This window comes from Alligator mississippiensis, unplaced genomic scaffold (genome assembly GCF_030867095.1).
Source record: "Alligator mississippiensis isolate rAllMis1 unplaced genomic scaffold, rAllMis1 scaffold_32, whole genome shotgun sequence".
Lineage (NCBI taxonomy): Eukaryota > Metazoa > Chordata > Crocodylia > Alligatoridae > Alligator > Alligator mississippiensis.
Genome location: NW_026775335.1, coordinates 1 through 59356, shown reverse-complemented (window position 1 = coordinate 59356; position 59356 = coordinate 1). Strand labels below are relative to the sequence as shown.

The window sequence follows — 59356 nt, the reverse complement described above, 5'->3', positions numbered from 1 at the left end:
CGAGGTAATCGTGGACTCCTTGCCGGAATTCTCTCAGATTTCTCCCGCAATTCTCGGAATTGGGGTTCTCAGGATCCTCCTGAGAGTCTCGGAGATCTCCGGCTTGGGCGGAAACTGCTCAAGCCTCTTATACAGCTAGCAAGCCAATCGCTAGCTGCCACTTGGGAATAATTTAGAAACAGCCAATAATGAGGTACGAATTTGCATGTGTGTGGTGGGAACTCCTTTGCACCGGGGTCTTCTCTATGCAACTGAGATCTGCACCGTGCAAAGAAAGCTCCATGTGGCGGGAAATAATTCTGCAGTGCCGAAGCGCGCACAATCATTGGGTCATGACATCCCCCCCCCCCCCCCCCTTGCTGAAGGCACAGCTGAATTATACCACATGCTCGTCATTCAGGTCGCCAGTAGCTCTTACAACGGGTTGTTGAACTAAATGGGTAAACACAAAATCAGACAACATAAGAAGTTCGTCCTCCAGGGACCGAATCAAACAATAGCCGACACACACACACACACACACACACACACACACACACACACACACACACACACACACACACAATCAGGTTCATAACAAAGAATTGAACTATCAGGGCTTCAGTGGGTGTCATGGTGAAGTCGTGCGTCAAGCCCTCACTTCTTCGATGATGTCGTCCTTCTTGGGGCTTCTCTCCGCCACGCGCTCTGAATTCCGGATCTGTGAAAAGAATTCTCTTAAAACAGTCATTTCACTAATATTTACAAAATTCACATGGAACCCCACGACAAGGCGGTCAATTAAACTCACTATCACTCCTAAAACATATAATACAGGTGTTTGGACACAACTCTACTCTGGACAACCCTCTCTTGAATCCTCAACGCTTTCGTCTTGTTGAGTGTACGTCATCCAGTTCTTCTAAATAATGAAAACCTCTCTCATACGCCAGTTGCCATTGGCCTGTGTCCCCTAAAATCCGAAGTTGCCGTTTACTGAGTCCAGAACGATGTAGGAGAAATCCAAACATGAATCGCTCCTCTGGTGTTCTCTGTGGCAACGGTGGGAGATTGGATTCAAGATGTCTTGCGCCTTGAGCCTCGATCGGGTATCGATGTTCCCGATCGCTGGATATTCTTGGCTCCATCAGGATACGCAGTCGTGACAACTGACGAAGAAGATTACCCACAGGTTGATTAACCATTGGGTTAAGCAGAATCCAAAGGACAACGATGTTCTTTCACCCATAAACCTCAAGACAACTATCTATGCTGTGAACGGTTACTGGAACGGCTCCAGGGTTTTGTAGATGACGGTGAGGCCATGGTCTTATTTGCTGAAGTGGTGTCAGTCCCAGCGCACACGTCCTGGGATTCCAGGCACAATACAAGACTCCGATAATCGCTAGCATAAGTTGCTCTGCGCCGGTATGTTCTGGCCGTCCGTCATGCCATGCGTGGGCTTTTTGACCAATCAGTCCTGCAACAAGCGGTAGAAGCGGAATAGGCCAGTGAACGCTAAACGTCACCGTGTCGACGTCAGTGACATGGTCAGACAAGCTTCGGGGAGTAGAAGACGAGAAGCTTGCTTCTTCCCGGTTCAGCAGGTCGGACCCAAGTTCCACAACCAGACGTCCCAACCATACAGCTAGAGTTTCTTCAGGTTGGATTCTTGATTCTCTGCACAACTCCTGTCGTTCAGTTCTGGTGCGAGCGTCATAGGCAGTGGCAACTCGACTGGTGGTTGTTCTGGGACGAACTGCTTCTGCGGGAGTCGATGCTGTTATTGTTTCAGGCAGGAGGGGCGGATGCACTCCTCCGCTCGATGCTGCCTCCCGTCGGCAAGAAGGCGTGGTCGCCGGAAGGGATGCGGGGTCGCCGGCCGAACTCTCGCGTGCTCTTCCGAAGCTCCACCCTTCTCTTCCAGTTCTTCCACGTGGTCTCCCTCTTGCTCGGCGCCATCTTGGAGTGGCGTCTCAAGATTTTCTTCCGCAGCCACTTCTTTGACCACTTGAACGGCCATACGCAGCTGGGCTCTCAAACTTGCATTTTTCTGCATTAGATCAGTTACAGGACGAAAAGTTGCAGTTAACATTCTCCCCTTGTCATACCTTGGGGCTACCCTCTCATCTGCGGCGTGTTCCTCCATCTCCAGATCTTCGCGGAGCTCGGATACAAGCTTGCAACCCCTCAATCTAGACACCATCATAAAGGGGGTGAACCGGTCGATTGGCACCGTTCCTCACTCTCCCAAGCACGTAACGAGCAACGGGCACGCTCCTGGGTGAGGGTTGGGTTTCCTGCGCCTGCCGGGTTGACTCTGGCGAGGGACACAGTCTCGAGGGGCCTAAACAGAACCCGCTCATCATTCATGATACACCCGAATGCCGTGGGGTGAAGATACACTTCCCTCTCTCTTGGGGCTCCGTCTTCGGAAGCTCCCTCTTCCTTATAATAAAAGGTGCCAGAGGCTATGTATAATTGCAGGGTGGCAAGTATTTAGCCCAGCCCTTCCTGGTTTTCCAGTAAGAGTTTTCCAGGTGTACAATGATATGTATGAAATATATTTTACATTTCCAGGTAAATTTCTCAACTGGGCTGGTAGATACCAGTTCAGCATGATCAACAATAGAACCAAAAATGTTTTTGTTGACCTAGGAAGTATTTCAGAGAAGAAAACAGATGTTTTCTCTAATTTTTTTTTTTCATGGGGAAATTATAAAATATAATTGCAACAACAGGGGAGAAAATGTTTCATTTTTGAGGGGATATTTAGCCTTTCAAGAGAACTAGATTTAAATGTGCATTTGTGTTGACTTTCAGAAATTGGAAATAAAAATCAGTTTTCCAATTGTATTTTTATTGGATAGATAGTTTTCCCTTCCCCCCCCCCCCCGTTTTCTATTTTTAGAAAAAAAATTCTCTCATGTTTCCCCCTTCTTTGTTGCAAACAAAGAAATGGAGGGCAAGGTACACAAGTGGGGAGAAAAAGAAGGGAAACAGAAATGTGTTTTGGGGAATACAGATATACCCATTGTCCCACTCCTAGCTCTCCCCCCAACAGATCCACCCTCATGCTTTAGGAAGGGATTAAATGTATAAGTAGCCCTACTCCTATTCATTCTACCCAGCATGAATATAGGAGTCCATATAGGACTGTAACGTCCTTCTACTCCCCTCATCAGGTAAGAGGTATGGTATAGCCTTAATCATAGCCTAACCAGTGGTTCTCAATATTTTTAGACTCCACAACCCTTTAAAGTTTGCCTTCCCACGTTCTAGCAACAGGCAGACCTGTGGACAGCTTATTACACTTCTGTCAGGTCACAAACCAAGCTGCTCCACTTCACTGAGTGAGGAGGTGCTCTATTGGGTTTCATCATGGGTGACTGGTGCCACCTTAGTTAGGGGGGGACATGTGCCCCCCCCATGACTCTCGCCACCCAAGGGGGAAGGTCCCCCTGCAGCCAGGCATGCTGACAGGGAAGTGGCCACGGTGCTTCATCCGGCACTCCCACTCCCCAGCCAGTGCTTGCAGGAGGGACACCGGTACTCCCGCCTGTTGCCTAAGTGGGGAGTGCGGCCTGTCAGGGGGTGCACCTGCACTCTCAGGGTGGGGGGTAGCATGTGCACCCCCTACATGTCGCCACTGGGTTTCATGCAGGGAAGGCACTAGTCATGGCACCAGAGCACCTGACGGAGAAATGGTGGAGAAGGAAGACATGCTCCCCTTCCTCACCCCTTGTGATGTGGGCACTTGTCCGCACAGTGGGAGACATGAGTCGGGCAGGATTAGGGGTTTCTATTCCTGGCAGCAGCACAGGAACCCCTCCCAGTTGATTTCCCCCTCCCATCTGAATGCCCTAGCTACTAGGTTGCAGACTCGGGTCCTCTTGCTTTCTTCCTGCACTGTTTATGCATTTTGCATTATATAGTGTAACCCTAGCCGTGGTGCTACCCGTGGCCACATCTGGATTCAGGGTCCTGGGGTGTCGAAGAGCCTCGGCCATCCTCCCAACCCCTAAGGCTGGGGCCACCTCTCGGTGGAGTGCTTTCTTGTGGTTTCCCCACACACTGGAGTACATGCAGTTTAACTGTTTACACAGTTTATTATTTATAAAACAGCCAACTAGTGAATGAGGTTAATAGGACAGGATATCAAGAGTCTAATTGTCAAAGGTAGGTATCAATGAACTAAAACGCTCTATACAAATTGAATTCAAGACACCCTCAGTACAACTCCTCAGCTTAAACCTTCGGACTCCAGTGACTTTCAGGAGGAGCACACAGGGTTAACAAGATATCAGCTCTCCACACTGGCAACACAGTAACCATGGCTGGTGCTGCTGCTTCAGAAAGTCCTGCTCTTTGCATGGGGAAGAGCAGCTCTCCTCTGCTCCAGCTGTCTGTGGGATCACCCTTTTTCCTTCACACAGGTCCCTCTGCCTCATGGAGAGAAAAAGGATCCCAGGTTGGTTATCTTCTCCCCATCACTAAGTGCTGGTTCACTTCACAGGCAGGCTGCAGGATCCTCCTCCCCAAGCTCTGTGGTCCCTGCACCTTCCCTTCTCTGAGCCTGGCTGAATCCTTGGGGCTGAGTTCCCTCCCCTCTCCTGCCTCCGGAGCCAATCAAAAACGTGTATATGCTCTGGCAAGCAACAACTTTCTGTAAACTTTCCTGCTTTGCCCTTGCAGGGATCCTGAGCCCTGCTGCAAATCCAGCAGCAGCTGTTAAAATAGTTATCGACTAAAATACATAACCAGTATTGGGAGCAGGAGCTAGAACCCAGGAGTCCCTTCCTCCAACTCGCTGGGCCATTAAGTTTCTGCTTGTTCTCCTTCTGGCCCCATGGCCATCTCACTCTTGCCTGTCCAGTGGCCCAGCTTTAATAGGAAGTGAGAAGGATCCTTTCCAAGCTGCCTATTAAGACACTGTCATAGGAAGTAGGAGCTATGGCTTCAAATCCCCCTTAGGATGTGAGAGGTCTGCAACCAAGGTCTCCAGTCAGCTACAGAAATGCCCTAACTACCAAGATCTTGAGCAAGAGTGGGCAGCACTTCTTGCCATACACTTAATTTCACTGTCAACCAGTCAATGTGTACAGTCCTCTTCCATGAAAGCATTCTGGGGCTTGCATGGACTGTACTTGCATTCCTGGATTCAGTGGAAGTGGAAGAGAGTACAGGTCCAGTTAGGCACCCCGGTCGGCTCCGAGTGTTGCGTTCTGAACTGTATGGTTGCACCATTGACGAGTTGCAACAAAATGGGAGGAGGTTGACCAAGACAGACCATTTTATAGCTTGGCGTTTAGTGCAATCTCCTGGGAAGTGATTTGCACTTCAAATGTTACATCTGTCCATAGCCAGAGTGCGCATGGAAATTAACCCACTGAAAATATTTTCAGTTTTACAGAATATTCATAAAAATAGCTGTGGTGGACTTCCTGCCTGCAGTCCAAGCTCCCTTGTGTCAGTCTTACTGCTCATGTTTACAGGTGTACTCCAATCTACATCAACTATCACAAGAGCCTAAGGATTTATCAAGAGGATTTTGGCTGTGGTATGAGATTCCTGTCTCCTTTATGATGCTTACAATAAGGTACAAGTTGATTGCTCAGCTTGACTAAGAGATAATATCTGTAGCTTGGACAAAAATTGAAGTTGAGCGTTTGAACTGAGATGGAAGAACAGATGATAATTAGAACTGAGCATCATTTGTCAACCAAAGGGTTCCTGCTTAGAAAATGGTCTTGTTCAACATGAAGTGGCTTACAGGAAAATCTTATCATTTATTAAACGTGTCCATGTGCTCATCAGTATGTCACAAAGGACTGAAATAATGAAAAGTTTCCTTTAATTTCTAAAGGATATTTGGTGTTTCAAGAAAATTATATCTAAGTTTCTTTCAAGAATCAAAAAATGAAATAAAACGCTTTCCCATTTATAGTCTATTGAGTTGTTGGTGTTCTTCCCTCCTCCTACCCTCCCTTTCACATTTTTAGTGTTTCTGAGCCTTCTTTCCAATTAAAAATGTTGGCCATGTACAGAAACGAGGAAAGAGATGCTGAAATATTGGGGAAAATGTAAAAAGTATGAAAAAGGAGGAAAGTAATGCTATTTTCCTCCCTATGACTAACTGGAAGAGTGTTAAAATGCCAATGTAAAATCCTTTCAAGTTAAAATGAAGCTTCAAGATACTTGAACAAGACAAAGTTTTAAAAAGTTAATTTCACAATTTACCATTTGTATTAAAGAGTATTCCTCATCTATTTTCCTATATTGTGAACAACAACAAAAAGAATGAGAACACCAAAAAGGATAAAAATGGGAAAATGTCTTTATAGATTTTTCTTGGATTTTGGAAATATTTTAATCTAAAATATTTTAATTAAAAAATATAGATGAAGAGTTTTCATTAACGGGTTGAGCACACATGACTTTCAAACACATTACAACTGGAAACAAATTCTCATGTGTTGCTTTAAAAAAGTTTATACTTGTATAAAAATGGATTTGTATGATTTGTCCTGTACATAACTATGAAGAGGTCATTGCTATGAAGAAGTTAGTTTTTATTCCATAAGAAGGCAAGGCTTGAAAAGAGAAGGGCTACAATTACACTGAGATGCAGTGACTTTGCTATTCATGGCTGACAAGAACATCTTCTTGCCAGGGCTGTGCCCACAGGCCCCCAACCCTTACATAGCATAACAAGTTGAAAGCAAAATAACCAATGTGTCCATCACTTAATTTTTATGGGGTTTTTTAGCATTAAAAGTTAGAGCTATTAGCACCTAGGTTTTGGTCCCAATGCGTAGTCCTTAAAAATCACAGCACAGTCAAGGAAGTTTCCATTCTTCATGACTGTGGTTCATGCTGCAGCCAGTACAACCTCCTGCCTGTAAAGCAGAGAATGCCCTACCCGAATCATGAACCTTTAATTACTGTCAAGCATCTGATCAGAGAGCTGGCAGACAGCTTTTGGGGACAAAAGCACAGAAAATTTAATTTCAGAGTTTCTTGCAGCAATTAGATACTTTACAGGTTTGATTTTTCTGAATTCACAACATGGGCCAATCGCATAAAGCGCATGGAGGTTGCATTCCTACGATTAATCCACTGAGTATGGATTATGCTTCTCCCTACATTCCAAACCAGCATATTCCTGGATTATTTTATTGTGTACCATCACAAAGATGGTTCTGATCATGGATTCTTCTGGGTAACTCCCAAGTAATTAATACCACCTCTCTGGAACGCTTGAAGCAAGAAGTGCTGTTCACTTGCTACAAGGCTCATTCAACAGGGCTCGGGACCATTCCTTTGGATTACAACAAACTGAGCACCTTCTGGCAGGGGTACTGGGCACTGCCAGGCCGAGCAACTATGGCAGCTTTTACATTTTTAGGGAATGTCAGCAACTCGCTCGTAGTCATTCTAACAAGATGCTTGTACCATTGCTCTCCACTTGTGATCCACTGCATCATCTTGTGAGACACTCAAATCTGTCATCCCTTTTCCAATATTTTCTTTTGGCTTCAGCCTTGGGGGTTCTCCCAGCCTACTGACAGAAAGGATTAATTTATAGATGATGCATACAGTGGTCTTTCTGTCCTACCTCATCATATAGCCAAACCATGTCAAGTCAGCTTCTCTAACCTCTTTGGTCAGTTTTTTGTACTCCCAAGCATGCCTTGATGTCATCATTTCTCACCTTGTCATCCAGACTGACTCCCTAAATCCATCTCGACGTTCTCGCCTCTTCCCTTTGTGAGTAGAGGTCTTAAACCATAGACAATGAGGTTTACTTAGGAAGCCAGACCCATAGAGAAGAACAATGACCTTGGATATCCCATCTACAGCTCTCAAGTGGCACTGTCGCTATTTCTAGTCAGAATATTTCAGGTTTTTGCTGAACGAGTTAGTTTTTGGGTATTTATTTCTCTTTATTTTATTTTATTTTTTTATAATTTATTAAAAAAACCATAGCTAGAACTGTTATTTACTATTAACTACTTACACTAATTATGACAGGTACATAGCGATCTGCATCCCCTTGCAGTACCCCATCCTCATGACCAGGAACATCTGCTTTCTTTTATCAGCTGGGGTCTGGATGGGAACATCAGTAAATGCCTTGATTTCATACAGTGTTTACACTGGCTCTCCCCTACTGTGGCTCCAAAGAGATCGATCACTTCTTCTGTGAGGTCCCAGCCCTGCTCCAGTTGTCCTGCTCTGACACCTCTCGATATGAGGCTCTGGTGTTCATGAGTATCATTGTCCTGGTCCTCATCCCTTCTTCCATTATACTAGCCTCTTACGCTTGTATCCTCTCCAGGGTCCTGAGGATGAAGTCAACCAGACAGCAGAAAGCTCTGGCCACCTGCTCCTCCCATCTCACTGTGGTGGTCATGTTTTATGGGGCAGCCATCTTCATGTACATGAGACCCAGCTCCTACCACTTCCCAGAGCAAGACAAGATTGTGGCTCTCTTTTACACCATTGTCACCCCAGTACTCAATCCGCTCATCTACAGCCTGAGCAACAGGGAAGTCTTACGAGCCCTAAAAAAGGTGATTGGGATATTCAGAGTCTTCCAGCAAAATTGACAGAAGCTGTACTTTCCCATGGGCTAAGTCGGCAGGGTTTTCTGGATCCTTTAGAAGGAAGCTAACATTTGTCAGTCACGTAACAGCCTCTGACCTACTGAGAGTCATGGGATTTTGGACTGTATCACTTAAACACTTAGAAAAAGGTGTGAGGAAATCCTACCCATCTCCTTTTTCATGACTGTTTTTCTGCTTTAGGAAATTTAACCAAATTTTTGCAAACACTGAAGACTTCATGGGGGATTGAAACTTTGTATTTCCCTGATGCTGCCCCTGCACAAGGCCCAATCCCTCCTGCAGGAAATATGACAACTGGAAGGGCAACCAAAATGCACCTTGGGACAAAAGTTTATGAGGAAGGTATGAAAGAACGAGGGTTATTTAGGATGGATAAGAATACACTTGGTGGGGAGGGGTGTATAATAGTTTCTCAAATACATGCAGAGTGATTATAGAGGGAATGGAGATGGGCTTTTCTTTGTGGCTCTAAGGGACAGGACTAGGAGCAAGGGCCGCAAGCCAGAGCAGGGGAAATGGAAGATGGAGAGTAGGGGAACTATCTGCCACTGGGAGTGGTCGCACAGGGCTGAGGCTACCGAGAGAAGCTGTGGATTCTCCATGCTTGGAAACGTCCAAAAGCAGGGAAGACCAACATTTGGCTGTGGTGGTTTAGTTGGGGACGAACGTGGCTGGAGCAGGGACATGGGCCACAGGACCTGGTGAGGTTTCTTTCAGCCTATGATCCTCAGTGCTTAGAAGGAGATCTTCCCAAGCACTATTTTTAAGTGCAAGGCACTGTACATTATGTCTGATTCCTCTCTTACTTCATGTTGTTTTTCAACAACATCACAGAAAAGGGCAACAGGGAGAAACAAGGAGCTCGCTAGCTTTCCATCCAGGGTGAGACGGCACAGGAGCAAATGAAAAAAAATGGTGCTCAACGTTCCCATCTTTGTGCCTGGAAGAAATGGAGCTGATCAATAAACAGGACAAATGAATGCAAGACATCTATCAAATGAAGGATGTTTTTCTTAAAAATAAATAGGATGTTGAAAACTGAATTGGTTAATATATATAATATTTTTACATTTGACAGTTTTCCTGTCAGACTGGGATTATGGTGCTAGTTCTCAAAGAAACAATGGAAGAGTTTTGTGAAGGCTTGGCTATCCCTTCATATTCCCAACTTTACCTAAAAAACCAACAAACCCATGTGCTAGGTTCACACAGAGCATTCCTCCATCTGCCCCTGAAAAGAAATCCCCATGAACTGCTTCTGAGTGGTGACGTTGAAGAGGGAAATGTGTTATATGTCAACCTGTGTGTCTCCCTGAGCTGTGAGAGTGAGCGAGAAACAAGAGGCCTTGGTGTCTGTGGTCCTCAGGCACGCTCACGGATGAGCCTGTTGAGAGTGGAGCTGGCTATGAGACTAGCTAAAACATAGTTCGAGGAAGAGGAAGGTAGTTGAATTGAAATGTGTCTTGGGTTAAACAGTGCCCCCAGACTAAATACCAGACAGTCTTGGAATACCAAGGGGAGACATAGGATCCTCCCTGCAATAAGCTAGGCCACACTGACCAAAGTAGGGCACTGGGGACCATAGTGTCCTTGGGCAACCCCTGCGCTTCAGACCTTGGGAGTTAAGTGTTTGAACAGGACAGTTCAGAGAGCAGGGGCTGGAGAACCTGTTCCCTGCTCAGCATCATGATCACAGAGCTGGGTGGGGACAGACTGGAGAGCTTGTTCCCCACCCAGCTCCTAGATCGCAGAGGTGGGCGAGGAACAGGCTCTCCAGTCCCCACCCCACAGTCACTGGGAGCTGTCCTGGTCAGGGGCATGCCCCAGGCCCGTGCCCTGATCTGGTGATTAAGGTGTGTGGCTTGGAAAGGGCTGCAGGGGTGGGGCAGGACCCATCCCCCTGTCCTGGCCACCAATGGGGCAGCTGGTAGCGAGGCCGTGGCCCTGAACCTTCTCTCCCAGCACCAATTCTGTGACATTGGGACCAGTCCCAATGCAAGCCCTGTAACCTTGGAGCTGGCACTGGGAGATAAAGATCACCCGACCCCCTCCTCCCGAATTGTGATGGTGAAATGGGCTGGGAGACAAGGATCTCTTAGCCTCTGCTCCACAATCATGACCTTGGAGCAGGGGTCTTGGAGCTCCCTGCTGGTTGCGGAGGGAGACATAGTCCCCGCCTGGGCTCCAGTGGAAGAGCCCTCCCTGGCAGCAGCCAGCTCCATGGGGCAGGGAGCAATCTCCCACCCCTTGGGGGATGACTGACCAGGAGCAGATTTGCGCCCAGTCAGGTGTCTAGACAAGTGCTACTGCACAGTTAGTAACTGCAACTAAATTTGGTACTTGCATTTGCAGGTAGCAAGCTTAGTATTAGGAAGGGTTACTGTGCAGTAACCATGCTCATGTGTAGACGCATATGTTAACTGCACAGCAAAATACACTGCTTCACAGTAAAGCATCTCATGTAGATGTACCCACCTTGGAACAAATTTCTAGTATTAGGAACTGAAAACTCCCTCTGACCTGAAGAAGAATGCACTACATTTGGAAGCTTGTCAAAGCCCATCCCAAACATGGAGTCGGTGAAACAAAATTTATTACCCATAAAAATACGTGCCTCTCACGTATTTCCTGGACTGTCCCATCTAGTCACTCCAGCACTATTAAAGTTCCTTGATTATGACCCAGTTTATAATTCATTTTTAAGTGGTCCTAAGAATAGAGAAGATACCACTCAGAATCATTACAAGCTGTCTGTAATATCTGGCTTCTCAGGTGAGATTTCCTGGGAAAAAAAATGTTATAGAGCCCTAGAAGTTAAGAAATGAAAACTAAGATTTCTGGAGAGACTTTGAAAGACAGTGAGTGACTGGGCTCAGTTGCACATGCAAATAATCCAGGAGCACTTTACTCTAGAGTGAGGTACGCTAAAGTAAACTCTCCCAGGAATACATCTACACATGCAGCAATGAAGGAGAAGATTTGCTTCCCCTAATAGCAGACTGCTTCTGCTTCCGGTGGCCCTTCCCTGGGCTCCTGCAGCAGCCGGGGGTAGCTCAAAGCTCCCTTTTGGTACTAGCCCAGGAGCTGGCAGGGAGCACGGGGCCAGGAGACCGCTATCTTCTGGTGCAGCTGGGCCATTGCTCGCTGTCCATGCGAGCTGCCTGCTGCTGGGGCAGGGGCTGCCACCAGATGCCGAGCAGGGACATTGTCCCCCTGCCCCGGCAGCAGGGAGCTCCCAGGCCCCGGTCCCTGACTGTGAGGCCAGGGGTGGGAGACTCTTATGCATATCTGAGCAGACTATGCTCCTTTGCTCTTCCTCTGTTTCAAACTCTCCAGGTGAGAGGGATGTCTTGTGATTGAATGTTTGGAGAACTGATGCTCTTGATGGAGAAACATCATGTCGAGTGAGTCACAACCCAGAGGTCTCATCCCACTAGAAAATCAAGCAGTGAGAGATTTAGCATTTTGTATTAGAATGAAAACATTCAAATATGACCTTTCCCACTTTAAAAAACAAACAAACCCTCTGCCTATAATTGACTTTACGAAAGACTGAAATGTATCGTCCTTCCTGAAATGCTTTGTTCTCTCCCACCTCCAAACAGAGATTGCCAAATAACTTGCCTGAGCATAATTTTGCAAAGTTTTCAAATACCTGAATGGAGGAAAGTCTGCCAGAGCACCCACTGGAGCTGAAAGGAGATCTTAATTCGAGACTTGGGAGAAGACCCCCAGAGTGTGGGAAAGTTTGTGTATTTTGGTCCCATTAGATTTCAAAGCTATTGTTGATGGCCACAAGCTTGGCCATATAACGGTCACAAACTTGACTTGGCTTTTACGAAGACTGTGTTTATATGACATACGTGCTCCCCTCTCTCCACTACCTGATTTACTCAGCTAGCGGCAGATGCAGGATTGAAAGAGCTCTGCTGTCTCTCGACTCAATGTAGAGTGTCTTTCTTTAAGACTAATTTCAGATCCTTTTTATCTATTGCCCATGTTGCATTTTTTCAACTTATAAAGATATGTTTTCAGGCTCTGGGCAAGAATTGGTATATACTTTTTATGTTGAAACTGAAATGGAGTTCATAGCTGAGGAATTTTTAGGTAATTTGCTTCCTTAGAAAACGAACGCTGCCCCATACGAAAGGAATGCCATGCAAGAAAAGAGATGTATGTTGATTTCTTGTGTACTTGCTTTTGAGCTCGTAACTCTTTATTTCTTGTATATGTACATGTACCAATAGGCTGGAAAAAGAAAACATTGCAGGAATATAGTAGAAAAGATTAAGTTTCTTACTGGAGTCATCAGAGAAAAAGATAAAGAAGACCAAGGTAAGCGATTACTGTTTCCTTCTAGTCCTATTTTATACCGGTGAAGATTCTTAAAACCCGATTTATGTGTATTACAAACAGCACCATTTCTCTTCTTAAAGATCCCCATGTGATAATGACAGAATAAGTGGCATATAAATGTTTCTCAAAATATACCTCAGGTATTACATTTCAATAAAGTCATGTATATTTTACTACTTCTTATTATTATTTCTACTAATAGTTCTACTAATAAAATATATTTTACTTCATTTCATAACTACAAATATGCTGTAATGTGCTTCTTTCCATGTGATAAAGACTGAAATGATACAATTAAGAATTGGGAGGTGGAAATTATTAATGAAAACAGATTATTCCTGTCAGGGCAGCTACGTATGATGATGAACTTCAAAGGAGGAGGAAATGTTTGCAAAGAAGGGGTAAAAGTCCATCTCTCCTGGTGTCAATTCCAAATTCCTCTTTCACCTTCGCAGGTCCAGGATTTAACCCAGGCCACTCTTACGGCTATTAAAAATGTCAGGTAAAGAGAGATTTAGTCTAAGATAGCATGTCCTAAACTAGTTGTGTAGTATTTAATAATACCAATCAGGGTTCATGGACAGATGCTATGTCTTTGATTAGACTAACAAGATTTTTGCAAAAAAAACCCCTTTCATTGCAAGCTTTTGGGCACAAATATCCTTCATCACGAATCAGAGAAAAGATTGTAAAAGTTCTACTGGGTAAAAATGAAAGTTCATATTTCATAGGATTTCACAGAAGAGTCAATAGATGGGATAACCCTCTGGGCAGGCAGGTCTCACCTGGTAAGGAGTCTCGGCTTTCCTGTGAGGCTTCAAGGATGCAAATTACCTTAGACAAAGGTAGGAGCAGGAGTAATAATATACATGTATAATACCATATCTTATACTTCCATTTGTGATGACTTTACAACACACCCTGTACGAGGGATTGTTCATTTTAAGTGCTTCACAACTCCATATCACACAATGACTTGGGGGCTGTGTTCTCCCAAATAAATTATGGTTCCACTCTTTCAAGACTTTCCTTTGTCTCTAGCTTTGCATGTGAGGGGCTAAATCCTAATTATCTTTCTATCCCTACCTGGTACGTACAAAGTTTGGTAGCTATAGAGATCTAGCGTTTCTAGTTGACTCTGCCTGAACAAAAACAGGCACCGAGGTCGAGGACTGCAGAGCCCCAGGGAGATTCTGGGGACCAAGGATGGTTTGAGAAGCTGGCTGCGGTAAAAGCACACAGTCCAAAACACAGGGTCAAAGAAATCTTAACAGCACTTCTAATATTGGAATACAAACCAGAGGCAATTGCTAAGACAATGCAGATAAGTACAGTGAGCTGCTGATTTAAAAGAAATATCAATTAACCTAAGAGAGTCACAAAATCATTATTACTGAAAAAAAAAAATGTTTAAGTTACTGGGTCATATGAGTTTCCAACGGGTGACCAGCCAGCCAGGGAAAATAACTTCTTATTGGTATTCCGGATACTGCATGCTGTAGGTTGTGTTTTGAGCATTGTGTGTATGGTGTATGGGTGGTATAGGTTTCATAGATACACTGACCTTGGTTCACCTGCAGAGGGGCAATGCAGCAAGGATCTTGAGTCCCTGCCTGTGATGCGTCACTGAGAGCAGGCTAGCTCCATCCTCGTTAGAAGCACCCAGCAGGTAGTTACTGATTGCTATTAAAGCCCCTCTCAGTCTTCTCTTCCCTAAACTAAATAAGCCCAGTTCCCTCAGCCTCTTCTCAGAAGTCATATGCCCCAGCCCCCGAACCATATTTGCGGTCAGTTAGCCAGGACTTGATGTTTACATTTCAGGACTCTCCCATCTAGATCTTTGAACCCCTGAGCTGGCCGCATGTTAATACCTTATAGTGGCTTAAAGCACTCGTTGTTCCATTTACAATTATGAAACTCCAGGGCAGGATTATCTTCAATCCGCCTAATGTTGTTCCTGTTCCATTCCTGTGTAGCCGCTTCCTACAGCTATTCCGCCCAAGTTTAAGTCCACCAGTATCCCAGAATGCAGTGGCTGCTCCTGACTCACGGCAAGCAGAGATGCTGGGGCACAGCAGAGCTGGGCACAGCGCCTCACCCCTTGGGGAGGTTGGGCAGAGTGGTGCCTCCCAAAAGCGGAGGCACGGGAGACAAGCACTACCTGAGCTCCAAAGAAAAAAGCATCAGGCTACATGAAGCTCAGAGCAAGCACGATCCAGGGCAGCAAGCCCGGAGCACACCGGTCTGGCTGAAACAGTCCAGTGGCTCTGTAATGGGAGCAGGGCCGGCAGGCTTAAGTCCTGACAGCCTTGCCCTCAGTGCAGAGCTGCTGAGTTGGTTTCAGTGAGACCAGAGAGCCCCAGGGAAGCTTCTCTCACTGCAACTGATGCAGTGATGGGTACGCTCCGTGTCCAGCAGGACTAGTGAGTGGGTCCTGCTCCAAGTCCTGCCCCTGCTCACCAAACCTCTAGTGGCAAGTCATAACTGTGCAAGTGAATAAGAGTCAGAGCAAACTTCCCTTGCTGCAACTTGAGACTGTTGCTCCTTGTTCTGTTATCTGCCACCACTGAGAACAGGCTAGCTCCATCCTCGTTAGAAGCACCCAGCAGGTAGTTACTGATTGCTATTAAAGCCCCTCTCAGTCTTCTCTTCCCTAAACTAAATAAGCCCAGTTCCCTCAGCCTCTCCTCAGAAGTCATATGCCCCAGCCCCCGAACCATTTTTGCTGCCCTCCACTGGACTTTCTCTAATTTGACCACGTTCTTTCTGTAGAGGAGAGACCAAAACGTAACACATTATTCCAGATATGGCCTCACCAGTGCTGAATAGAGGGAATAATCACTTCCCTTGACCTCCTGGCAACACTCCTAGCAATACAGCCCAGTATGCCGTTAGCGTTCTTGGCAACAAGGGCACACTGTTTGTTCACATTCAGCTTATTGTCCACTGTAACCCCCAGGCAATTTTCTGCAGAGCTGCTGCCCAGCCAGAAGGCCCCCAGCCTGTAGTAGTGCATGGGACTGTTCCGTCCTACGTGCAGGACGTGGCACTTGGTGCTGTTGAACCAGATGAGATTTCTTTTGGCTCAGTCCTCCAATTTGTCTCGGTTATTGTGAATTCTAGACCTACCCTCCAGCATATCTATTATTCCCCACAGCTTGGTGTCACCTATGAACTTGCTGAGGGTGTACTCTGTGCCACCTTCCAGGTCATTGATGAACATATTGAACAAAACCAGCCCCAGGATCGACCGCTGGCATACTCCACTTAATCCTGGCTGCCAACTAGACATCAAGCCATTATTACTATCCTCTCAGCCTGATGCTCCAGCCAGTTTTCTATCCACCTTACAGTCTACAGTACCTGGGCAGGCTGGATAGAGTGGTGCTGTAGGCTAGATCCAGCCTAAGAGCTGTATGCTTGACATCCCTGATCTAAAGTGTCATCCACTAAAAAGCTAATACCTCCCTATACAAGGCTTTTACAGATACATCATGAAGTTGGAGAAGGCATATGAAAAATTAACAAAGACCAATGCACTGAATATGTAATGTAACCAACACTGGAATTATATATGTAGGAAATAATTACCTGTGATGTCTCTTTTTTATATTGTGTAAAAAGAAGGAGTTAGTCTACTGGTGTTTCTACTGCAGCATCCTTAGGGTAGCGTATGTGCCCTTTCTGAGAAAACACAACTTGAAATATACATTTCTTGGTTCACTAACCAGTTGAGATTTTCTTGTATTTTCCTTTACTTTGAGCTCTCTTGATTGCAAATGTCATCCATGCACAAGCACCAATAATGAAGTTCAAACGATGCCCCAAACTTGTGCAACATTACTTAAAGTAGTTCATTTTGAGATTACAAAACACTTTTTATTTTCATTTCAAGTTTTGCATTTGCATTTTTCCCCATCATTACCACTACCTTGAATTGCAAAAAGGAGGAAATGTAAAAGGTGAAAAATTGACCTTTTATAATAGCTAGTACATTTGGAAAACATTTTTTTCACCTGGCAATTATGAAATTATGTTTCCTGTTTTAATAGCCCAAGGATATGCATAACAATCATCTGGAATAACTCTGCAGTAAATAAAGATATCACCTTCCAAAACCCTTGCCTTTCACGTAATTCCTAGATCATCATGGTTGCAACATCACAAATACCTGGCTGCAACATCACAAGTGGCTGCAACATACAAATACCAAATATTTGTGCCATTTTTAGCAAAAGTCTCAGAAACCAACTAGAATAAACTGAACCAATATATTAATGGACATTTCTCTTTTCATGAAGTTCAGCTTCATTAATGTGTTTCCCTCTTCAAGAGCACAAAAAAAAGACTAGGTACCATGCTGCTCCTGTTCTGAGAAGTTATGTCTGAACAAATACAAAACCAATAAACACAGAAAGTTGCACCACTTTGGTTACACGTTTAGTAACTGCGGTCTAACTTCGTACATGGGCACCATTGCATTAATTTGAACATGCCTTGTGTCCGTGCAGCAGTTTCCTCCTATTATAAAACCAGGTAAGTTCTGGGTGGGCAGAACCCTGTCAATGGACTATATATCTTGTTGGGTTCTTAGCAGAAGGGTGAATTTCAGCCTTGGGGGAACAAAGAAGGACATATATTGCTTCCAACACCAACTCAGGCTCTCCAGAGTTTGCTTTCAGTATAAAGCCTTGGCCCCTGTAGCTGTACCTGCCCAGTTATATTGTGCCATAATGGGTGCATCTACACCTGACCCTTGGCACTACCAGGGGCACTCTCCTTGATAATGTCATCCCACCAAGTCTCATGCGATAAACCCAGAAATGAAGCAGTGAAGCCACTGTGAGACCACCCACCTTAGCAGCCTGCAAGCATATCAAAGAGAGACATTTTGAGAGTGGCTGGTGTTGGTTTGTGAGGACAGAGCATATACTGACAGAAGAGGCTTTATCACCAGACTGGCTACACAACGTCTTTGAACAACTTCAGTCAAAGCTGGGAAAAGCCCTCTTTTGGAAGCATTTCTGGGTGTGTCTACACATTCATTAATGCTCAGTAGTCTACACCCCTCAATCTGGTATTTTCATGCCAACAAAGCTCATAGCAAATGCCACTTACCTTCATTCTCCTTTTCCACCTAAGAGAGCAGGATCGTTCCTTCAGCTACCAAAATTCATGATCCAGATGTACCAGACAATAGATCTTCATAAATTAATCCTTCAGGCTAAGGAGAAAATGGTCCTCACACATTGCTAAAGCTTTCTTTACTTGTGAAAAGCTTTGCCTGGATGCCAATCACATTCCGCAGTTCAAGAAAAAATTATAATAATTAAAAATGAGAAATTAAGCAGGATGCTACTAGACACACCAGTAAATTAAAATTGAATAGCAAGACATAACCAACTACATTTCTACATTCTGTTTGAAAAGAATATGAACATAAAGTAACATTTTTAACTTTTAGTTTGATCAGATTAAAAGCACATGGGAAGCTGGTTTATCGTCGTTTAAGTCACCGTATGTCAATCTCTGCAATTACGATACTTCTCTTGTTTTTCCTCGGCAAAGAACCCAGGTTTAAAGAGATTCATTCTCTTCTCTGTTTCACTGATCTTTGCATAAACTGTGAAGCTTATGATTTCACTGAAAAATTATTTCAAAACTGGCTTTGAATCCCTATAGCATTTCATTGAAAAAAAAGTTAATAGTCAAAGGCAAAAGCAGCTTGCAACTTGCTAGTCCTCTCCTGGGTTTTATTATACCATCATTCAATTAAAACAAACTTACTAAATGAAGAGGAATGCAATGGGGGAAAAAAAGATTTTTGTTTCTTGAGTTTATTTTATTTGGGGGAAAAAAACAGGACTTCAAAATATTTAGTTTGGTTTATTTCAATGAACAGGCAGACAAGGGAATGTAACCATGGTCTCCCACGCCCAGGGTAGGTGCTGCAAGACCAGGAAACTATTGGACAAAAGGGGCAAAGGGCTGGAACCATGTCTGGCCACCACGTCTGGCCCTCTTTTACTCACAAGACTGACCTCTGCTCCCTTCCTTCCAAAGCACATAGACACCAACCTGCAGCAATGGGCTCTAGCCTGTAAAAGCCAACCAGAGTGAGGGGCTCTCTCTATATTGAGAGACATGGAGTGGACTCCACAATGGCCAGCACAATGACCTGGGAGCTGATGAGAGCGCTCAGGAGGGCAGACTCAATGCTTCGCTGTCCCTCAACAGCTCTCTGGTCAGTGCTGCCTGTTGTAGATTGTATTCAATATCTCCTACCCCTCATTGGGTTTTGTACAAGGAGCCTCTGTTCCTAACCCAGGATGTGGAGTCCACTGCTGCTGCCAACTGACCAAAAGACCCCTGCCAGATGTTCAGTAAAGGCACAAGGACATCTGTTGCACAAGCCACACAACTGTGCTTCTAGCCATGCCACATGCAGAGTAGAAGGTATAATTGTGGGATCGAGCATCAGATCCCATCATGCCAAAGTGCTGATGCAGAGGAAGCCCGGTGTGTCCAGTAGCCATCTCCCACAGCTGAGAGCCCTGTCAGGTGATCTAGTGCTGATCCACACCATGGTGATCTGCAGCACGGTGTTCCCCCAACGCTGAGAGCCCAGATTACCTGACAGGGCTCCAAGAGTCAGGGATGCCTGGCCACACATTCAATTAATGGCATGATACGCCAGCTGTCAGCTTTCAGTCACTGTTGGACTCGAACAAAGCAACGGAGCAATTCTTGAGTTGCAAAGAACTCAGGAAGACTCCAAACAGTCAAATGTTTTGCACACTGTGGACTCCTAGTGAAAATCTCTGGGTTTATCTGGACTCACGTAGGTGTTTGCAAATCTAGCAGCACTCATATCGTGCATCCCTGCAGAAGGAGCTCCCAGCGCCCTGGGGCAGTGGCTTTTCTCAGTTTACCCACATGGAGAAATTTGTGCACCCAAATAATCCCATTTCAATGCAGGGGGCTGTAAATTGGCAGCCTGCCATGGCCGAACCACATTTGGCCCGGGCAAGTCTCTGGTCAGAGATGTCCAGAAGAGTTCCCCAGTGGCACAGAGATGTGCCATGAGGGTGCCCAAAACAGGATATCTAGCTATAATCCCAGCCCAAAATCCAGGTCCTTTTTCAGGTCCATATACTTAGCACAGTGGCTAGCCTGCTGTCAATTGGCAGCCTGGGACGGCCAAACCACGCTTTGAGCCAGGCAAGTCTCTGGTCACAGATGTCAAGGGCAGTCCCTCAGTGGAGTCAACAGGAAGTCTGAGGTGTCCCAAAATGGATTTTGCCCCATAATCCCATTTAAACCTACCCATCATTTAGGGCTCTGTACTTGATGCAGAATATTTTTATCAATATTAATTAGTAAATGTGCATAGCTAATGACATTCTCTCTGTTTCAGATGTTTAATTCATTAATAACAAGCTTTTATTAGGTCTCGATGAGCTTTGAAAAAGGAACTGGGCACTGGGAGTAAGAAATAGGGAACTGGGAATAAGGAACTGGGAATAAGCAATCAATTTTTGATTGCTCTAGGTAGCTGGTTCCAGTGTTTGACCACCCCGTAAGTCTCATACTGCAGATCTCGTACAGTGTTGCAAAATGATGTTGGATGCCCAGTTTCAGCCAAATGTTGGCTATGTTTGCTACACCCAACCCCTGGGGCTCAGCTCCTCCGTAGAAATCCTCTTTGCAGGGACTCAATTGAGGAACCAGTGCAGCCAGTGCCACGCAGCACAGGGTGAGGCCAAGCCCAGCAGCGCAGCTGGCCCCATGGCACGTGGAGCAGCAGGGCAAGCACTTCTGCAGCTGGTAGTTGGAGTTTCCCTGGGGGATCTCCCCCACCCCATAACCCCTCGCCCTGACAAGCTGCTTGCCGTGGGCTGTTGGCATCCAGGCAGGGCCCTCCTTAGGGCAGGGCTGGCCCACGTAGCCGCAGCCCCATGTGCATCACGTGCCAAGCTTTTGTCAGGGCCCTTCTTGTTTGCTCCTCGGAGGAAAAGAGTCTCAGGCTCCAGTCTCCCCTTCCACATCCCCTCAGCACAGCCTTTTCTGAGAGGTTCAGATGCCGGTGCCACACTGGGACACACGGCCATTCAGTGCAGCGCCAGGGAGTGCCCCTGTGCTGGGAGACACGGGATTGAGACCCCAAGACACACATGTCATGTCCAGCGAGTCCAGCCTCTGTTAGCCGGGCTGAGAGCCGCTATCAGTCCCAGCTGAGCTGGGCTGGTTGGACATCACTTGTGGCCCCGAGGTGTCAGGCTGGGCACTAGCACATCCCTGGGGCAGGCAGAGCCCCTCCATGGGGCTGGGGTGAATGTGCACCCAGGGATATAATTCCCGTGTCAGGACATTGCAGCACCTCAGCGACGACGTCCTCCTCCTCCCCCACCAACACTGATCACACCCCCCGTGCCGGGGAGCCCAGGGCAAGGCTGCTGGGCCTGAGGAGATGAGAAAGTGTTTGCAGGCTCCGGTCGGTGCGGGAGGCTGGTGCGCGGTGTGCCATGCATTTGCTGAGCTGCCTCAGACACAGAGGACTGTTCCCTGTGCTCATTCACCATCTGTCTGGACCAGTGCAAATGTGCTGGGAAAACATAGCAGCATAGCAGAGATTTTGCACGGGCCTGGATACCAAGTGCAAGCTTTTCCGTTCCCTTCTTTTGGGTGTCCTGGGTCTTGAAGGGGGCTGGGTGGGCATTGAACCCCTGCTCCTCACATGTCACACGAGAGCAGTGACTGTGAACACGTGCTTGAGTTCAGGGGGGCAAACAACCAGCCAGGAGCTCCCAGTGCAACGCTGGGAGGAAATGTCCCAGGGACGCTGAAGGAGGGAAAAGCAACAGAGTTAGGCAGGGATGCTGTCTTTTGTACAGTGTCAGTGTGAGTAGTACTGGGAGCCATAACCAGGTCTGGGGGTCGCATGTGGGACAAGGGGGAAGAGGAGAGAGGCGTCAATAAGAACCAAAGCAGTGACTCAAAGCTTGGTGAGAACAGCTCCTAGCAGGGTGTCAAAAATACGGCCGGTGAGCTGGATCCAGTCCCCAGAGCCATGTCCTGTGGTCTGCAGGGCTCCTGGAGGGGCCAGGGATTTGGGGTGGGACAAGATGAGGAACCGCCACTGAATTGCAGGGTGCGGAGCCGCCATGGACGTGTGCTGCAGCGCTGGGGGGTGACTGACGGCTGCGTGAATCCCTGAGGCTCCCTGAGCTGACGCCGATCTGCTCCGACCACGGGTGCCACTGCTCCCACAACTGCAGGCGGGGGTCTGGATCCAGACTGTGCGGATCCCTGCAAGCCAGATCTAGCCCTGAGTGCCGGGGGGGGCTAAGTGGGTTTATTCCCCAGGGCCTTGTTTATTCCAGTGGAAAAGACTGGGAAGCTCCCTGTGCTGCAGCATGGATACAGAGCTGGGTCTTCCCAACCCACACCAAACAAACACAGCTCAAAACCCCAGAAACCCCACAGCCCCCATGACTGAGAGATCTTGACTCCAGTGACTTGGTACAAATATTAGCCTGGAATGGGCTCCAGGGATCGCGCAGGGGGAGTGGGGCAGGCAGGGGGTTGTCCCCTGCTATTCAGAGAAGCCTGTTACAAGGGCCCATTTGTACACATTGTACTTTCACCAGAAAAATATACCGTGTAGCAAAGGGCCCTGCTTATTCCAATGAAAAGACTCTGGAGAAATCTGCGTTCCAGCTGGGATTCACAGCTGGGTCCTTCCCTTCCCATTGAGTGCCTTCAGCACCACAAAGCCATTGCTCCTGAAACATACTCCCCATCCCCATCTCTCTTCTATTTCTCCCTCTGGTCTTGACAAAGACCAACCTAGAGAACAGTTATTGGTTGTGGCAGTGGGTGTTTGTGCCCAAAAGCTTACAAAGAACATTTTTTCCAACTATATCTCCTAAGAGATATCACATCTACCCAAAGCACCTCGGCAACCTGGAGCAGAGAGAACTTTTCCCGTTGCCACTTTCTTGAAACGCCTCCCTGACCACCCAACGTTGACTTGTTGAGGAATAAAGGTGGTTTCCCATTGAACAGTATTAGCAGTTTCTCAGGCAGCTCGACCTTGACTTTCTGAGCTAAACATGCCAGGTTTCTCCTGTGTGTTGTAGACCCTGTTCTCTACAGCAATGGATCATCTTGTCTTCTTTCTTACCTTGCATGTCATGAGCTTGTATTTCACACAGGAATTTGAGATGAACACCAACACTTATAAGAAAAGAAAACTAAAGCTTAACTTTATTATCCTACATCTCCTCTTAGTTTCTATAACATCTATGTTCAACATGACACATTACACTAAATCTATATTCAACAGTGCACGTGGTTTATGCCTTTGCTCTCTTCACTCCCTGAATGGCTCTCGATGGATTCAAGGACAGGCTACTAACACAACAGACGCCGGGATGGTCTGATTATGTCCCGATGCCTCAGAGGAAGGCGAAAAACCCCCCGAAGTTGGTTCCATAAATGAAGGGGGAAAAAATTCCTTCCTGGCCCCAAATGGCGACCGGCCAAAGCCCTGAGGCAGGGGTCACAAAATGCCATCCACACAACAAGAGCATCCTCCACTTGGCAACCTGGGCACTACAAACTCATGGTGCCTGGTCTTTCCCCAGCCCTTTGCAGAGCTGGTCTGGAAGATATTCAAGTTCTTCACCACGAGGGTTTCTCAGGCTGCTCCTCTTGCAGAGGCTGACTTGGCTGTGGCGGACGGCTCAGACTGGATGATGACTTGTCAGTCGGTGACGTGTGTGGTGGCTTCAGCGCTGTTGCAGCTTTTCTCTGTAGCCATCGGGCTCCCGGTGAGGTTGGGGAGGTCATCTTCTCTCATGGAGGTGCTGTCAGGGTTGAGGTGGTCTGCAGGTGTTGCTACGCAGCGTAAGAAAAAGCAGCAGAAGATTAAATCCATGCATTGGGACCATGATACAAGGCTGCGATGTGAGGAAGTGGGGACTGGGAGCTTTCCCAGGACACAAAGGCCTGAACATTTGAATGAGGGGAAAAAAAATAGATGGTGCTTAGCCTCCTGCCTGGAAGAAGCTGAACATCTTTAGGCATCACTGCCCAGCCACGTTCAAGATGAGGTAGATGCTCTGAATGGACAACCCCAGCCCCAAAAAGACCATGGCTGAGAGAGCTACAAGCAAGGGAAAGCAGGTCTCCGACTGTGGGAGTGACAGCAGCCTTTAACAGGAGGCAGAGGGTCCCCCCTGTCCTGGGGTGGCTCAGCCACTTGGGAGAGGTCCCGGGGCTCCTTCATGAAAGATGGCAACACCCTGCAGGCCCACCCATGCCACCCGGGGCAGAGGGCAGGTTTACCCGGGGGCAGCAGGGCACGAGGAAAGGCTCCTGCCATTGAGAGGAAAGAAAGGAAAGACCTGCGGAGGACGGATACTAGGACAGGACTCTGTAGGGCAGAGGGGAGAATTGCCCACACGCGGCAGGGAGCAGGTTTGTGTTAGTGCCAAGAGCCTCCCCCTCCCTTCCCACTGCTCCCTGCTCCCCAGCGGCAGAGGGGACAGGACAGTACCTGCAGGAGCAAGTGTGGGCGGCTGGAGAGAGGCGATGGCGCTGGAGGAGGTGACCAGCAGGCTGTGCCCTTGCAGATCTTTAGGCAGCTCCTTCAGGTAGGTGATAATGAAGACCTTATTCAGGACCCTGATGGGGATTTCTTTCTCCTGCAGAGGTACAAGAGCTGGTCATAGCCTGTCCTACACCCAGAAAGGACAGGGGATGTGGGGAGGGGTCATGGGGCAGGGATTGGACTGAAACCAAGGGGTCTTGGCAACAGCTCAGGGAAATGGGGGGCAGGTTCCTTGAGCAACATTTTTCTGAGAATCGCGGTAAAGACAGAGGGTGGCAGCTCTGGGCTCTGGGCAATGGGGCAGATCAGCAGCGCCAAGTGCCTGAATCCTCCGTTCTCCCTAGAGCAAGCACAGGATCGTGGGCAGGAGAAGAAATGGAGCCATGCGGGGACCTGTGCACCTCCTAAAGACTCCTGACTGCAGACTGGGAATGGGAAGCTTGTCCTGAGGGAACACGCTGTGTATCTTTGGGCCTGGCAAGAGACCTTGACCCTCAGGGGCATGACATGTGCAAAGGACAGGCTGGTGCCATCCTGCCTAGGCAGATTAATTCATTCCTTTCTCCAAGGCACTTGGCAGGCCTCCCGTTCTCCTCAAGGCCAGTTTGCTCAGAAGGCAAGGGAGATTTGCATCTTACAGACAGGGGCAGGTCACTAATTGAGTTAGTCTGCGAAGTACAAATGGACCCCACCGTGAGCTAGAGCTCAGACTCCGGTGTGTAGTGACCTCTCTCTGCTCCATGTTGTCCCCACACAACAGGTCGTGATGGGACGACAGCAACTTTACGTGGAACAGAGCCGAGGGGCCATGAGCTCACTCTCCTCCCTCCCCGCACTCCCCAACGTGGCTGCTGACCTTGTGCCCCATCAAGCGGCCGGCTTCCCCCAAGATTGCATACAGGAAAACCAGCCCAGCTTGGCTGATGTGCATCGGTCCATTGCGAACTGCATGAAGGGCCCTCTGCAGGAAAGCTCTCCTTTGCTCCTCCAGCAAGATCTTTCTCAGCCCCTGAAACAGGAGAACACAAGGCTGGCTACAACCCACACACAGGCTCCATCTCTGGCGCTGGCACCACATTGCCCTGGACACTTGCAAGGCTGTAACCCACCGCAGGAAGACCCCTGCCAGCTGGAGACAAACACCAAGCCTTTCTCCGAACCCCTTCATCACACACACCAGCCTCACCTCTCCCACTCTCGCCAGGTCCCTGTACTTCTGGACCTGGCTCTGATCGTTCTGGCGCTTGCACCGCAGCTCCTCTGCCCCTCGCATGTCTTGGCCTAGGACAAGTGGAGACACATGGCTCTGAGCTGCCATCCTAGCTTTGGTGCTCAATGTCCACCCAGTGGGGCTCTGGCTGCCCTTCTGGCACCATGAAGGGCAGGGCCCCAGCAGGAAGGTCATTGTTCTGCAGGAGTCAATGGACACCACGTGTCCTGGGACCAGTCTGGGCTGGGGGCCTGGGGATGGGCTCCCTGGTTCCCGCATGAGTCACCCCGGATGGGTGCATTAGCACAGGCTGCAGTACCACAGCTCGGCGCTGAGGTGAAGAGGCCCAAATCATTAACGCCGACACCCTGAGTTGTTCCCAGGTTGGGAATGGACAGATGGAGACAAAGCGTCTGGCCCAGCACCTGGGACCAGGCTTTTGGAGGGAAACTGCTGGCATCGGAGCCTTGTACTCCAGCTGGGTCTCCTTACCCCTCTGATGAAGGAGGATTTGAGCCAGCAAATACATGCACGCCCTGGCCTTGCAGCTGATGGTCTCCTCCGGGTCGTTGATGGACAGACCCAGGCGGGCTGCCATGTCCCCCACCTCCAGTATGTCAGAGGAGCCCTAAGCAGGGGGAGAGGATCAGGCAGTTCATGCATGTCCCACCTTCCTTCCCCAATACATCCCGAGGCACAGTTCTCTCTCTCCACCTCTCCGCATTACCCAGCAGCAGGGCAGGAAGGCAGAGACCACAGTGCCAGAGCATGACAGCCCTCTCTTCCCATGGGAACCTGCAGCCCAGGGACTTGCTCGGGGCCCCAGGATCACTCCCCGTGCCTCATGCTCCAGGGCTAGTAGGCCCCATGTCCAGGGCTGACCATGCCCAGAGCAGGCCATGGAAAAGAGACCCGTAAAGAGTCAGGGGCACCACTGAGGCAGAAGCAAAGCCCTGGAGTGAAGCTCCTTGTCCAGCTTTGACCCCACTCTCCCAGGAGGGCCCTGGCAAAGGCAGGGGACCAGGACACTGGGGAAGGAAGGGGCTCACTGACCTCAAATTGTGGGAGGAGCTGCACAGCAAAGGCAATGGCGCCGGTCATGATCTTCATGCCCAGTGCACGGTGCTGGGCATCCGGCGCCTCAGTCCACGATGTAAAGTGCTGTGGGAGGAAGATGTTAAGATGAGGGCACATGCCCTGCCGAACCCAGCAGCCTTGGGGTCCTCCTCCTCAGGACCCAGGTTTCAAGCTCGGGCTTGACCATCTTCCTTATGCTTTGAGAGAGGCTTGCTGCAGTGCACAGGGCAGGAGCTGTCCCGGCCCGAGCCCAGCCCCTCTGCACGGTGCTCACCTCCCAGATGGAGTAGAGCTTGCCCAGGCTGGGGGCGCTGGACAAGACGCAGCACAGCAGGCCCTCCAGGTACTCCTCGTACAGTCGCTGCACGACCTGAAAGGGGAGGCAGACCCGAGGGTCAGTGCCACGGAGCCTGGGGCCGCTCCTGCCAGGGGGTGGCTTGTGGGACCTGGCAGTGGCAGGGGCACCTACCTGGTTTCGATGGGTTTCACGCCCTATGGCCAGGAAGCTCTTCTCCACGGCGGCCCGCAGGAGGCGCGACTCCAGCGCTGGCTCCAGGCTGAGCTTCGGGTCGCTGTGAGGAGAGAGGAGCCTGCGTCAGATTGAGCTATGTGGGGCGGCGGTGGCACTGGGGTGGGCAGGAAACAGCCTGGAAAGCTGGGCCTGAGCAGTGGGGATCCCCCTGGCCCACAGCAAAGTCAGGAGAGTCAGGCAGAGGTCCCTGTACCTGAGGCAGCGGATGGCGTCTATGCTGTACGCCAGGATGTGTTTTCGGTCGCCCTCCACTGAGATGGTCTCCATCAGGTCCTGTGAGCCCCAAAGGGGACGGGGAGGTAAGGATCAGCCACATCCCCCACGGGAGACCACCCAGTGCTGCAGGCGCAGGCAGCAGGATCCCAACCAGCCCCCTCCCACCCACCCAGCTGGGCTGGCCCTCTGCCTCCCACGGCCTTGCAAGCATGGCACTCAAACCTCTCCTGATCCCACCCTCCCCTGCCCTCCAGATGCAGGATTGCCCAACGCTCAACATCCAGGTCAGGAATCGACCACTATCTCCCTCATCTAGTACCCCCATGTCATGCCCAGGAAAAGGCGCGCCTGCCATTCTCTCTCTTATCCCGCTCCACCTCTCCCCTCCTTCCTGGTGTCACGAGACAACATTTCCTCTCCTTCCCTCTCCCCACACCATCCCGTGCTACTCACCACGATCCTCTCCAGCACGGCCGCTTTCAGGTCCTCCAGCTCCACAGCCACCTCTCTGCTCTGGTCCGCGGCGATGGTCAGGCTGATGATGGCCAGCAGGAAGCGCTGCCTGTCCTTCCCGTCCAGCATCTACCAGGAGCGAGACCAGGGCTAAAGCAGGCTCTTAGCCAGGAGCCTCCTGCTCCTCCGCAAGCCCCCTGTGGGACTCAGGCCTCCTCTGCCCCCACGGAGCTGAGATGCATCTCCTCGGGGCAGGTGTTGTAAAGAGCAGGGCAGTGTCCGTGGAGGGAGGGACCCAGCTGGGGCTTCACAAACACCCACCTCGAGCAGAGCCCCGGGGCTCCCTTGCGGGCTGTGGGTCCCAGGGGGTGACCTCCTGCCATGGGCCGCATGGGGGAATGGAAGACTGACTGGGTGCCGGCTCCGCTGGGGCAGTTTCATACCTCCCCGGGGTCCTGCAGGTGTTTCTTCACAAGGAGGAGGGCAGCTTCTTCCGGGGACCTTCCATCTTCCTCCTCCTCCTCCTCTTCCTCCTCCTCTTCCTCCAGCTCCTCGCCGGCTGGGCTGGGAATCACTGCACACGGAGGAAAGGGGAGAGGTCACTCGTGTGCCCCTGAGGGGAAGGGAAGTGGGTGTTGGGGGAAGAGATGGTGTCGTGCTCCCACCACCAGCACTAGGGTCCCCTGTCTGCCCCAGGACGTGCCAGGGAGGTGTGCGGCTCAGCCCCCTCACCTTGGCCAGGATCCCCCTGCCCGGCCCCATGGAGGGTCCAAGTGGCCTCACTTAGTGAAAGGTGCTGAGACCTCTGGCCCCAGCGGCTCCCCTCACCTGTGCAGGTGGCACCGGGGGCCGGGCTGGTCCCAGACTCCAGGGAGCTACTGGAGTCCTCCGAGGAGGAGCTGCTGGTCGAACTGGTGGTGTTGGACTCCTCCGAGCTATCGCTGTCCTCCGAGGAGGAGCTGCTGCTCATGCTCGTGCTGGTGCTTTGGGCCTCTTGGGACTTTTCAGAGTCCGAGGAGGAGGAGGAGGAGGAGCTGGTGCTGGTGCTCCCGGACTCCTGGGACGTGTGCCAGTCATCCCAGGAGGAGCTGCGGCTCAGGCAGGGGCTGCTGTGGGCCTGGCTCAGCTCCTGCCCCAGGGCAGCTGGGCCCTCGTCCCCGGCTCGGCACGGGGCTGCCTCCTGCTGCGGGGCTGCAGGGCCGGGCTCCAGGCTGCCCCATGACCCAGGAGGGGAGCTGCACGGCTCTTCAGGTGCCGGGAGCTGTGATGCCGCTGGCTCCCGCCTGCCCAGGCGCACCCATGGCCACCTCCATCTGGACTTGGAGGTGGCTGATTTCTTTCCCTCCTTTCCCCTGCCGCTGGGAGCTGCCAGTTTACTTCGGCAGCAGATGGGGCACAGCCAGCTCCTTGCCCTGATGGGCCCCTCCTCATCACGGCAGGTGGGGCCCCGCTCCTCCTGCCCAGGCTCCCTGCTGCTCTCCTCTCCCATGGAGAGCACCTTGGCCGACCTCCTCCTGAGCACCTGCCGCAGCCTGTCCATCCTGGCACCCAACAGGGGCAATTATCACTGGGGTTCAAAGCATCCCCTTCACACGTATCCACCCCCTCCTCTGCTCATCCAAGACACAGGCAGGCAAACCCTGGGTTACAGCCATATCCACAGCCTCCCTGGCACTAGGGTTGGCAGGTGGGGAGAGCCCTTGTCTTAGGGTCCAAGACCTGCAGCTAGTTTGGACACACAGCTCCCTGCTCCTCTACTCCCCTCTCACCCCACGTGACTGGCCATGGGCTGAGTGCCCATGCATTTGGGAATGCCAAGGAGAGGAGGACAGGGGCCATTTGCCTGGGACCTGCAGGAGCCCAGCAGCGCCACGGCTTGGGGCTCCCTGCACGCTCAGTCTGGGCAGCACTGGCTGGGCTGGGAGGGGTGGGGAGCTTCAGCACCTGGGGATGTCTCCAACCCGCTGGAAGTGGTGTGAGGGAGCACCAGGGGCTGAGTGCCCACATTGCAGGGGGTGGATTTTCTGCCCGTTTCTACATTTCCTGCACAGAGACGGGAAGCCCCCCCGGCGCTGCAGGCCCCTCACCTGCCCTGGGGGATGGAGCGCTGCTGGGCGGGTGCTCACAGGCCCTGGTGACGCCGCACTCCTCCCTCCGGCTCTGGACTAAGGTCTCCTGCCTCTCCTCCGATGGATGTCCCTCGCCGCCTCAAGCTGCAGTCGCTGCCGCCGATGGGGGGACACCTACCCCTGAAAGGGACTATGCCATCCTGTTGGAAGCCATCCTTGTGCACAGCCTCTTCCCCCAAAACAAAACTACACCTCTCCTCCCCCCCGCCTAGTCCCCTCTCTGTTTGCCCATGCCAGGACCCCTCTTCTTCCCTGATCTTCTCTTCCTGGCCCTTTCCTGCCACCCAACAGAAAGTCCTGCCACCCTGCGCTGGCCTTGTTCCACATCACAGGCGCTACTGGCTTGTGCCTGCAGCTTTACTCCATGCGTGTTGGTGCCCAGGAAAGACCAAGTGTCCTGCTCTGCGCCATCAAGACTGGTGGCTCTAAGTGGATTGTAACCGGGGTCCAGTCCACACTGGCTGTGCACCGCGCTCCAGCCATCCTGGCGGGGAGGGGAGCCCTGTCCCAGGTAGCTTTGGGAAGAGGTACGACACCGGTGTGAGAAATGATGTTCTGGATTGGAGATAAAACATGCAGAGTTCAAGGAGAAACATTTCTCATCATGGCCTCAGCAGGGGGTGGCATCCAGAGCATGCCCAGCTCCTGCACCCTACACACATGACTGCAGGGAGCGTTACTCAGCCCCTCACGCCAAGGGCAGGGTCCTGTCGGCTCCGTCTTGATGCGTCGCACTTTCTCTGGACGCGGGCCACAGGCCTGAAAGCACAAGAGCCCCTCGCTCCCCTCCCAGCTCGACCCCTGCCGGCGTCTCCGGCAGCGTTGCCCAAGGACCGATCCTGACCTGCTCACTCCGGGCTGAGAGATCGCAGAGCGAAATCCTCCACGAAACCGGTTCTGCTGTCGCTCTCCAAACGGCGCCTGATGATTACTAACAGAAACAAGACGGGACATAAAAATCACATGAACATGGAGGAAATACTTACTCTTCCCCCTGGACTGTGATTTCAAGGAATAAATTAATCGGTATGGGGTTGTTCTTCAATTCTCCCCTTCATTAAAAAGGAGGAGAAACCCCATCTCCAGGTGTCTGGGCTGGGGCAGCTCGGCCGGGCTCGGCTCCGTTTCCTCCCTCCGGGCTTTACACAGGCACAAACCACCCCCGAGGGAAAGGCGCAGACCTGGTGCCCGCTCTTGGCTGAACACAACCTGCAGGATCGGGTCCCACTGCCCTTCCCGGTCCCATCGCTGGTGGGGCTGGTGCAAATCCCACCCCGTCGGGCCGCGTCCCCCTGGGACACCTCGTCCAGGAGCAGGAGGGCGCCGGCCCCGCGGCTCTTTCACGTCGGACTCTGACAACCCCTGGGGCAAGAGGCCTCCTCTCGACACCCGCGTTGCCTCAGGCGGGGGCACAAGAGGGGCAGCGCTCTCCGCAGCCGACTTACCCGTCTGTGCAGACCCCGGGCGCCCGGCAGCACCGCTCCAGCCTCCGCCGGCAACTGCCTGGAATCCCGCGGCGCCGCGATGATACGAACGCTGCCGCGGCAACGCCCGGGGACCAGCTCCATCGCCCCCCACCCCGCACCCAGCGCCGCAGCCCCCCGCGGCACCGCCATGTCCCCCAGGGCCACTGTCCACGTGCCTGGGGATGGGTGTCGCTCAGGACAGACCAGGTGCTCCCCCAAATTGAGGGCAGGGGGAGGAAATGCCCAGTTTCCCACTTTACCATAACTACTTTGTTTTTCACCGGTGCCAACACGAGAAACAGGCTTGCCGTGCGCACTGCATGGAGCAGTGTGCACGGCACCGGGGCCCTTCTCACAGCTATACCCCTGCTGGGCTCCCTGGGCTTGCTCTGTGCTCCCTTCTTTGCACAGACACCGGGGACCAGGCACAGGGCCATGCACCAACCCTGCCCCCAAAGCCTTGCTCAGCCTGCTTCAGGAACCCCAGGAAGCAGTGCCTGAGACACCTCCTGACAGGACCTGTCCTGGGAAACCCACAGGTGGCATGGGAGACACCAGCCGATACATCCCCAGTTGCCAAAATAGCCCTGCAGCAAAAGGCCCCTGCCACTCAAAATGCCAACCCCAATGCTGGCAGCTCTCCCAGTCCATGCCCCACTGGGGTGCTCTAGGGTCCAGCTTGTGCATGTGGGCTGCCCTCTCCCACCGTGCCCTAAATACATCTCCGGGAGACCAACCAACTCCAAGCAGGAAGACACCTCTATCCCTTTCCTGCTCCTAACCCTGGTCCCAAACCTGACCCTAACCCGCGCTCAGCTGCTCCTGCAGGAGACCCCGCACAGCCTGGCTCCAGTGACTGGCCTAGAAGTCCCAAAACCCCGTCACTGGTCCTGCTGCAAATTGCCTTGCTGCCAAAACACCTCCCGGATCCAACTCCAGGTGGGGCCCTCAGGCTCCATCCAGCTTCTTAGCAGCGTGGAGGAGGCGACCCACTGCAATACAGCACTAACAGGGAGTCCTACTCATCCCGAGCAGACAGACAGCTCCACATTTGCCTGTTCTCAGCCCCTAGCCAAAACCCAGCCCCTGCCCCTGCCCCTGCCCCAGTTCAGGCTGCTCCAGCAGCCTCCGGCAGGAGCCCCTGAGCAAGCTGACTACAGCCGAGCCCTAGCATGGGAAACCTGAGCTTGACCCTGGGGTAAGTCAGCCTGGGCCTGGAGAGGGAAGAAGGTATGGGCACGGGAGCTAATACAAAGCACCTCTTTAGGATGGTCAGCACTCCTGGGTAAGGATTGTTATGAGACTGCTACGTTTCCCTCTCCAGCAGCATCTCCACAGCCTGCCTCGCCATGCCTCAGCCTCGCTGGTGGCCTCTGTGGTCCAGCAAGTGCACGGCACATCTCTGCAAGCCTGGCCATTGCTGCACCCTCCTGACCAGTTCAGCACAGCAGTTTGAATGATATGCCGTCCAGGCCTGCCGGTCATCTGCACCCACCGCTCTCCTCTTCCCGATCTTTCTTATTGGCTGCAGCCTGGCCCCTTGCTCAGCTCCCATCTCATGCAATGCACCAGCAGCAGTAGGAACCTTGCCCCTGACAGCTCTTGACCCTAGAAAGCAAATAAAGAAACAAGGCATCTGCTAAACTTGTCCAACTTGATGGTAAGCTCTGAACTCGCCGTCTCCTTTTACATTCGGTCTCCGAATCCTCTTTGCATTTGGTTCAGGCTCCCAAATCTGTCCTGAAGCTCTGGCCCTGGGATCCCTTTCTCTTTATGGCTGCCAAGCTCCCCTTAGTGGTACCAATGAGAAGAAATCCTGGCCAGATCCTGGCTCCACCCATGACAGGGGCACAGTCCCTTGTTCATGTGAAGGCAGAGGGGACGGGAACAGACTTCTTCTATTTGGGGTCAGACCCAGGAGACCACCATCACATTCCCAGCTCTTCAGAGGCCACTGCCCATGCACCTGGGGATGGGTGTCCCTCAGGGCAGCCCGGGCACTCCCCAAATCAAGGGCAAGGGGAGGAAATGCCCAGTGCAGTCGCCCACTTTGCCACAGCCACTTTTTTCCACTGGTGCCAACACGAGAAACAGGCACGGTGTGCGCTGTGTGGAGCTGTGCACATGGCACTGGGGCTCTTCTCACAGCTGCACCCCTGCCGGGCTCACTGGGCTTGCTCTGCGCTCCCTTGTGTGAACAGATGCAGGGGACCAGGCACAGGGCTGTGCACCAGCCCTGCCCCCAAAGCCTCACTCGGGCTGCTCCAGCAACCCCAGAAGGCAAAGCCCAGGGCAAAAGGTCCATGCCACTCAAAATGCCAACCCCAATGCTGGCAGCTCTCCCAGCCCATGCCCAGCTGGGTGCCCTGGGGTCCAGCTTGCTTCCTGCTTCCAGTGCTGGCCTCTCTCTGTGGGGGAGGGGGCTCTGGCTGCCACTGAAGGAGATGAGGTTGCTTTTGCCTTGCCTCTGCTCAGGAGACCGGAGCTGAGCCTCCTTCAGCGGCTGCTGCGGCTGCTTCCTTAACTGTGTTTGATGTGTTGTGGGTTCTGCAACAGCACTGTGGACCCTGCTGTGTTGAACTAAGAGTCATTTTTTATTATAACTCTCTGAAATCATATCCAGGGTGGATCTTAACATTTGCATCCGTATATGTATGCAGATCTGAGACCTGCTCTGCCTCAACTCAGTCCAGTCCTGTGGAGGGAGAGGAAACAAGAAATGCCTCTGGCTCCTCATGGCAGAGAACAGGGAGTCCCAGTGCTGCAAAAGTGCCACAAGCAACTGAGCCCTGCAGTGCTGAGCATGAGGCTTTAGCCTTCAAGGGACAGCGCAAGGAAAACACAACAAGACACAACCGTGTTGGCAGTCTGGTTTTGAACCTTTGACCCCCACTCTGGTGCCTGGTTTCATTATAATTTGTCCCAAGTAATTAGTAACATGTCACTCTGCCACCAGTAGTAATAGGGCCTTATAGTTTCCTCCATGGGCCTGGGCTTATGACATCCCCTGGTGTTCACAGCCCAGGGTTGTGCTCTGGCAGGTGCTGCTGGGGCTGTGCTGGGAGACGCCTGCACTGCAGCCCCCGATGCCCAGCCCTGGGGGCACTTTCTGCAGTGCTGGGACCAGCGCCCCGGGCAGCCCGGCACCAGCTCCTGAGCCAGAGACTCCAAGTCATGGGGAGAGACCTGGGGGCTGGCAGCCCAGGGGCTCTGCACACGCGGCCCCTCCACACCCATCGCTGGTCCCCGCACGGCTGCGCATCCCAGAGCTGCTGCCCTCACTGATATACAGGGCACGGGCAGATCCAAGGCGGCGCACTTGCTCTGCTTTGGTTCCTGTTCCACCCAAACTTTCAAACCAGCTGCCTGGGAGAGGCAGCATCATTTCTACTTGGAGGCATCTATACAAGGTGCTTATTGTGCATTGGCCTATTAAAACTGCACAGTAGCACGATGGTTAAAAACCGTACTAATAACCTACTGTGCAGCATTACTAGGCTCATGCGCAGGAAGCATCACAAAATAACCGTGCTCCAGTGCGACTGCACAGTAACGCTAGCTCCTGTGCCTTTAGTTAGTATTTTAGAAACAAGTACTAACCTAAATGCCCAGTATGTAACATGCACTGATGAATATGTAGATCTGCCCAGAGAGACTCAACCTATCTCATGGCCTGTAATCATCTTCCTAATTCTTGTTAATCTTCCTCCCCTCCACAAGTGTCAATGACCCTCTCTCCTTTTTAATGGTCCTGCAGATCCACTTTTCCAACTATCCTTTCTTCTGCAATGTCACTGCCTGATAGCCACTCTCTTCTGTTTCACAGCCCTGCAGACTGTGTTTAGCATTAGCTAAAAACTTCAACTCAGGTGTGGACATCTTATTTTAACTTGGGTGTAGAAATGACTGACCGTGAAGTATTGGAGGCCCTGTCAAAATCCTCAAGAAAGCTAGATTTTGTTTCATGAATCTGAATAAATGATGTACATTTAAATTTAATGATAGCAGGGCTTTTGATGCAATGACCGTTGACAATTTAACCTGGTTTGTTGTGTTTTTTAAACCTGATCTATATTCTAGCATAGGGGTTGTCAACTGGGTGCATGCATACCCCTCAGGGGTACTTGGAAAGGGGCTAGGGTGTACGCACAGGAGGGTGGGGACAGAGCAGCGTATTCTCATAATCCTTGACATCGAAGGGGTTAAATTCTAAAATGTATGCTGATAGGGTACGTAGGCAGCTGGTCAATCTGGAAGCGGGTGCGCAGTAAGAAAAAGTTTAGGAACCTCTGTCCTAACAGGAACACATCACGTGCGGCCTTCTAGTTTCCTCGGTGGGCCTGGGCCTGTGAAGTCCCCTGGTGTTCACAGTCCAGGGTTGTGCTCAGGCAGGTGCTGCTGGGGCTATGCCGGGAGACGCCTGCACTGCAGCCCCCGGTGCCCAGCCCAGGGCATCTGGGCCTTTCTGCACTGGCTGGATCCAGCTCTCCAGGGCAGCCCGGCGCCGGCTCCTGAGCCGGAGAATCCTAAATTGGGGAACCTCTGCCCTACCGTATTAGAGAAGCTTCTTGTTTTGCTTTAGCTGGAGGAAAATGCGTGTCGTGTACCGTGTGATGACGTGCCACACTGTCTGCATCGCTCTCTTCAAAATCCTAGATCCACTCGTGCACTCAGGATCTTGTTCCCAGTAGCCCTGGCAGGAGCTGACCTAGGTCCTAGGAAGTGGACATCCCCGGGAATGGGCAAGGGCGGAGATGTCCCAGCCTGGGGTGAACGAGATGGAAAGGGAGAGCCTGGCTGGACGGGGCAGCAGGAGCAGGCATTGGGGAGGGAAGTGGCCAGCTCCAGCCTGGCCCAGGCCCAGGCCCCTGCTCTGTAGCCAGCCTGGGAGAAGCACTGTCCTGTGAGCAGCAGAGAGGAAAAGCCAGTCCCTGCCCCTGCCTGGTGTCTGCACTGCTGAAGGAAAGGGTTTTCAGCAGGGACAATTTTGGGAAGACTGAAAATACTAAGACACCCATATTCTTGCCATACGGCCCTGGCTTGAGTAAAGCTGGAAAGGCAAATGGGGGACATCTAAAGAAGGCAGATTTTGACTTAGATAATGCACCCTGCAGCAGGAGGACAGCAGGCAGCACTGCAGTGAGACGGGCAAGGGGCCCCGGCTTTGCCAGGAGCGCAACCACCGCAGTGCCGCCTGCCCCCAGGCCAGCGTGCTCCGCTCATCGTGGGAGATGTGCTGAACAGCAGAGGGGCTGCGTGGCATCACGGGGCAGGGCCCAAAGTGTGTAGGGAAGGTTGTGACCAAGGATTGTCACAGGAAGGGAAGAAATCTGGTCAAATCAGGGCATGCCCTTGACTGAAGCCCCTTCCATTCCTTCCCGCCCTCACTCCCCTCCCCTTGCATTTCTCTCCCAGGCCAGCTGCAGAATAACTTCCCACTTCACTGCAGATTCTCCCTCAGGCCAGGAGACACCCTCCCCTATATTACTCCTTTCCAGTTACCCCTTTTCCCAGGATCAGTGAGGTTTTCACCATTCTTTCCAGGCCATTCCCTGACGGTTGGGATGAATGCCAAGTGGCTTTCAAAAGGTCCCGTGTGAAATGTGTCTTTCAGTGGAGTCTCGTGCCTTGCTTCACTCAGACAGAGAATTTAGGGCAGGCGTTTGCTTGTGGGTGGGAGGTGACATCTGTCTTTTCAAGGGTGTCGCTTCACATCCAAATTGAAAAGCTGCAGGGAAATCCTGGCCATCTTCAATACGAGCAGGCCGTCTGACCCCAGACCTCGTGATGGGAACATGTGGAATAAAAGAAACCAGAGGCCTTTTGTGTCGGGAATGGAGAGATCTTGGCTAAAGCTAAGTGCGCTGCTTCCACTGAGACACTCCTGGCTTGAAAAACCAGGATTATCTCAGCACATAAAATGACTTCAAAAAATGGGGCTCTTGTCCCAGTTTAAAAGTCTGTCTCAGGAAAGCCATAGAGTCGCACCGTCTCAGTAGAGGTGACTGCAGTGAGTGAGGCCGTGGCTGCTCCCTAGGACACGTTACTGACAATAAATGGTGCCACCCTGCCCCTGCTGCCAAATTCCCAAACCCAGAGCCCTACACAGCAGGCTGGGGTCAGATTCATAGATTCATAGATTCATAGATGTCAGGGTCGGAAGGGACCTCAATAGATCATCGAGTCCGACCCCCTGCATAGGCAGGAAAGAGCGCTGGGTCTAGATGACCCCAGCTAGATGCTCATCTAACCTCCTCTTGAAGACCCCCAGGGGAGGGGAGAGCACCACCTCCCTTGGGAGCCCGTTCCAGACCTTGGCCACTCGAACTGTGAAGAAGTTCTTCCTAATGTCCAGTCTAAATCTGCTCTCTGCTAGCTTGTGGCCATTATTTCTTGTAACCCCCGGGGGCGCCTTGGTGAATAAAACCTCACCATTTCCCTTCTGTGCCCCCGTGATGAACTTATACGTAGCCACAAGGTCGCCTCTCAACCTTCTCTTGCGGAGGCTGTAAAGGTCCAGGTGCCCCAGTCTCTCCTCATAGGGCTTGGCCTGCAAGCCCTTAACCATGCAAGTGGCGCTTCTCTGGACCCTCTGCAGGTTATCCACGTCCCTCTTGAAGTGTGGCGCCCAAAATTGCACGCAGTACTCCAACTGCGGTCTGACCAGTGCCCGATAGAGGGGAAGTATCACCTCCTTGGACCTATTATTCATGCATCTGCTGATGCACGATAAAGTGCCATTGGCTTTTCTGATGGCTTCGTCACACTGCCGGCTCACGTTCATCTTGGAGTCCACTAGGACTCCAAGATCCCTTTCCACTTCCGTGCCACCCAGCAGGTCATTCCCTAGGCTGTAGGTGTGCTGGACATTTTTCCTCCCTAGGTGCAGCACTTTGCATTTCTCCTTGTTGAACTGCATCCTGTTGTTTTCTGCCCACTTCTCCAACCTGTCCAGATCTGCTTGCAGCTGTTCCCTGCCCTCCGGCGTGTCCACTTCTCCCCATAGCTTTGTGTCACCTGCAAACTTGGACAGAGTACATTTCACTCCCTCGTCCAAGTCGCTGATGAAGACATTAAAGAGTATCGGTCCAAGGACCAAGCCCTGCGGGACCCCACTGCCCACACCCTTCCATGTTGAAGCCGACCCATCCACCACGACTCTCTGGGTGCAACCCTCCAGCCAATTCGCCACCCACCGGTCTGTGTAGTCATCCACGTCACAGGCTCTTAACTTGTTCACCAGTATGGGGTGGGATACCGTTTCGAGGCCTTCCTGAAGTCTAAGTATACGACATCCACCCCTCCTCCTGTGTCCAGGCATTTCGTAACCTGGTCATAAAAAGAGACTAGATTGGTCAGGCACGATGTGCCTGCCACGAACTCATGCTGGTTTCCCCTCAGCAGAATTTGTCCTGCCGGGCTCTCGTATATGTGAGCCTTGATAATTTTTTAAAGACTTTGCCAAGGATGGAGTCTTGCTCCACTATGTTTTCCCCCTCTTATTTTCGCAGTGTATTCCTAGAAGATTTCCTTGGTGGCGGGAAAGGAGACCAGGCTCCCCAGCTGGAGTTCGAACAGCTGCCTTTTACTCATCCCCTCTTCATCGTCTGGTACAACAGGAGCACCTAAATGCATGGCTCACTGCGCAGGGGTAGGTATCTCCTCCTGGAGATGCAGTGTGTGTTGATAGCCAGCCACTCTTTCTTCTTTCTTAAAAGTATACTGTGGGATGGGAGGTTGTTTCATGCCAGGCGAGGTGGTTGGCTCCGGGGATTTCAGTATGTGACTATAAAAACGTTCACCTCTGGCTCAGGGCTGGGGTCCCATGCAGGTCAATGAGACCCCAAAGGCATGGCTGTCTGGGCCTTGTCGTGGCGCCCTGGGGAGTGTCTTGGTGCACTTCCCACTGGACAGGTGTCCGTCCTGAATGGAAAAGCTTGCCTGGCAAAACTGTCAAGGGTGAGGTTTGCTGGGAAAGGATGTGGGGAAGCTCCTCATGCTACTGGGCTGGACATCTGTGACTGAAAGACTTCAAACCCCAAGGCTGCCAGTCTGCTCATCTGGTCTCCTTCCCCTTTCGTTTAAAAAAAAAGAAAGAAAAGAAACAAAGCAACCAGAATATTCGGGGGTGGACAGATCTGCAAGTCCGAAGTCAGGAACGTACCACTCTTGAGCTGAATTTACCCGTGTCATCTGTCCCCTCCTATCTTGCTGGAAGTGCAAGTTTAGCCCGTGTCACTCACAGGTAAGCTGCCCTGGGTCAAGTTGCCAGCGTTCAGCTTCACTTGCTCGGTGACAGGAGCAGACAGACGTTACCAGGACAAGAGACCGGCTGAATCGTAGCGGGCAAGACCTCTTCTCACCCTGTGTCCAACAGTGCGCCCGTTAATCTGGCCACAGCTGTAGTTTCCTGGTGTAAGCTTCCTTCATATGAAGGCAAAGTTTGGGGAGCACTTCCTGAGGTCAAAGATTTAAACACTGTCAGCCCAACAAGCCTCATCCCACAATGTTTCCGAGTTTGTTGGGGAAGTCTGCGCAAGACCCTTCCAGCTCTGCACAAGTTGGGCAGAAATGCCAGCGTTTCCTCGGAGGTGATTGTAACTCGTGCTGCCTACGGTGGTCTGTATGGAAAGGCTGATGTTTGAATCTTGCCATCTGGCCTGGTTTTACTTCTCCCCAGGGATGCTCGGGTTCAAAAAAAGTGCCATTTGATTTAAGAAAGTACGAAATATCTGGAAATGACCTGTGAGCCTGGACTGGAAAACTCTTCCTTGTGCGTACTCGAATGTACGCTCGTCTCTCTTGCACCCCAAATGTCTCTGTGTGACGTTTCGGAGGGAAGGGTGGTGACGGACATGTCAGGGAAATGGCTACAATAATTTACAGCCTTTTACCACCCGTGGGGGATAATGAGGGCCCTGAGTGCGTGTGTCCCCTCCGCCCCTTGGTGGGAAGGACAGGAGGACTTGCACCGAGGTGACCCCTTTGGTCCCCCCTGCTCCGAAACCCCTCCTGTCCATCACCAACAGGCGCTCATCCACGCGGTATCGTGCTCTTCACGGGAGCCGTCTTGGGTAGGGAATCCCCCCGGGCGGCAGAAAATGGAAGACATTCCCAAGCCGCGCAGGGATCAGAGGGTCAGGCTGGAGCAAAAGGGCCAGCGGGGTGAACGCGGGTGCATGATAAAACACTGCGGGGTGAGACCTGCCACGCGCAGGCAGAGAAATCCCATTTCTGGGGAGGGTTGTTCCTTCCTGGTGCCTGTCCAGGCAGCTGCTCAGCTTGCTGCCAAGTGCCCCCTGCCCCAAGATCCCCCAAACTCCTGGGGCTTTCTAAGCCGCGCCAGGGGAAAGGCCAGACTGCGAATGGGATGACAAGGTTTGTGGGGAGCACAGTGCCCACTTGGTGTTCCCACTGCGCTGCTCCACCACAACCTCTTGTGAAGTGACTACTTTTTGAGGTAGGATGACTGTTATGTGGGCTGGCCTGGTGTGGGCATGGCAGGTGTGGCTGCACTGGCCTGCTGCTAACATTTCCCCACTTGCCTGGAGCCCAGAGCCCCCAAAACACACATATGCCCAGGGTCTCACAGTGCACAAAATTGCCTAGCTTTCACCCTTTGACAATCTGTCCCCTGGCAAAGTCAATGGCAATACACCCGGGGAGGTGAGCAGAGGGACAATCAGGTCATTAGTGCTTCAGCCCTGACTTATACAAGTAACGCATGACAAGGCGAGGATTTGAACCCACACGTGGATTAGCAGTCCATCGCCTTAACCAGTCGGCCACCTTGTCATGGTTTCCAGGGAAGTTAATTTTTACCCAGAACCCATCTGAAGGTTAGATGAAGTTTGGTGACTACTTAAAAATATGAGAGATGATGAAATGACAGCAAAAGTATATTCAATTACTGTTGATTGCTGTAGGCTTTTAAAGCATCTTCATTATCCTATTGATCTCTGTCTAGTCATTGATAGAAAACGTTTTCTTTTTTTTTACTTTAATTTTATAACTTAAATTAGCCGAAGGTGCGACTTGTGTTGAGTTCATACATTTCCTCTGCATGCCTCTTGTGTCTTGTACTGAAACAACACATGTAAATCATTTGAATGAAGCCAAACCTTTGAAAAGACTTAAATTGTATTGTTTTGCAGGCAGAAAGATTGTTGGGTTTTTTTGGCCTTTGGGAAGCAAAGCTGTGCTGTATTGCATGGTGATCCTGCAGTGAGGTGTATGAAAGAGAAACATATGGAAGCTTTTCCCTTAATTTTTAAAAGAAATGATACAGTCATTCCTATTCCTCATCATAGAAACATTGGCCCTCAATCTTATCTTTCTGGTGCATATTTCATGCATTTGTGGTTTCTCCTGCATTTCATGCAAAGGAGAGGAGACGCAAGCTCTACCGAGAGGTAACACAGTCACCGGTTACCTAAGGACTTTGGAAAGCTGAGCTTCGTTGCACCCTCTGCCACAGCCTGCCCTGCTGACCTTGGGCACATCCTTTTGTCCCTCTGTGCCTCAGTGCGCTGACCGTGAGTGGGAATGCTCCTTCTCTACCTCACGGGGAAGTTGTGAAGATACATCCACCGTAGGCTGTAAGGTATGTGGGTGCAATGGTAATGGGAGTCAGATGAGCTCCTAATATACAAAAGATAAAATGTTAATCCTTCTGTCCCCAGACTTCTGCTTAAACTGAGTTTTTTCCAAGTTCGTGGTCAATGGCTGGACTCCTCGTTTTAAATGTCATTCCAGCGTCCAAGCTCTGTGTTAGTCAAGTATAAACTGGAATGAAAAACCAAAACAGCTGAGTTTGAACCAGTGGGCTGTAGTCCTGCTACAGGTGTCTAACCGAGATGCTCCTTTGAGATTCAATTCTTGCAAAGCCCGTCCTGCACTTACATACTCCGGTAGTCTCAGTAAGCCTGTGACACTAGTTTTGCGTGATATGGATTTGAATTCTTCTTTTAAGCTCTGGGTGGATGAACACCGCGTGTCGGCAGAGGGCAGCCCTGTGACACCTCGGGGCACGGCAGCAGTGCAGGTAAAACCGAGTCATGGCTCCTGCGGGAAGCTAAGGGAAAAGCAGGTTTGTTCATATATTTCAGTAATTTTTCTTCCCACAAAGCACGTGCCATTTCTGTTCCTCCTCCGTTTTATTGTCAGTTTTTACCGGTAATGTATTTCCTTTCCACGTGCATCTTGTTTGCATGTGAAGACCCTCCTAGCTTCATCACGAGCCCTTCCAGATGTCATTATGTACTATACAACGCCAAGTGTGGGTTATTAAGGCATTTCTAAACTTGATCGCTGTGTTGTTTTTTTTAATGAATCTTGAGAGCGGTAATATTCCCACAAGACTTCAAATACACTTCCACATATTTTTGATTCATGTTATCTAAGGGAGGGTTGTGTGCGTAAGTGGCTTTTTGTTTTCAGTGGTATTAGAAATCAGGTGAAGGAGTAAAATGTAATTGGGTGTTTTGTGAAGAAATTTTAAACCTGTATTTCAGGTGTAATTGGAGACAAAGTGGCTCTTGCAGCCTCCTGGGGCTCTTACTGTACATGTCTCGTCAGGTCCATGTCCAGAGCGTGTGCTGCGTCCCTGCACCACGCAGGGGTCTGGACTTGTGGCGCTAAAAGCAGGATCACTTTCTACCTCCCCTCCCTCCCTGCTCCCTCGAAAACACCCGATACCGGTCGCTGCTGGAGACTGGTTACTTGACGAGATGGATTACTGGTTTGATTCAGCCTAGACGCTCACGTCTTCCAAGTCCCTGATGTTTTTCATACTAATTAGGTACAAAACGAGGAAAAAACAAGCTGCTGCTTTCTGACATGTTAGAGAAGCGGTTCCCAATCCACTGTGCTGGGGCTTTTAACAATATGTTTAAGTGAATATCGTACTGCAGGGTGACACACTTCCCACATCCTGGGATCATCTGCTCTAAGAGAGAAGCATAAGGTGATTTTTGCTCGGGTTTTTGCATGGTTTGGTGCAGTGCTGAGGAAGAAGAGAGGCTCTAGTAATATATCTGATAGAGCGGGAGGTTTCATGTCTTTGCCAGTCTGTCTTTTCCCCTGGGGCTCCCTGTAGGATCGTGTGGGTCTATTCCTTGGCCTAGAGCAGGTCTATGGGGTGTCTGGTTAGTTTTTCCTCCTCCTCCCCAAGTGTCAGCGGAGACCACAGCGACACGCACACAAGGGCACGTGCGGGAACAGGGACGGAATAAATCCTTCTCTCCGCCCCGCATAGAAATGCCTGCAGACCGCCGCACGAGCTGGACGCCTCCAGCGCGCGCTCAGCTTTCACTGAGCAATGCTGTTGGGTTGTCAGAGAGACATGTCGTGGGGCTCACTGGAAGGCAGCTGGGAGCATCACTTAACACACGCGAGATACTACAGCTATGTCAGAAATGGCGTTTTAGTTCTTTCCTAAAAGCTACATTTCCCTGTGACGTATTTTGGGCAAAATACTAGGACAAGTGCCAACTAATTATATATTTATATATCTCTATATCAGGGGTGTCCAACGTTTTTGAATGTGGGGCCGGATCATGAACTTTTTATCACCCAGAGAGCCGGCGAGCCATATTCAAAGACCTCACAGGAAGCGGTATCACATGAGGAAGTGATGTCACATGAGCTTTGACACCAGTGAAGTTGCAGGAAGCGACAATGAAATGGGTCTGGAAATGTGGTGTAAAATCCAAACCAAAAACACGATAAAAGGCAGGATGAACTAATACCAAAGCCTTGACTGCAATGAACACTGTCGCTGCTGCGCACTGCTCAGGGAACAGAAGAGGCACAGCGCAGGCGACAGAGCACGTGTGGGAAGGACAGCCGCCAGAGCGGAAACGAATCGAAGCAACAAAATATGGGCATTTCTGAGAGTGATCTTCAACAAGATTTCCTTTATTGCAGTAACAGCGTGTTAGTAACCCATCTTGAACACGCAGAGCCCCCAACCCCGCGCAAAGAGAAACAGAAGCAAACCCGATCCAAGCCCTGGACAGTATTTGTACACAGATTTTACCTGCTCCAAATTCACGCTGGAGCCCAGATCGCTCGGGCTCTGCTCTTGAGCATATTGGTCAGTCTTAAACAAGCGTACAGCACAGCTCTCCAGTGCGTTCGTAACTGGGACATTCGGTTACAACACGAACTATCCAGGCAAAAAAAGAGACAGGTGGCAATACAACCGTTGTCAAGTCTCAAGAAAACGAGCAGCTCCCATCCACACTGCACGTGTACAAAACAGTGTAAAGCAATGACGTGTACAAGTCTACTCTTCTTAACTTTCTGAGAACTACAACGAACACTGGTTTCTTTAGTGTGATACCTGGCATTGTTTTTGCCTGCAGCAGTTATCAGTCCCTGCCGGCACACTCGATGTGGCGATGCAGAGTACTCCAGATAAATGTCCGTCTGCCCAAAGTGATCTTGATTTTGTTTTTATGTTCTTCAGTCTTGAGAACAGCTGCTCCCAGCAATACGTGCTGCCAAACAGGGCAATGAACCGAAGTGCGTGACTCTAGATCTGGGAAAGAGTGCCACGTAACACATTGACTATAACATGTCAGTAGGTCCTGTTCGGCAAAAGCTCTCCTCAAGGCACCGTTATTTGGGATGTCAATTAGTGCCATTTGGATCGTGTCAGGAGCATCGGTGGCATCCGCTCCAAATGCATCTGCAAACAGGTCCAGCTCGTCGCTGCGTTCCCTGAAATCCGCACGTCTTTGTTTGAATTCGTCCAGCGGACGGCCGATCGGTGCAGAAAACGTGTCATGGGTCACAGTCCCAGCACATCCCGTTAACGGTATTGTGAGATGGGTGACATTCTTCTTATTCAACTGTTTCTGAAACAACTGCAGCTTGTGAATGAAGGCTTGGACGTGTGGATTGACTGTTTGTCAGTAAATCTGCCCAGGCCATCTTTCACAAATTCTCCATCGGACAGTGGTTTCCCTCTCTTAGATATTGCCTCGGATATCAGGAGACGGATCGTGGTCGCTGCCTCCGACTTCTGCCTCGCAGCTCTGAAAGCAGACGGCTGCCTGGTCATGCTCCGTGTTAGAGACTTCACCCGAGCAAGTCTACTGCGCCCACCGCGCTGCCACATTTCTTTGTGTGTTTTGTAGAATAACGGCGCTCCACATTGTACTCCTTGCCGACAGCCACTTTCTCTTGGCAAATCAGACACAGGATGTTCCCGTTTTGTTCAACAACACAAAAATCAGTGGTCCAACTATCCCTGAAAACTCGACATTCTGCATCAATTTTCGTTTCCTCTGATTCGCCATTTTTCGAGCGTAGCGTAGGCCCTGTGGCTAATAGAGCCAAACTTAATTTTAGTCATAGAAAAACGAGTTTGGCAGAGACAGGTGAAGTTAAAAACAACTCACCAATTCAAAATCACCATTTTATTACGATGTAATGATACTGTGGTGTCGACATGGACCCCCACCCATCAGGTATAGTCATAATATGTACGGCACAGCCTGACACGTGCAGGTGCTGCCATCATATGCCAAGTGCACCTCAAATGCCGATGGGGAGTCAGGGCAGGACTAGGACTTTTGTCTCCTGGGGCCAGTCCCGGTGTCTGTGTGTCATGGCTGGGGCAGCCCAGCCATTACTGGGTTTGGGTCCCACATGGGCAGCGCTGTCAGCTAGCCCCACAGGCCAGTCAGTTATTATAACCCAAGACAAAGACCCCTTTACACCCTCTGTCCTGGGCCGGCCAGAGAGACCCTGCCTGTGCGGCCCTACTGCCAGGTTCATGGTAGCTGCTGGTGGGCAGGGGCAGGCGGGGAGGGACCCACTCTGCATCCAGCCAGCCCCTGCCCCAGAGACCGAAGGGGAGAAATAAATGGCTTCATATCCCCATCCCTCGAGCAGAGCAGCCCCACTAGCTGGCGCTGCCCAACCGGGGCCGGAGCGAGGTGGCCACTGCACTGGAGCCCCTCGTCCGCACGGCCCCGCTCACCGTGGTGCCAGGCCGCCCGCGGGGGCGATGAGCCCAGCCCCGAGGGGTGAGCAGCTCCCCTCCCCTCCCCCACCCGCCTGTCCCCAGCGAGGGACCTCGGGCCAGGGAAAATGGCTTGGCGGCCCGCGGGCCATATGTTGGACAAGCCAGATATATAGAATATATCTAATGTGTGTGTGACTGATGCTGCATCAATAAAGTTGCACTGTGTATTTGGTCTGTAATTAGCAGGTAATTCTTAGACCTTGCAATGGCTGTAATTTGGGATAAGTAGGTGCTCTCCACCTAAGGTGGAGTCTCCATCTCTTGATATCTTCAAATCAGGATGGGATGTCTTTCTGGTAAACGTGCTTTAGTGAAACACAGGCGACTGAATTCGAGATAGGAGCGTCTGCTCGGGACAGCAGCCAGGGGAAGATGCCCCAAGTGGTGCTGCCCCGCACTTCGGCTGCCCGGGGCACGCGCAGAAAGGAGTACGGGAATTTCTGCCGCTGACTTCTGGCGGCGGGTGTGAGCTCGTGTCCTGGTGCGAGGACAGGGCAGACACGGCTCTTGGGGTGAATGTGATCTCTTTTATTGCACCAAATAAATAGGTGGGAAAATTCTTCTTTGCAGACTTTCAGGCACAAACTGCCTTGGTGAGGCTGAGGCCGCGTGTGCAGATGGCCTGTGCTGCTCCTGGGTGGAGCGGTGAAACAACACAGGCACACACAGCAGATATTTCACAGAAACCAACCTGGGGCCCAGCCTCTCCCCCAGGCTCGAAACAAGTCCCCAGCAGGATGTGGGCAAGCCGCAGGGGCTCGTCCAGCTCAGCGCTACCCACAGTCCCCGTGTCCTGCTTCCCCGAGGAGCAGGCAAGGACGAGCGGCATCACTGCTCCCCGAGGGAGAGCTCTGCTCATTCAGTGCCCAGGCGCTAGGACGGCCCAGGGAGGAGGGTGTGGGGGACTGGAGACCTTGTCCTGCGTCAGGAAAATACTCCAGCAATGGAGAGAGAGATCCAGATTGCAAGACTTGGCAGCCAGGAGGAGCAGACATGAGAAAACTCCCAGCAAGCTGCGGACCGGCACAGTCTGTGAACTGCTCCTTTGTGGCCAGGATGCTTAGGAAATAAGGGGGTTATTGTTAACATGATGGGCAACTATGTCCTCATAATCATAATAAATATGAGTGCTAACTACCAACTAACTATACTAATTTGAAAGAATACTAACACTAATTCCTAGTACTGCTAATACTGCTGGCTATAGACATTAAAGAGAAACAATACAGATAATTGAATAAAAGGAACAAAAGACAAGTACGGCTACAATGAAATGCAACAGCCCGCTAACTTGACTCTTCTCCCCGTCCTGATTCTGCTTCCTCCACGTCACCCATTTCCCTAAGTACCGCAGGGCTTTGGTCACCATCTCCTGGCAAACCAGGTTTAAAGCCCTCCTCGCTAGGTTAGCCAGCTTATCTGCAACGTGACCTTCCCTCCTGCGTCCGGTGGATCCCAAGTCTCCCCAACAATGTGTCTTCTGGAACAACATCCCATAGCTGAAGAAGCCAAAGCCCTGCTGATGACACCACCTGCGAAGCCATGCACTGCTCTGCAAGATGCGTCCACTCCCTGTAAGGCCCTTCCCCTTGAGCTCAAGGATCAAGGACAAGACTACCTGAGCTCCTCACCCTTCAGCCTTGCACCCAGAGCCCGGGAGTCACTTGTGATCCTCTCAGGGTCTCCCTGGCAGCATCACTGGTGCCCGCAGGGATGAGCAGCGCGAGGGGCGGTAGGGGCAGCGTGGAGTCGTGGATGAGCACCGTGGAGTCAGAGCGCAGAGACAAAAGCAGAGCAGCAAGGAAGTGAATGGGAATAAGGAGCAACCACTTTTACCTTGGCCACGAGGAGGAGGCTGAGTCCTAGCTCTGCCTCTTAAGGCTGCAGAGCCTGGGGCAGGTGGCCCTACCCATGGCTCAGCCTGCTCCGCAGGAGACCCCGTGCAGTCTGGCGACAGCACCTGGCTTGGACAGCCCCAAACCCCACTGCTGGGCCTGGATGCCTGATCCCTTATGCCAAGACAGCGCCTGAATCCAACCCTGGGGGTAAGGGGGCGCGAGTCCATACAGTGGCCTTGTCGAATGGATGAGGAGACCCATCTCTCTCCGAAATATGGTACCAAGAGGGAGTCCAATGCACCCTGAGCAGAAAGACAGCTCCATGCTTTCCTGCTCTCTGTCACCAGCCAAAGCCCCAACCCCAACCCCAATCCCAGCATGAGCTTCTCCAGCAACCTCAGGCAGGAGACCCTGGGCAAGCTGCTGCCAGGCAGTAGCTGGGAAAGCCCCCAAGTACCCTGTGGAGGCCGACACCGCTGCTTTCCAAAATGTAAGCCTACGCGAGGGGGCCCAGGATTCATCCCACTTCCACTCAGCAGGGACTGGGCAAACTGCTCGTGTCCTGGGAACAGCCCTCGGACAACTCCCATTGCCAAGGGAAAAGAGCTTCAAACCTTCCTGTTCTCTGCCCCGCCTGAGCTCAGCTGTCTCCAGGAGCCCCCGGGCCGTGACCACAATATCTGCATCCCCAAACCTGGGGAAAGCCCAAAATCCCACCACTGAGCTCGACTGGGAGATCCCTTCCTGGCAACACGCACCCGGAGGAAGAGGAGCCCTCCACAGCCAAGCCTGACCCCACCGCTTTCAACCTAGCAGACCCAACCCCGTGTGGGGGCCCAAGCTTCAGCCTCATATGATTAGGATGGAGGAGGCTGTGGCAGAAATGCCACCGTGGGTGCCCCTCTCCAGAGACCTGTCTCAGCCAGCCTGGGAGGCTGGTGTTTCATTCCTCAGGGTGGGTATCTCCCACCTGGTCTGCATGACAAAAGCCTGGCGCCTGGGAGGCGGATGCTCTGGTCACCTGGGCAGGGGGGAAAGACCCGGCCCTGCGCGGGCCCAGGTAGGCAGGGATGCGGGGGAGATTGGTCAGCTTGTGGCCAGTATTGGCAGCTTTGACTGGACCGGGCTGCTTAGGTCAGAGAGGTTATTTAAGGGCTCGGTCCAAGAAGAAGGCAGTCAGCCATTAGCCATGCGGTCATCCAGGTGAATCTGAGCCTGGCTCTCTCCTCATCACCGCATGATCCAAGAGTGCCCTGCCTCCAGAGGATACAACAACCACCTCTGGACGATGAGAGTGAGTAAGCTACTAAAGATCCGATTAGATATTTAGTTTCAGTAACTCAGATGCGTTTAAACGGCTACCTCAGCCACCCTGGTTTGCTCAATGGGATTCCTTTGATATTCCTGTAAGATTTCTATGATACTGCTCTACCTTTTACCCTGTTTTCACCCTACCCCCTGTAATCAATAAAGTTCTCCTTTGTGACCGGTGTGGGAGACTTATTGAGGGGTGGGTCTAAATTATGCCAAGGAGGCCCCTTAGGTCTGTGGACTAAGGGAGACTTTCCTAATAAACCCCTGACTTGGGGAAGTGCCCCAAGTGCCTGTATTGGGTCTAGGACCCATTGGACGATCAGGCCTGCGTTTTCCAAGGTGCGCAGAGCCAGAAGTGAGTCCAGAGCCGTGGATGGTGGCAGCGGGACCCCAGGCGAGCGGGTGTGCTCCAGGGAAGGGGTCGGCCGGACGGGAGGCACCCCAGGGAGGCACTCGGAGCCGGGAAGGTGGTCGGGCGCAGGGAGGTGGGCGGCTCAACGCAGGAGCGCCCCCTACTGGCCCACCACAGAGGCTACCTACAGACGTCCTAAATAGCCCTCCAGGCATCCCACCAAGGCAGCTCTGAACTATCCCATTCCCTAACCCTAGCTCAGGCTACTCCAGCAGCCCCGTGCAGCACACTGCCAACTACCTGACTGAAGGGACCTGCCTGCAAAGGCCTCAAACCCCGGGGCAGAGCCCCACCAGGAGGTCCGGAGATCCCCAAAGTGCCCTGGAGCAAGAGGATCCCTCCAATACCCAAGCCTCAGACCGCTGCGAGGAGCGCTCCCAAACCCAGCCAAGGTGGGGGCCCAGGGACCCTCCCACATGAATTACCTGAGCCAAACCTACCTACCTGTGTCCAAAATACGACTCCAGGCGGCTGACCCATCCCCAGCACAAACACAGCTCAACGCTTCCCACTGTCTACCCCTGCCCATCGCTCCTGCTGCTCCAACAGTTCCCGGCACACGTGTGTGAAGCGTGAGCAGAGGAAGAGCTCGGCACTGCGGCACGGGGGGTGTAGCCCAGGAGTTAGTTGCCCAAAGCACAGGGGTAGTCCAGATCGGCTCCCCAAGGTGCTAGGTTTCAGAGGGGCCGGGGTGGGACTGGGATTGGAAGCCGTAGCCAAGTCAGGACAACCTGGGCTCAGACTGTGACCCAGACACAACGGCAGCCAAGGGCGAACCGGGAGCAGAAATGCAAACCCAGAGGCAAAGGGCAAACCAGCCTGAGGAGCAGGGAGCGCCCCGGGTCTGCCTGGAGTCAGGGCCAGGAGGCAAAACCCAAGCAGGAGGGACGTGAAGGAGCCATGAGGAGCACGAACTCGCCTTGGCCTGGACGAGGAGACCGAGGCCTGGCTCTGGCTTTTACGGGCTGCAGAGGAGAGGCCGGGGCTGCTGCCTGTGGCTCCAGGGGACGGTGCCCGCACTGCCTCCCTGAGCCCAGCTGGCACCGCGGCCCTGCTGTGGACTGGCTGCAGGCGCCCCTTGTTCTGGGGATGCCGTGACCCCGTCTCTTCATGGTGACTGGCTGGGCCCAGGGTTTTGGCTTAGCCCCATGTCATGAAGTGTCTTGGACGCCCCAAAACAACATCATTGACCCCAGCGGGGGCATTTCTACCTGCCAAAATATCCCAGCAGAAAGAAAAGTCTTTCTGCCCTGCCAATGACAAGGAGAAAGGTGCCTCTAACCCTTTCCCTTTCTCTGCCCATCACACCCACTCACACCTGGACCCCAGGCTGGAGACCTCGCCCCTGGGAGGGCATCAACCGTAACCCATGCCAGGCACCCGGCCCTGGCTCTTTCATGACAGGGGGTGCTGTAGACCTAGCCTCCAGCATGCCCCACCCCACAAGCCCCTGCATCTCAGCACTTGGTGAGGGGCCCTTTCATAATCAACTCCCGATACAGCCTTCTTGAATCGTGTGGCCCGAACCAGGACAAAGTTCCCCAGGGGAGGCCTGAGCAATGCTGAACAGAGCAGGAGAATCACTCCCCATGATTTGCAGGTGACATTCCTGTTAATGCAACCCAGGAGGCTGCTGGCTCTTTTTGCAACAAGAGCACAGGGCTGGCTGACGCTCCGCTCAGGGTCCACTGTAACCCTTAGTCCCTCTGCAGCACTGCCGCCCAGCCAGTCACTCCCCAGTCTGTATTTGTGCATGTGGTTCCTCCATCCCAAGCGCAGGGCTTGCACTTGATTTTGCTGAACGTCACTGCAGAAGAGGTTCTGCCGCCGGGGCATGAGACATTCATGAGTGGTGCCTACTGCTCTCATGCCCAGGCCCATATTCCCTCCCTTAAAGGATAATAATTTCTTTGCTAATACTTGGGATTTCTTGGTTTCCCTTCCTGGAGCAGGGCTCTGGGGGCCACACTAGTGGGGGAATGGCAGGATCAAAAGCTCACATGTGACAGGACCAGAACACACTGTCATGCTTGGCCCTGTTGTGCCCCCCGTCCTACACCAGGCAAGAACAGCCCCTCACCCAGCTCTCATCCAGCCCCGAGAAGCAGCAGTTCTTGTGGAGGAGACGTCCGAGGAGGAGCAGACATTAGGTTTGGATGCTTTTTAATTAGGAAAACTGCAATCAAGCCTGCACATCTGCGTCCACACAAGAACTGATGAAGGTGCCAGGCCAGAACAGAGCATGGGACAAGGGGGCGCTTGAGGCGGCAGCCTGTACCCACCACAGAGCAGGCGCAGGCAGGCTCCTGGGGGCCAGGACTGGAGCACAGACCTGCAAGCAATGAGGGCCCCTTCCAGGGGCATCGGGAACAGCTGCTGCTCCCTCTGCACCTGGAGGCTGCAGCAAAAGCCGTGGGGCAGACCAGCTCCTCGGTCTGTGGGCTGAGTGTGCGAGTCTGTCAGTCCAGTGGTGTGACCAGTGGGAGGCAAGTGCGAGCGAGCTCCAGGTGCAGGTTTAGAGGAAGCACCACAATGGCAGCTCCTGGGGAGCCCACACTGCCACAGCAGCAGCCACGGCAAAAGGACACCGAGCGGTGGGGGCAGCAGGAGCAAGGGCCTTTGAATCTCTAGAGAAGGCAAGTAATGCACACACGTGCATGCATGCATGTGCTCTCTCACACACACACGCACACACATGCAGACACTGTCTGGCATCTCTGCCCAAGGTAGAAAAGTTTTCAGTTTTGCCTCAGTGACACTCCAATGCCGTGAGGGGTTTGGGGAAAGGTGAGGATGGAATGGCAGTCCCTCTACCCAGCCCCCTCTCTTCTCCTCTCCATCACTCACATTGATGCTTCCTCCTGGTGACCACATGCAGAACGATGATCCCAGGGACCAGGACTGCCAGCACCCCCGGCAGGACAAGCCCCTTGGTGCGGCAGTAGGACAGCGATGGGGCACCTGGATAGCTCAATACACGTGTAGGAGTTAGGTCAGCTTGGAAACAAAAACCATGGAGGCAGCTGGAGCTCAGGCTCCAAAGCACTTGGCTCAGGCCAGGCCAGGGGCAGCACGGGGACTCCCAGGTGCTCAGTCATCAAATCCCTGCCTACGCTGCTGCTGTGTTCGGGGTCTGTAGGGCACACCCAGTGCGCGTGCGCTGACACGAGCAGCACTGAGGTCAGGACGGAGCACAGCACCCAGCACCCGCTAGGCAGCCGCAAGTGCAGGACGCGTGGGAACAGCAGGCTGGCAAGCAAAGAGTGTCCTTCTGCAGCTCAGCGATGTGGGCGCTCTGGGGGCTCCCTGCTAAGAGCAGCATTTCCACACTGTGTAATGGAAACAGTCCTGGCCTGACAGCCCGCGTGAGCCAGAAAGAGGCCCTGGCAGGCCTTCAGCATAACGACACTGGGCTGAAATCCCTACAGGTGCAGAGGGATGCCCACGGAGGTGGTGGAGGCGGTCAATGCTGGGCATGAGGAGGATGGAGAGAGAACTGGAGGGCAGCAAGCAGCAAGGGGGAGATTAAGATTATTTTGAAAAACAAATTAATTTTGTCACAATCTTTTCATGATTCATTTTTGCTTGCTTGCTTGAACCCTGGCTGCCTGGCACCTTGAATGGTGCATATCCTGGTGCAAGGCAGGGCCACTCAGCTCGGCTGTGTCTGATGCAGCTCCCAAACTCAGACGCTCCAAACAAGCTAAGGGTGCAGCAGAGGATTGTAGCCAGGACAAGCAGGGTCTGTAATGCCTCCTGACAAGTGCCCTGCCAAACGCACCCACCTGAGGCTTGTACAAAAAGGATGTGGCCAAGTTGGAGAGAGTAAATGGCTGTGGGACTGGGGGGCAGGATTTGTAAGGAGAGGCTAAGGGAACTGGGTGTATTGAGTTAGGAAAAGAGAAGACTGAGAAGGGATTTGATAGCAGCCTTTACCTACCTGGTACGGTTAAGGGCTTGCAGACCAAGCCCTACGAGAAGAGACTAGGGCACCTGGACATTTTCAGCCTCCGCAAGAGAAGGTTGAGAGGAGACCTTGTGGCTGCCTATAAATTCATCACGGGGGCACAGAAGGGAATTGGTGAGGCTTTACTCACCAAGGCGCCCCCGGGGGTTACAAGGAATAATGGCCACAAGCTAGCAGAGAGCAGATTTAGACTGGACATTAGGAAGAACTTCTTCACAGTTGGAGTGGCCAAGGTCTGGAACGGGCTCCCAAGGGAGGTGGTGCTCTCCCCTCCCCTGGGGGTCTTCAAGAGGAGGTTGGATAAGCATCTAGCTGGGGTCATCTAGACCCAGCACTCTTTCCTGCCTATGCAGGGGGTCGGACTTGATCATCTCTTGAGGTCCCTTCTGACCCTGACATGTATGAGTCTATACCTGCAGGGTGGTTTCAAGGAGCACAAAGCTGGACTGCTCTCAGTGGCCACAGATGAAAGAAGGCACACTAGACGCAAAGTCCAGCAAGGGAGGGTTAAGTTGGATGTTAGTAAAACCTCCCTCCTTATGAGGGTGGTGAAGCACTGGAACTGGTTACTTAGAAGAAGCCTGTGAACATATGTTCACTGCCTTCTCATCTGCACCTTGGTTAAAGATTAACAAGACCACCCCAGGAGGGACTTGAACCCACAATCCCTGGCTTAAAAGGCCAGTGCCTTATCCATTGGGCCACTGGGGTTTCTTGGTGCCCTTTTTCCCAAAGGATGGGCTTCCCTGCCTGCGCCCATGTGTTCTCAAAACAACGGTGGACAATGAATGCTTTTCTTCTGGCACTGCATAAGGACTGCCATTTACTGGGTGAGACCACAGATCCCGCATCCAGCCTCCTGTGTCACACGGTGCTAGACAGCGGATGCTGAAAGGCAGAGCAAACCGGGTCAGACCAGGGTATTTTGCACGGTTCCTCTTCCACTTGCAGCCTCCAGTGTTTAGGGTCTAGGACGCTGTGATTCAGAGGCTGTCTGCTCTAGAAGCAGCTCCTGGGTGGCACCATGCTGTGCTGGACGGCAACGCGCTTCTCTTCAACCCCAGAAGCCAGGTTCCTCTCCTGCTCGCTGGCCACCTGCTCCTGCTCGCCCACCTCTGCTGCTCACATGCTTCCCTCTCCTGCTCCCCTGCTCCTGCCACCGGGTGCCAAGCCGGCAGGTTGGCCAGCCACTCCTCCATGACGGTGCCCATCTGCCCAGCAGGAGGGTGCTGTCCTACGCCTGGTGCTGGTGGAGACGGTGCATTCAGAGGGTCTGGTCATCGGGGCACCATTCCTCAAGCTGCATCCCCGGTGGCAGCTGGTGCGTCTCCCCCACGCACAGCTGCTGGACCTGCAGAGCGAGCACACTGTGGACACTTGTACATGTGTCACTACGGCAGTGTTGTTCTTGCACCATGATGTAGTACTTCCTTCTGCAAGTGTTACATCATGGCGCAGTAACAGCCCGTAGTATGCCATTACATGTGGCACACTGTTATTTTTAGCAGAGTGCTATACCAGGGGAGCACGTCACTGTGGTGACATGCTGTTGGTTATGTGTAGACACCTGCAGACGCTACATCACTGTAGTGTGTTGCTACGGCAACCTAGCGCCACATGTAGACATGCCCTGTAACAGGGGACTGTAAGGGGTTGCAGTGGAAAGGACTGTGACGTGAAGGTCAAGACGATTTGTGGGCAAAGGGGAAAGGGGCCAGAGGGAAGAGCTGCTTCCCGAGGGTCCCGGGCTGAGGAGGGTCAGGCCTCTCCTTGTGGGACTGCTCCAGGGAAAGGAGAGGCCAGGTTCAAAGCTTGGCCAGTTAGAGGAAGGGCATCCCTCATTGCCTGAGAAGGCAGGGAGGAGGAGAAGACAGAGCCTCTTTTTGAGAGACTGCAACCTCTCAGGGATAACGGGCACTAGACCCAGGGACTTGCACCACCCAGCCTTAGATCGGGGTCGTGCGTGTATAGGTGCCCAGGGACCATGGGAAGTTAGCTAGGCAGCCCCTGTCATGGGTGACCACTGCACAAGCCCTCCATCCCCACTCCCTCCACGGGGCAGGTGGCCCGCTTGGCTCTTGTTGCAGGCAGCCTGCCTTCCTGATCCCCTCCCCAGGCCAGGCCAGGGCTGGCCCTTGGTAGCACCTGCCAGGCTTGCCCTCGACCAACTCCTTCCCTTCTCCTCTGCACGCCAAGCACTTTGCTCCCATGGAGGCAGGCTCATGCCGCCTGGGGTCAGAGGGACTAGGGCTCCCACTCATCTGGGACACGGAGCCGGTGATGCCCCTGTTTTCTCCCCAGTATGTCTCATCAGAAAGCTGGATGGGGAATTACCCGCACTGTGCCCCAAGCGTGCCCCTACTGAGACTTCCCAGGTCATGCCACATGGAGCTGTTTGAGCACACCGAGGGGTGCCCAACCCTTATGCCCTCCTGCAATGGTGCCCCGGGCGCACATGAGAACCTGTTGCAGGGCTCTGCACTTCAGTGGTGCCCCGGGCAATCCCACACTTCCCCGCCGTGTGTGTCGCTGCCTGGAGGGCTGCTTCTGCCTGTGATACGAGGCCCTGACCCCCGCAGCGGAGGTGGAGATCACCGGTGCCATCAGTGAGTTTCTCTGCACGTGACAGCAGGGGACAGCGAGGCCAGGCAGGGAGAGAAGAGGGGAGGGCGAGGAGAGGATGGGAAGGGGGCCGTGTGGGGCCCCTAGAGCCAGGCCTGCAGCCAGGTGTGGGCCTGTGAGGTGGCACGGGCACTGGTGGCCACAGTGCCCCCCACCCCTCGCAGCCATCCTCCACGCGATGGGCTTACCAGCTGGGCATGGCAGGTGGTCCTGGCAGGTGGCCTTGGCGCTTGGTGGCGGGGAGGCGGTCTGGCTGCTTGCGGGGTGCTGGGTGGCAGAGGCCCACCATCTGCCACACGGCCACTGACCCCCTCCAGGAAGGAGCTGGAGCTGGAGCTGGCCATGGGCGGTGTCCTCCCTGGCCTGTCCTCTGTGCTCTGGCTGTGGGGAAGATGTCAACCCGGGCACCAGCACTGGATGAGGAAGCCAGGGGCAGGGAGGACACGGGATACGGGTGCTGCCGGCCTGAGGGCTCTTGTCTTGGTCTTCTCTGCAGGTCTGGTCTGGTGCGGGGGCTTTGGCAGACCTCCAGTGCTTGAATAGATATGCTGCCCATGGCCTGGGTCCCTGCGAGTGAGGATGCTGGGTTGACCTGCATGCAGGGCACGGTCCTGCGAGCTACTCTGGACCATCTCTTGTGCTCAGTGACCACCATTCGCAGCAGCCACGCAGCCTTCACTGCTCAGAGAAGAGCATTGGCCCTCCTGCCCTGGCAGAACTGCCGCTGCACCTCGGCATTGCCCCAAATCACCAGAAGGTCTGTGGTCTCTTCTGCTGCCCAGTTGGGGCCAAGGACCGAGCGTCTCAGGGGCAGAGAAGCTGCCATGTCCATGGGGTTCCTCTGCCAGGGACTTCAGCCAGATGCCCCATGAGGTCCCCAGAGCAAGGCCAGGGGCTGGCTCCCGTGCTGGAGCCAGAACGTACCCGCACCACAGGGGCACAATGCCCAGGGGCCAGGGAGCAAGCAGCAGAGCCTCCTTGCTCCAGCCGGGCCTGTGCAGCACTGCTGCTGCCCAGACAGGCCCACCAAGGAAACCCCCACGAGCTGGAGGCAGGCAGAAGCTGGCCCCAGGGAGCTACAGCCAGGCAGGGGTGGCAGAGAAGCCGTCCTTGCCCCCTGTTTGGAGGGAGTCTCAGCCAGGGTGCTCTCGCGAGCATTAAATCTAGTAACTGCTGGTGACTGTACATGAGCCAGGAGGCTGCTCATACACGCTGTGATTACAGCCAGCCGCCACGTCTCATGTAACAGTGTCCCCGTGCTTCAAAATGGTGGCAGGGGCACTACCACTAAAGCTTGTTTGACGTATTGAAGTGCGGGGATGCTGATATATGAGACACTCCAGGTGCTTGAATTTGGGTGGCTTTTGGATCCACTTTAATTAAAGCACCTTCCCCTGTACCCTAGAGCATGTGTAAAAACTCTCTTTATCTTCAGGTATTAGAAAAATGCACATTTCACTAATCAAACGTTCATTAGCCTAGTGCATGGTTTTACGGCCGTGCTTTAATGCACATCAGATGAATGTAATGCTCATTAAAGCATCTCATGTAGAAGTACCCAGAGGGTCCAAAGGAGTTTCCCAGGCACCAGCAAGACTCAGCTTCTCGTACAGTTTCTCTCTCTCTCTCGGCCCATTTCTAGATGATTTTTCTCCTTGATGGTTTCCTACCCATCCTTGATCTGTGACCCATTAAATGCATTTGGAAAGTCCAAATCAAAAACCCTATTTCAGAAAGGATGCCCCTGGAATCTGGATTGTGGCGCTCGGCGCGGCTCCTGGGATCTAGTTTCCTTTCACTTGGGCCTGGCCCAGACAACCAAAGAGGACCTTTAAAACACGAGACAGTCTCTTGACAAGAAGAACAGCATTCAGAAACATGCATTTCCTATGACGAATAGGAGTTTACATTGCACAGGCCTGCAGTTGCACATAGAAACAGGGAAGAGATCTCATTTTTTCTGATTTTGCCCCACTCTAAACACTGCACGTATCCTGCAGGAGAACCCATTTCTTATTCATTAGAGACAGGTTTAGTTGCTGTAGCAAGAAGAGGGGTCTACCAAAGTCCCACAAAGTGGGAAGAAGGAGCCAGGAAGCTACATATTGACACCAGGACCAATCCTGCTCCAAAGGTAGGAAACTGGGGCTTTGTAGTGAGCTATGAAGAGGTAGGCACTGCTGGGATTTAAACCCAGGCTCCCCTGTTTACAAGGCAGGTGCTTTAACCAACTAAGCCACAGTACCCATAGGAGTAAGGGCTGCGCCCCCCTCCACATCTCACACCAGTGAAGAGCTGGCAGTTGCACACCCGCTCCCAGCAGGTCCCAGCCGTCTCCTTTGTATCAGCGGTTCCCTCTGCACAGACCGCTGCCCAAGATGCACGTTTCTGAATCCAATGTCCAAGGCCCGGGCAGAGTCCGCAGGAGTCCACGCGTGCTCCTGGTGTCATCCTCACGTCTGGTGCAAATGCCAGGGTGGCACTATTCAGTGACTTGATGA

General features: G+C 52.2%; 1 protein-coding gene and 2 non-coding genes across 3 annotated transcripts; all 3 read right to left on the bottom strand.

The window, feature by feature from the left end:
• Nucleotides 1–23205: 23205 nt before the first annotated feature.
• Nucleotides 23206–33344, bottom strand: LOC132243338 (uncharacterized). The gene is made up of 14 exons (XM_059720135.1): nt 32925–33344; nt 30158–31130; nt 28899–29611; nt 28514–28644; nt 28071–28199; nt 27595–27674; nt 27339–27441; nt 27144–27239; nt 26846–26953; nt 26285–26420; nt 25769–25863; nt 25439–25591; nt 24529–24676; nt 23206–23867 (listed from the first exon to the last, which is right to left on the bottom strand). Exons 3-14 carry the CDS (start codon nt 29608–29610, stop codon nt 23734–23736), a joined length of 2025 nt encoding a protein of 674 aa, XP_059576118.1. The 5' UTR covers nt 29611; nt 30158–31130; nt 32925–33344; the 3' UTR covers nt 23206–23733.
• A 21527-nt stretch (nt 33345–54871) lies between these two features.
• TRNAK-UUU (transfer RNA lysine (anticodon UUU)) lies at nt 54872–54944 on the bottom strand. Its single transcript has one exon. It is a non-coding gene; the product is annotated as a tRNA-Lys (tRNA).
• A 4083-nt stretch (nt 54945–59027) lies between these two features.
• Nucleotides 59028–59101, bottom strand: TRNAT-UGU (transfer RNA threonine (anticodon UGU)). Its single transcript has one exon. It is a non-coding gene; the product is annotated as a tRNA-Thr (tRNA).
• Between the last annotated feature and the right edge of the window lie 255 nt (nt 59102–59356).

Excerpts from the sequence above, each read along its gene's own strand:
- LOC132243338 (XM_059720135.1), bottom strand. The coding sequence starts at position 29,610 with ATGGACAGGCTGCGGCAGGTGCTCAGGAGGAGGTCGGCCAAGGTGCTC. Across the intron at positions 27,675-28,070 it reads CCGTGCTGGAGAGGATCGTG|GACCTGATGGAGACCATCTC; the intron begins GTGAGTAGCACG and ends TGGGGCTCACAG. Across the intron at positions 27,442-27,594 it reads GACGCCATCCGCTGCCTCAG|CGACCCGAAGCTCAGCCTGG; the intron begins GTACAGGGACCT and ends CTCTCCTCACAG.